The sequence below is a fragment of the Watersipora subatra genome, chromosome 5 (assembly GCF_963576615.1).
Source record: "Watersipora subatra chromosome 5, tzWatSuba1.1, whole genome shotgun sequence".
NCBI lineage: Eukaryota > Metazoa > Bryozoa > Gymnolaemata > Cheilostomatida > Watersiporidae > Watersipora > Watersipora subatra.
Window position 1 is genome coordinate 36,184,946 of NC_088712.1, and position 56,589 is coordinate 36,241,534.

The 56,589-nt window shown below is 34.7% G+C and overlaps 1 protein-coding gene and 4 non-coding genes across 5 annotated transcripts; 1 reads left to right on the forward strand and 4 right to left on the reverse strand.

Moving 5' to 3' along the window:
• Window positions 1-1,501: 1,501 nt before the first annotated feature.
• Window positions 1,502-30,666, forward strand: LOC137396573 (DBH-like monooxygenase protein 1). Its single transcript, XM_068082886.1, has 14 exons — window positions 1,502-1,589; window positions 5,068-5,233; window positions 10,747-10,860; window positions 11,243-11,392; window positions 12,138-12,326; window positions 13,691-13,774; window positions 14,813-15,001; window positions 15,721-15,829; window positions 16,596-16,756; window positions 17,364-17,546; window positions 20,241-20,300; window positions 25,607-25,752; window positions 28,316-28,445; window positions 30,196-30,666. Exons 2-14 carry the CDS (start codon window positions 5,081-5,083, stop codon window positions 30,352-30,354), a joined length of 1,827 nt encoding a protein of 608 aa, XP_067938987.1. The 5' UTR covers window positions 1,502-1,589; window positions 5,068-5,080; the 3' UTR covers window positions 30,355-30,666.
• A 3,796-nt stretch (window positions 30,667-34,462) lies between these two features.
• LOC137397846 (U6 spliceosomal RNA) lies at window positions 34,463-34,569 on the reverse strand. Its single transcript, XR_010978892.1, has one exon. It is a non-coding gene; the product is annotated as a U6 spliceosomal RNA (small nuclear RNA).
• A 2,856-nt stretch (window positions 34,570-37,425) lies between these two features.
• Window positions 37,426-37,532, reverse strand: LOC137397840 (U6 spliceosomal RNA). Its single transcript, XR_010978886.1, has one exon. It is a non-coding gene; the product is annotated as a U6 spliceosomal RNA (small nuclear RNA).
• Window positions 37,533-40,382: 2,850 nt separating this feature from the next.
• On the reverse strand, window positions 40,383-40,489 carry LOC137397841 (U6 spliceosomal RNA). Its single transcript, XR_010978887.1, has one exon. It is a non-coding gene; the product is annotated as a U6 spliceosomal RNA (small nuclear RNA).
• Window positions 40,490-43,340: 2,851 nt separating this feature from the next.
• Window positions 43,341-43,447, reverse strand: LOC137397837 (U6 spliceosomal RNA). The gene has a single exon (XR_010978884.1). It is a non-coding gene; the product is annotated as a U6 spliceosomal RNA (small nuclear RNA).
• Between the last annotated feature and the right edge of the window lie 13,142 nt (window positions 43,448-56,589).

Sequence of the window (56,589 nt, forward strand, 5' to 3'; positions counted from 1 at the left end):
CACCGATGATAACAATGTTCTCACTATCAAGAACCCATCAGCGTTTGCATCAGCAAATACTCCGTGACGTATTGTTCTCATTGTTATTTAAAAAAACCTTTTTGTTTTCGCGTGCTGGAAACAAATACTAGTCCTACGAAAATAAATAAATCTTGCTATCCGCGACCGCGGATCACCTTCTCCGTAAGGGTTCACATTTGAAAGGCGGTCGTCGATGCTCGGCAAAATATCGGGAAAGTTTGACAGATGCAAACTTTCCCGATGTGTCCGCGTTGCTCCGTCGTTGCTATCGGTTTACGGTTCACATAACTGATGACGAACACCGAAAGGAAGAAACATAATGAATGCGGTACACCGAGTCAGATAGAGTGCATATATTTGTTATCAATAGAAAAACTAATAGATTTAGTGTAGGGCTTATAGCTTTTGATGCTGAGGAGAAAAAGCTTTCTAGCTTTGTCTATTTTAGTCCTTCCTTACTAAGAATTCCAGTCAGCGTGCCATTAGAAATGAACGTTCTGTAAGCAGATATGGTGCATTTCTCAGTTTGACAGAAGTACTTTTGATATTTCAGTAATATGTCAAGAAATAATGTTCTAATAGGTTTAAAATATCGGAATTACACCGATGACATATTACAGACAAAACAACCAAAGTTCCATGATATTACGAGAACTGAAAGCGTAGGAAAATAAAGCGATACTACTTAGACAAATTTACTCTGCGTAGGGTCTAATGGAAAAGCAACTAGTGGAGTCAACTTCTGTTCGTTGTTAGCTTTATGGACGCCAACATATAGAACAACAACGCTAATAAGTCCATGCACTTACTGACCAGTACAAAGGGGTAAGGAATAAATTCCCGTTCATGTAGGTGCTGAATAAAGCTCACGCATGGTTGCAGAAGCATGACACAAAACTGGCAAACCTTAACCAGTTAACCTTCTGATATTCTTAAGCCTGGTTCCCATTTATGCCGCTAGCACCGGCGACGGTACCGCAAGCTATCAGCGGGGAAATGTGAACCCATGCGCCGGGTACTGCCGAGTACTGCTGAGTACAGCTGGTAGTTGCTGGCGGTCAACCCAAGAGTTTAGTGCTGTTCAAATTTCGCGAAGAGTCCACGCCAAAACCTTCCCAAAATGCAATGGACAGGTGAAGGTCAGCATTATTGAAATGGCATGGCAAACGAACATTTTTTATGCCATTACTAGCGATGCAGCTTTATGTGAATAGAAACCGCCAGAGCCTACCGTCGCAAGGGTTTGCTGCGTAACATTACGCAAGATTTGTGCAAGGTCTCGCAACCGTTATGGAACTCGGGCTTTAGCTTTTGGCATTTGAAATGCTCTATTACTGCCGCAGCGGAGGCCAACACAATGACACATGAGTACAAAGGTCGACGAGCTGAGGCCTATTTCTGCGTAAATAACATTACAGAAGCGTGATGCAAGACTGGCAAACTTTTGATTGGCTGCTTAGTCCTTTTATGTTAAGTTATGCTACGCTTCTCGGTATTTGATATTTGATGTAACCTATTGCTGCAAGGTGTGGATTGTCCAGCGCAATAGCATTTGCAAATATAGTGAGGTAGGTGCTTTTACCATACTAAATGTATGGAGTAACTTTTAAACCTTGCTTGTATTTAGTGCACCTGATATTTAGCTACATAAGGCATTAATAGCAGTAGTGTAGTTTGTAACACGCTGGACGTCTGATTGGGAGGCTAGTGGTTCACACCTTCCAGCAGGAAAAAAGCTGTGCGCCTAACACTGCATTCAACTTAAAGGTTAACTTGCAACAAGGGCTCTTCAGTAAAACCCAAAGTGTTTGTCATAAACTAGTGCTATGAGAAGTTTTATATTGAGCCTTTTATTGGCCTTCAATTCACGTGAGAACATCACGTGTCAAAACAATAACCAAATCGTTTGACTACGTCAGAGAAATAAATTTTTTCCAATTCACGGCGGTTTTGTGATGACAACGATTAACTGTTCGTTTTTGAGTTTTTAAGAGCTTGTAATCCCATTTCCACATATTTGGCACCTACAACACAACACAGCAGAGTAAGACATGGTGAAACTTTTGATACCAAATAACTGTAATGTGAATTTTGTTGCAAGTTATCCTTTAAGTTTAAGACGCGGCGCTTCTCTGCCTGGAAGAATTATTAAACGTTCATTATTTCTGACTTAAATTTTTCATTAGAGACGCCCTTGATCAATGCTCGGACTACTTATAGTGTATGAAATCTTGTAAGCTCTGGCAGATCATTTCAAAAATGAGAAACAATTGAATCACTGCCAATTATGACACAAGCATCAGGCACAAGACTAGCTTTGATAGCTAGAAACTTGCAATCCTCTATAATAGCAACCTTTTCAATGCCAAAAAATAGTAGCGAATGCCGTTTTACAACTATTTCTACCGTAAAAGTGAAAGCAACATGATTTAAATGTTATAAGGAGTGAAGCAATGTATATTTCACCTACTCAGGTAATACGGACAACGAGATGACATTCCAACATTCCAGTTTTTCACCAAGATCATTAATAGCACTGATCAACGATTCGCTTCATTATTGATTTCTGATGCAGCCTAGGATAACTCTGACCAGAGTTAGTGTTAAAAAATGTACCACTTCGCTCATCCAATAGATGTGCATTGTTCTTGATAATCTCATCATTCAGGTCTACTGGGTAAGCTAAGCCGATAGCATTCATAGAAATAATTAGAAATAAACAGCCAGATAATAGTAATGTAATATTAACTAGCTCCAAGGTAGTGTGATTGGTGACAGCCACAAGAACCCAATCATATTAGTAACTATTATCACCCTACACAGTAAGTTGTCGACATACGACCGCGTTTGGTTTCGACTGGTCATAAGACGAGTTGGACATGAGTCGATTCGGTATATTCTGTCGATTCTGATCCAACTTAAATGAATTTAGCTTACTAAACAGATACTTGAAGGAAGTTTTAGTATGTATTTTAGTAGACTTCAAACTGTTAACTAAGATTTTATCATCTATCTGTCTGCGAATTCGCTTTTACCTTAATGGATAATGCTGAACTCGCCATGGCGAGCAACCTGTATCTCTTAATAACGTATATAATCAGTGCACAAATCGCCAAATTTTAATTTCAAGAGAAGTTATTGTTATTGTGTGGCAAAAAAATTTCTCCTTAAAGAAAAAATAGCAAAAAGCTTGACAAGATTAACGGAGAACATCTTTTGCTACGCCTCGCACTGAGCTGTGTGACCTTCCCATGAATGTGGTCGTAAAGCCGGGTAGACTTGCGTCGCATAGGTCGTAAGTCAATGGCCTATGCGACATATCAGTACAGTAGGTCGTAAGTCGACGACCTACTGTACTGATATAGTTTTCTTATGTTGTATATAGTTTTCTTATGTTATATATAGCTTTCTTATGTTATATATAGCTTTCTTATGTTATATATAGCTTTCTTATGTTTTCCTCAATATTAGTTTTTTATTCTATGATTTTCAATGATAGGGTTAGTATTTAGTTGGTCCATTTTCACATAAGTAATGTTTGAATCTGTTATTCACGGGCACAGTTTTACTTTTGTTTAAAATCTCCTAAGAAACAAAAAATACTCCATGCAGCCAGTAACTCCTCCTTAGTATAGTACTAGTGAGAGTATTAGTAAAGGTAGTGATATAATATATAGCGTGTTAGCAAGGTGTAGTCACTTTATGCTGCACATTTGGAGCTCTAAAACATCAAAGATATAAAATGTACCGAGTAAGACAACTCTTAATATACGATGTTTCAAACACACCAACACCATCTGAGACAATATGTTGCATGGTTGTAAGCTGGTATGTACATATGAGGGAGCAATCGCAAACTGATAGTTTGTAAGGGATGATAACTACAAATAACAAGCATGTTGCATAATATAATTACTAACTGCTAATACAGAAGGATAGACAGCCTGTAGACATTAACTAGATCGTCTACAAAGCTGGGCAGTACTAACTTGTATTTTATAAACATTCGGTAAAGCGTTACATACATAATACAAAGAATACTAAGTAATATAAAAACATAAATAGGTTAGACTTACAGCTCTGAATTTACTCTATTTACAAATTTACAGATGAACGTTAATCTGTAACACATCTTCACACTAAATACTCTGCATGTTATTAGAGGTGACGTTCAATTAAAGGGTGAGGCTGTATTTTTTACCCTTCTCTTATAGTGGCGTTCTACTAGAGGTGGCGTTCAAATAAAGGTGGAGTTTAAACTGAGATTTCATGGTATTTTGTTATGCTATGGTTTATTAGGTTGGCGAATTACTTCATTTACTGGTAGCACTACTGAGCTATGTATACGGTGGGGTTAATGTGTTGATGCTGTCAACAGCTGTCTGATAGCAGCTTTGATTACTAGTGGCCAGTTACTTTTAGCTACTTGTGGTAGATATTCAAGTTAAATGCAGCTTATTTGTTCATTAGAGTATTTCACTCCTTTTTTAATTTTTTGAGAACGAAAAGGTAAAAGAGCAGCCTGCCCGCCCTAACGTTGATCTTATGATCATGGAACCAAATCATACCTCAGAGCTTAGTAAAACAGCCATGATAGATGAAAGTTTTTAAAGAGATGCAATTACTATGTTAACATGATATGACAGTAGTGAGTTGCTTATATGAATTAACACTCTGGGGCTCTTCTGTTTCAAGTAGAAGATTAAATGTTCTCCTTTTACATGATCGACCCATCGGAATGCTTCATCTCTAGCGTCTAGCTGTCTTTCAAGAATGGCTATTTATGTTTTAGCTAGCTATTAGTATCTATTTAGACATAAAAATCTTCCTGGCATTCTTTGCTTTCGAGTTGCTTGAACGTAATTTTCCTTTAATTGAAAAAAAATTAGTGTTTGTCTCCCCTGATCTACTACTAACCAGCAAATCGGTCTTCCAATCAAAAGAGTTCATACTCCTAGAACCTATTTGCGCCAGCAGAAGAAGGGACCGCTGTGTGGAGCAGTATCCATGTATGTTATGTAACAATGAATGTTATTATATTTGCAGAATCGGAAAAAGAATGAGGCTCCAGGCAGCGCTACTGTTAGCATGCTGTGGATTAGTTTTTGGGAAGCCATCATCACCTAGTGGCTTTTCTAATTGGCTGACTCTTGATCCGTATGATAAGTTCAATGTCAGCTGGACTGCTGAGGAGGATAAAATCACTTTCGAGGTAAGAAGCTCCACAAGTTTTGCTGTGAACTCCATATGTACAGTAAAATAATGCTGGATAAACAAATCGTACATAATTTCTATGAACATACGATAGGATCCGCCACTTTTCTTCGTTTATCGCTTGGTCGACCGAGCCGGCTCGTCGGTGATCAACCCTTCTTCAATATTAGGAAGGCTTGGCCCGGTGACTACAGTGGCCGTGGGTTCAGTCTCTCCGGCTCTGGTCACAGAGCTTTGTCGTAACACATGTCACATTTGCTATAGTATTTAGGAATGTATTAAATAATAATTTTGTATTATAGTATTAAGTATTAACTTTATTTTATTGCATAAAATATTAACTTTGTACTATATTATTGAATATTAGCTGAGAGACTCATCATAGTGTCAACCCTTCGAACAGTGACAGCAGGTTTTCCGGCATTGTGTAGGGTTTGTCAGAAACCCTAACGGCCGGAATTCCCGCATTCACATGGCTCTGTTTACGAAAGCTGTTTCTAAGTAACAGCTTAAACCAATCAAATTAATTCTTGCACAAGATGTTAGACCAGAAATTTTACTTCCATTTGTAACAGTTTTCAAATATGTTTATCTACTTCCTTCGTTATAATAACAAGTTTTACTAGAGCTATGTCGCGAAAATTTTGATACGACTCGTTCGTTGGTAGGTCATGCATGATTGCGATGCAAATGAAGAATTTTATGACACGAACTATAATTTTCCAGTATATTCAGTTTCATAAAATCATGATGAACATGTGCTCAGTGGATATGATGCCACTATAAATGTTTTTACGAGTCTTTGAAATCGTACAAACTTTTATAGTTTTAGCCTGCATAATAGTGAAGTACTGTTTTTTTCTGTTTGATGACATTTTCTGTGGGTTGCCTGACTTTTTAACTAGTGTTTCACCAAATATCATTGTATTATGAGCACATTTAAATATATTTAATAAAAGTGTAAAAGTTTCTAATCCTTGGATAAACTGCCCAGGGTTACTGACACGCATTGCCAGGGCTTCAAAGAGTTAAAGAACTCTAATATTATCAGATGTGATGGTTTGGGTCAAAATATCTGTACACAGTTCCAATTTTTATCCTTAAATTGACGTTTCAAAATAATTGCGCATGCCAAATATATCAAATGTCAATTACATGATGAATGTGAAAACTATTAATTTACTCTATAGAAATGATGAAGAAGAATAAAAGCATGTAAAGCTATCAACTAATACACATATTTTAGTGACCATCTGAACAGAAGTTGAATAGACACTTTTCTTATATATATATCGGTGTGCAAGCGATGATTGCTAAATGCATTAGCTTTGAACAGGAGGCCAGCCATTCATGCCCTCTAAACAACCAAACAAGTTATTTACTCAGCTTAACGTTTCAACTGCTCACCTAAAATTTCCTTTATTGAGGTCATATTGTGTGCTGCTGATGGCACAATAGCCTTCTAGATGAACATTTTGGGAACAGTCTTTTTACTGATATGCATGATGTGTCATCAAATCAAAGTATGTCAATGAATTCCTATGTTTGATATGATACAAACTCGACATCATCACAATAATAACAATACAATAATAGTAGCAACAACAGTAATAATAATAACAATAATAATATTAATAATAATAATAGTAATAATAATAACATTAATAATATTGTTAATAATAACAATAATGATAACAATAATAATAATAAGAGTATTAATGATAATAATATTAATAACATTAATGATAACAACAATAATGATACGCTGCTGTATGTCATCATCTCCTTTATTTATTAACCTTTAATTACCGAGATATTGCTGGCATTGTATACAATTACTGACATAGGCCTACTTGTTACTGATTCCTAATTCGAGAAAAAATTATAACTGTAGCGAAGTAAAACATCGCTCTACTGTCCACCCAAGGTTGTTTTAGGATCTTTAACTCTCCATAGAGTTATATTAACACCGAATTGAAAGAAAAGAGGAGAAACATTGACAATTAGAAACAACAAAGACAGCAAATGCATCGGTCAGTTGTATAGGATGATACTGGTCATGTACGGGGACCTGAATTACTTCTTTCAACAAATCATAATTACCACCAGTCATGCTTTTATTTATAAAGATGAATGAATATGCAGTATGAACAAATACAGTGAAACTCGGATAACTCGCCCTCGGGTAACTCGAAAACACGGTTAACTCAACGTATTTGTTTGGTCCGTTCCCACGCAATGATAAATGGCTTTAGATAACTCGACCGAAACTCTGTTAACTCGAACAGTTTTTTGCCAAACGGCTACCGAGACGGTTGTTACTATCGCTTTAGAATAACACTTTATTCCAAGCCATAGAGATAAACATCGACTTTTAGTAGTTCTTAGGCCTCGTTATTACCAACATCGGCAAAAATTTTCATTAACGACTTTTCTAAAGGTTTGCAAAAATAAAATTTTACCAAACATCCGCTTAGCGACGGCAAGAAAAGTGAGGTAAAATCCAGATAAATTTAAAGTAAAATCGGCAGAATTGATAACGAGTTTTTAATAGTAAAGCAGTTTTGTAATAACTGACTTACTGCAAAGTTGATCTTGGTTAAAACGCTTGGTAGAAAAATACGTATGTATTTTTTCTGAGCGTTTTAACCGCGATCAAGTTTTGCAACCTTTAATCTGAGAACGTCCGGGCAGTCACATCACCTAAAACAACAAACAAATCTCAAGTGATAGAAAAAGATCTATACTTTCTGATAAAAAATATTTAAAACTTCACACGAGAGACCCTTTATCTTGCAACAAGCAATCTATGCTTTTAATTTATATATAGTTTGTATATGTACATATACCTACTGATAAATACGTGCACTTATGAGTGTCCTGATAACTTGAACGCTCTAATAACTCGAACACTTTTGTTCGGTCCCTTGAAGTTTGAGTTATTCGAGTTTCACTGTATTTAGTTGCTACAGAAGTAAAATCCATTAAAACTAAAAAAAATAGCCCAGTGTTACCAGATAGTACCACACAGTTGATTACACTCATTGCAGACAAACAGAACTGGTTCCACCAGATACCATATTGTCACATGGTGCCGTGAGATCGCTGCTGTATATGGTTGAAAACTGGCACAAGCGAAAAAGTGAACTTTCCCTAACTTGATAATAATTTACCACTTAACTATTCCGAAATACGCATTTCCAATCTAGCTGGACCAGATCTTTGATGTGCTCTTGACGTATAACTATTGACAAATGAAGAATTGAATTTTAATTCTTCTGATAATCCCTCAGCTATCCTATTCTGTCTGTAATCACGCTCTACTTGTCTCTCCTGTTCATCCAATCTCCTGACTGAGTGCCAAAACTACAAGACATAGTTCATATCATAGCCTACGAGCCACCATTATATTAGACTAAGAACCAGCATTATAGACAAGTTAGTCTATAAGCAAAATGTTGGTCAAACACCCTACCCACAATTGCAACTGCAACCCAACATTTTTAGAATTTTTAGAGCCCTGAATGGTTATTAAAAGTGTTTAACACGAAGACTTCTGTTAAATCTGGTCTAGTTTCCATAACTTTTCTTTATTCTCTAAGTTTCCATGCAGTGAGAGAGTGTAACGACACACCCCCATGTGGGCACTCTATATGGTGCTGCAATTTCATCATGGAAGCAGTAGCATAGCTCTCATTCTGTCACGATTCAGTGCCTCTGTTTGGAAGTGAAACACCCATGTGATGTGCTCCAGAAACGGCCTTCACTATTAATGGCATAGCACTTGTGCATGCGCATAGGTCTTGCTTGAAGATACGACCTTGACATTAGGCGTCGCACAATCATCGCTCTAATATAGCACCCTATAGAAACAGGATCTGCTTGTCAGCCGAGTGTATCCCTTCAGCACTGGCCCACCCGGGTGTCACTGCACTATCTCTCTATGGAAGCTTAGTAACTGACACAAAAACTCATTTAAACTTCATTTAAATTCACTAGCTATTTGCTATTTGCTATTTGCTATTAGCTATGAAGATGCAGGTCAAGAACTATTCACTGCATTCTATGCAATCATGATTATAGATTAGAGGTATTTCATTTCCTCACACAGACTTTCATTATATCAGCATCGCTAGTCTATAAAATAGAGACAGGTACAGTTTTTATGAGTGAGTACACAGCGACAGGGAGAACAAAAATAGCAAACACACCTGACTTGTTATATGATAGTGTTGATGGTTAGTAAAATGATATACATGTATTTATGGCTAGATGTCTGTCATCGCTGCCTATTGATAACCTTTGAACTTTACCACTTCATAACATAGTTTATACAGTTAGCTCTATTTGTTCACTTTTCAAATATGATAAGTGTTGGTTCATATTTGTAACTGTTGTGAAGATCTCCTTTTGCAAAATTTTAATTCATAACTCAAGTTTTTAACATTGACATTCATTATAAAAATAGTTTTTCTTTCTTTCAGCAGACAAGCTGCCTTTTTTCTTATTATCTATCATCTTCTCTGGAAAAATAGCTATTAGTAGTTATCTCCTATGGTTTTATTGGTTATAATATATCGCTGGCTAGCTCTTTGTGGTTATCTCCACATGCTATACCCTCTACAAACACATCTATCTAGCTCTTAGTGGTTATATCTAATGACAAATTAGTTGTGAATGTATATCTACATCATATGCATAAGTAGTTATTTTTCATGATCTGATAGTGCTAAATGTATACATATTTATTTGGAGTTATCTCTATGGTTACATTAGTTGCTAGTTTATACTCCACTAATTATGATTGGCTATAATCTCTCATGAGATAGCAATTGTTAATGCATGTCTCTTTAGCTACCATAGTATACTGTTCATGACAATATACATGTACATAGTGTATATAGCTCTATAACTATCAGTAGTTGTCTCCCATGACACAGGAGCTCTACATGTAAATCTCCTGAATTGTTATCTCCCATGGCATACACAATAAAAATATATATTGAGCAACTTCAGCTAAATTTTTATGTTTTCTGAAAACAAGTTAGTACTGTCCATCTTTGGTTGCGAGCTATTTAATATTTCTGGTTATTTAACCTGCTGTATTAGCTACTAATAGTTATCTTTCCCAACACTTTTGTGATTTGTAGTTATCATTCCTTACAATCTATTAATTATTGATTAAACTCTGGCTTATATGTTGTTAGTGTATCTGTTTTTAATCACTAGTGAAACATTAAACATTCAGGGTTGTCTTACATGGTATGTTGAACCTTCCTGGATATGCTCCTTAATATTTAACATAAATTATCATATTCCATATATTTGTCGATAGTGACTATTAATTTTTTTATAAACTCATTATGATGGTTCTCACCTCTGATACAGTTTATTCTCGAGTATGAAACCGTACAGTTATAATGACTATAATAAGAATCATGTGATTGAAATTGAAAATAAAAAAATAAAACCACTCGAAGTGAATTAAGCACGAGACTTACATAACTGTAGGTGACATGTAAGACTACTGGCTGGGTTGGACTTGGATTTTCTCCTTCTGGCAGCATGGCAGATGCTGATATCATTGTGGCATGGGCGGCAGATGATGGTACTTCGCACTTGTTGGTGAGTTTCAGGAATCACACATAAATACCTGTTATGCTGACAGACACTTTGTTAACTCTCATACTAACAGACACCGTTAACACTCATGCTAACAGACACATTGGTAGCTGTCATACTAATATACCCTTTGTTAACTGTTATACTACAACCACTTTGTTAACTGTTATACTGCATTTAGCATATTTTAAGTAAGAATGGGTTTCTTTGAGACACGTGCCACTAAACGAGATATAACATATAACATAAACTTATAAAAATGCATGATACAATATCAGCTTACCTGTTATTACTTGTAGGGTATGCGTGATACTATGACAGAGCACCTGCTGTCACCTGTACAATATGCATGATACTGTGACAGAGCACCTTTTGTTCCTTGTAGGATATGTTTGCTACTACTAACAGCCTCCCAACAAAAGACGCCTCACAAGATGTTAAACTGCTATCCGCTGTGGAAGCAAATGGAGTCACAACAGTTCAATTCGAAAGAAAACTTGACACTTGTGATGAGAATGGTGACAACATAATCGCTGTAAGTATTAAACTTCAAGGTTTGAAAGTTTTTAGCTATTTTCAAAAATAGCCCATGATTTAGTTATCAAGTTTTTTAATAGGCAGCATTTTAAGGATCAATAGGATCAATTTTTGTTAATTTCAATTTTGAAACATCTTGGCAGTCAGATCGCCCCAACCATTAAAAACAATGGCAACTGATACAGAAAAGTTGATACTTTTGGATAAATTTACCAAAGTTTTATGGAAGTTCATCTTCAAACAATTCACAATCCAGGCAGAAAAAGATTTCATTTAAAGATACATTGTATTCTATTTTATAGGCTAAATCAAAAACAGAAATATTGGAAGAGTTAAAAGGCTCTTAGTGCAAGGTTAAATAAACATGAAGCCGACAGAGAAATCATTTTGATTGCAAGAAATCAAATTTTTTCTAATGACTATGGCGGCATATTGATACACCTATTAGACATCGAAAAAGTGGTCCTGTAATTTAAATTTAGACGTCCCTGGCAGAAAAATTGAACTTTTCTTTGTTCAATATATTAATACAACATTAATTAGAAAACTATAATACAAAGTTAATATTCAATAATATAATGTAAACTGAATATTCAATACTATAATACAATACTATAATACAATGCTATGATGCAATACTATAATACAAAGTTAATATTCAATATGAAATAGTTTTTTAATTGTGGTTAAACAAATATCTTACTATATTGTTTTGAGCAATCAAGTTTCTCGCTTGTTTTAAGTCATCAACCACCCGACTGATCTACGCCTACCAAACTTCTGATCCAGCAAACAACGAGTTTACTGGTGCCGACTACCACGGATCAACAAACAGAGGATCAAAGAACATCTACCTACTTGACTCTAAGACCGGTGTTACACCAGTGTCTCTACCAGATGATGTTCAGACATTTGATTTTAAAATCAACAATGTAAGTTTTGTACATGTTTGATTTGTAGCAACTGAGAAGAACTTCAAACTTCTAAAAGATGGCAACTAGGTTTAATTTCTAACATTCCTTTTATTTTATAGAGCAGACAATCCTTTTTTTATGATGAAATCAATAAGTTCATGGGCGAAACCACAATTTTGCTCGTCGCAAAGAGCAGATTGGTCACATGCATACTTCCTCTAGTTACAAGATTTTAGTACATGTACTTGCAAATTTTCTGAAATATTTTTTGACATTGTATATGAACAAAATATGTGCATTTAAAATAATAGTGATAATAATATTAGTGATAATAATAATAATCTGGTGATAGCGCAAACTCCCAGAAAAGCTCTTTAGCAGTATTCGATTATTTGACAACCCTTTGGTTCTTAGATGAGTCTTGGGTTCACAATGAAACCAGTCGCATAACTGTAAAGACTATATAAATAGTATTAATAACGATATTAAAACAATAATACCAATGAATCAGCAAGAAGTCTGAAAAAAGTGGTGAACTTCTCTGGTCAGTTGTTATAGCTCACAGTCCTAGTACCTTGAAAGTTTCGCTAATAACAAACTTTGTATTATTATTGTTACTAGGACTACTAGTAACGATAATAATAGACTATTTGTTATTAAAAATTAGGTAGTAAATCAGCTTAGTAATCGTATTGTTTATAACTGAAACTTATGTACTACAAAAAATCTTTTAAAGTTTTTCCACAATATTTTTAACACCATTTTTGATTTTTAAGATTGTTTATTACACCAATACTAATCATAATCTATACACAAGAAGTTTCAATTTTTGTCTGTTTGTCTGTCTGTTCACGGTCCAGTTGTAGCAATAAAGTGTTAGGAATGAAAATCTTCTTTGCACAGGATACTTTATACTCACAAACTCCAGTTCTACAAATAGGTATTTATCCATTACACTACTCTGTCCAACTGGCTATACTATGGAATAAATTACACACACATTTATTACACTTGCCAATTTTTTATGACTTTATGATTAACACTTTAGCTAACATTATGCGTAAAACCCTACCGTTAGAGAAATGTATGCCCATATGTTAAACAAAAGCTTAAACTCAGGACTCGCAATCAGTACAGAGCTGTAGCAGACTTTGTAGCCGGTACAGTATGAATTACACAGAAATAAACACAGTACACAAAAATAAACTAACACCTTTATTTAAAAGTTAAAATGGTAAGTGTTATATATATTGATTAAAAGTTAAATTTTTTCCGCAAAAGTTATTTTTTATTATCTTTGCAGCGCTGGGCCTTTATCTAGTCAGGTAATATAGGGCTTGTTTTTTAATATTAGATACATCTCTGATTGACTTCTCTTGTAGTACAATGTTCCTGAAGAGGCTACCACTTACTACTGTGCTTTCATTGCTCCTCCTGAGCTGGAAGCAGTGCATCATATGATCTCAGTAAGCAAAATTATATGATTATATATTACACATATAAGCAATAATTCAATATAATAATATATATTATGTATGTTATTATTTAATTATATACTGCGAAGGTGTAAAACTTGATTTATAACAAGATTTCAAATGAAGTAACTGTAATAGGTGGAATTGTAAAATTATGTCATAAAATATGTTAGCGCAGATAAATTAATTACTGAATTTTTATGAAACTTATGACACATGCTTACTGAGCCCAATTCATAGAATTCACATAAATTTAACTTATTCATCTCAATGGATTGAGTGTACAGGTAGTCTTTGTTTAACCACAGTAATTCGTTCCAAAAAACCTGTCAGTGAAAAGATTTGTCATTTAATAGGTTAGGCCATTTCATCATCATTCAACAAGATGTATGGTGGTGTGTCGCCGGGGGTGTAGTACATCCCCAGTAGTACCACAATCATACATACGGTAGTACACTGCCATATTGTATGGTTATAGTACTACCATACCCATGTGCTAGATATGGTACATATCTAGGTCAAGGTTACGTGCCGGTTACATACCGGTTATGTACCGGTCAAGGTACATATGGTGTTTGTTACCATTCACTATTTCTCCTTTTTATATCTATTTGTTCACCTTTGAAAAATGGTACTTTTTCTTTTTTTGACATTTTGAGGAGATATGAGAGAAAGCATATGACTAAGACGGGAATATACTGAGCGAGAGATGGGTAAAGGGTGACTGTTAAAGGCCTTAGCCTTAGCCAACTTCTCATACATATGTGATGACATGCAGTTACGCACACGACGGTGCTACCTTTCCACAATTGCAATTACAAAGGATTAACTATTATTATTATGTTAATCATTAATTATTAATCAATTAGAAAATAAATGTTGGATCAGTTTTAAAGTTTGTAGTTGCTTTGAGTTGTCAATAATCAAGTGCCTCGTTGAACTAAGACTACCTGTATATATGGCACCATTGAACTTAGGCTAATCATAGACAAAATCCAAAACTTAGATTGAACTCATGTTAATTAATAGATTGAGCCACTGATAAGTGCAGGAAATGAGGGAGTGGTTCATCACATCTTGCTGTTTGCCTGCTATGGAGTCAGCGATGAACTAATTCGAAACAACTCTAAAACTGAAGGAGTCTGTGGTACAGCGGAGATGCCAGAGTTCTCTGACAACTGTTCGACTACTATACACGGATGGGCAGTTGGTGGTGGGGTATGTGTGTCCCTCTACCTTATCCCAATGTCTATTTAAAATATAGTAGCATATATTAATATTTGTCAGTTACAGCCACTTTGCTTTATATCCAAGAGTTATCTTTTCATTTTTAATAAACTAAAAGAAAACAACTCCAAATTGCTGCTAATAATTGTGAAAAGCATAAATTTGAATTTCAAAGTATTAGCGCTTAATAACAACATAATTACAATGAAACCACTTTTTAAACAAACATTCTAATTGTTTGCATGCCTTACATTAGCTAAAAAGATATTTTGGATATTGACATAGACAGTTGCAACTAACTTACAACAGTAGTTGTTAGCTTTCTGTCTACTGCATAAACCTGAATTTAATAAAATCTTGACTATAAATTTTTAAAAATTTAAAGCACTTTTTTAAAATGTCATTAAAACCAAAACGAAAAGAGCAACATGTAACAATCTTCAAGTTATTGCAGCATCCGATCCACTAATATTAAGGACTTCAGTTTTAAATGAATGGTTGTATTATATTGATAAATTACATATTGATATATGAATGATTACATCGTATGCTTAGTGAAAACAGATGAACAAACAGAAAAAATAACAATATGACAATGGTGATTATTTGAATAGTTTTTTCCTGCACATAAATATAAGAATGTTAATATATTTTTTAAAAAATTTTGGCTTTTGCTCATGACCAACAGTGTATCTGTTTTACTTTTTTAGACATTTTATTTCCCTGAGAAGGCTGGATATCCATTAGGAGGACCTGATGGATCAGCACCAAATTACTTCCAGATACAAATGCACTATGACAACCCTGAAGGGCTAAATAGTGAGTTGACTTTCATATTTCATAAACAGAAATACATCCCTGGCGTCTTACTTTCAATTTATACATTGTCATCTGACTAATGGTATGGATGTATATTTCTCATTTCACCATATTGACAGCTGTAAAGGATACTCCTCTTACAGAAGTCTATATTAAGACTGGCGTACCACCGATTATGTATTCAAGCTCACCACACTTCCAGCCAATCACAACACACAGCTTACCACACTTCCAACCAATCACAACACACAGCTTACCACACTTCCAACCAATCACACCACAAAATCTTTAAACATATTACTTTATCCCTAACTTACTGGTTTCTGCATTTGTGTTGCAGGTTTCAAAATTCCGCATAAACTATACCAAGAATATTTATATTTATCCTTCCACACATACATATGTCAAACATAGTTTTCTATTCTGTGACACCAACATACTACATCCACCATTGTATATTTCAGTTTATGAACTTTCTGTTACTACAACCTTCAATTTATTATCTCAACCCTTTTTTAGTGAACTTTGTTCAACTCAGTCAATAATCCCTTATTGATTATTGGTTATTATCTCTTCATTAATTTTTCATGTAACGAAATACATCATTTTGTTGATGATTACCAAGGCTAATAAAAATTATGCATACTTATATACATACTTATTATGTATTATTATTATGCATACTTCTGATTACATGAAAAATTGTTCTATTTATTGATTCGAAAGCAGTTGGTAACATAAAACGTTGTTGTTCCATCTTTTTTAGCATTTGTGGACTCATCTGGTCTGCGCGTGACCTACACTCCTACTGTAAGAGAACATGAAGCAGCAGTGTTTCCTGTAGGACTGGTAGAAGGGATTGCTGTGCCACCAGCAGCTGAGAAATTTAAGATTGTATCCTATTGTGATGGCAGTTGCACTAATCAGGTCATTATGCCATTTACGTTGTTGCATCAGCAAATTTATATTCGCTGATGAATGTTTGTAAAATTGTTATATTCTATTTGCCATTGACTACTAGCCATAGCCAACAGCTACTTGCCATTTGCTACTTGTTATTTGTTACTTGCCACTCACTATTTGTCACTCACCTTGTGATACTTGCCATTTGCCACTTGCCTTTTGCAACTTATTTGCTATTTGCCATATGCTACTCCTCATATGCTATTTGACATGTGTTACTATCTGTATGCAACTTGCCATTTGCTACTTATCATTTGTTACTAACCATTTGTTACTAAACATTTGCTACTTGCTATCTAAAAGTGACACTTTAGTAGCTCCTGCCTGACACTTGCACGTCAGGTTGATACTTTCTAGTTTGTCCTAGTTGGAGTCATTATTTTTCAACACTAAAATTGTCTTTTAGTAGTTGCTCTACCGTTATGGTGTCTCTTTGACAGCTGCTATTTGCCATTTATCAGTTGTTGTTTTCTACAAATACTGTCCATTTACAGCAACAGTTCACAATTTCAGCTCGTGTATCGTAATTGTCAGTTTTAGTAAACAAACAAATACACGGTATCTATTGCAGTTTTTGCCAGAAGAAGGTATTGAGATCTATGGTTACCTGCTTCACACGCATCTCTTAGGGACAGCCATACACGTCGAATGGTTCAGAGATGGAAAGAATGTGGGCTACCTTGCTTTTGACAATTCCTACGACTTCAACTTCCAGGAAACTAGACACATGGAGACAAACAAAAAGATGCTGCCGGTTGGTTTATATCTGTTATTATTTTTATTTCAACTTTTTCAAAGAAGAAAAGTGTTTAGCAATGTGTTGTTGCTCGGCAACCAAAAAACAAACAAAACTAGCTTGCGCTTGTCCATACAAACTACCTTCACCGGCACTCAAAGATGTAGTCTGGTAAAGATATCTGTATATAATATCAACCTAATGAATACCTAAGCGAGAAACTGACAGTTGCTGACAGAGATAAGTAAACTATCTAATTCTCTACTAGTTTATATAATGCATGTACACGTATATAGATATTTGAAAGAAATTAATTTTAATGTGGAGTAATGTGTAAAATTTGGTATACTTGATATATTGAATACAATGTTCAAATACATAGATATTTTTTTCATCAAATTATGTTTATGAAAAAACTTTTAATATAGTTTTCCATAAAAGTGTAAAAAGTTATAACCTTTTATAGTTTTATTGGCAGCCTATAGCCAATTTTATAGAAAACTTCTTTTACATATGATAGCGCAGTAAATATTAGTAAAGTGGTATTGCCATATGGTGTCATATGTTATACGGTGTCATATGTCATATGGTGTCATATGGTGTCATATGGTGTCATATGTCATATGGTGTCATATGTCATATGGTGTCATATGTCATATGGTGTCATATGGTGTCATATGTCATATGGTGTACTATGGTGTCATATGTCATATGGTGTCATATGTCATATGGTGTCATATGTCATATGGTGTCATATGGTGTCATATGTCATATGGTGTCATATGTCATATGGTGTCATATGTCATATGGTGTCATATGTCATATGGTGTCATATGTCATATGGTGTCATAAATGCAAAAACTAAAATTTATACGAAAAACCTTGAAACTATCTCTTTTGAAAAAAGATTGAAAGAATCAGCAATACAATTGTTGAGGGCATCTTTTGGCGCGTACAAAATAAAATTATCATAATGTGGATTTCTGGTAATTGAGAATTGAAACACGTCAGTGATATAGGGAGGTGCTCAACTATTCCTTAGTTCAATCCAACAATGTTTGTAAACATACAGAAACTAGTATTGGCTTTTATTAGTTAATAGCTTGAATTAGTTTGCCTTATGTATGATTTAATAACAGGAAATATTACCATAATCCTAATAATATTACTGTAATCCTTCTGATTGGGCAGCTTTATGCAGTCTTGGTTGCAGCCTTTTCTTGTTTTGGTTAGAGACATACCTAGTTGCGGAGAGCAATTTTAAGGTTGATGTCATTTTAGTAACTACCAGTAAGTGGCCTTATAGGAAATTGAACCCTGACCTTTGGTTTGTAAGTCAGCGTTTTAGACCACTAGGCCACAGCTGCTCTCTGGAACCATAGAGCAGCCGTGCTTTATATATTCATGCTTTAGTATTCACGCTTTAGTGACGACACTGCCAGTGTTTGTCACTAAAGCAAGAATATTAATTTTCAAGTTCCCTAGGAACAGGATGGTTGATGTCAGCGATACAAACAGAATCCTTTGCAAGAATAGCCTGAGGCTACTTTTCAAATTATGAATCAAATTTGACCTTTACTTCAACTTTATCCACAGAGAATCGCTAATAAGTGCTACCCGTCATATTGTTATCTTGATCCTGATTGGCTCCTGAATGGCTCCTGAATACTTGGCATTGATTCTGCTTTTTTGATTCTTGGCCATTTGCGCTTCTTCCTTGAGTTCTTGTAAATTTTAGTTCTGTATATGCGATGTACTATGCAAGTAAGCCGCATGTACAAGAGACTGTACAACTACTTATATGAATAGTAATTGACATTTAGAATATAGAAAATATTTGAAGTTTTTTAAAGCATTAAAATTGTGGCTGAGGCTAGAATAAATCTAGCTGCTGTTTCGCAAAAATTCCTACTTGAGGGTGGATCTGGAATGAGACCACCCTCTCTCCGCGAAGTAGGGGAGATTACTGCATATCTTATCAAGGCAGCTTGGGAACGACTAAATGCAACGAAATGTTTACTAGGTTACTTTACACACAAACCTTTGAGGTAACATTCCTAGAAATGTAAGAGACATTACGGTGGGAATATAAGTAAAAGTTAAAAATCAGCCTAATTATTTCACATAATTTATCATTTTATTGATTTGAACAATTTTTTGGGTGCAAAATCCAATCTGAGAGCATTTCTCTGATAATAAGAAACTTTCTGGCTGTTGTACATTCCTTATGGGACACTTGTGCATTTACTGTTATAAATAAAGTAATAAAAATAATCGAAAAATAATATTCAACCCAAATCAACTTGTTAGTATGGCTAAATGTAAAAAGTAGAAAACAACCCCAAATTTAGTATTTTGACAAGCAAATCAGATTGCATTATAATAAGGCAATAAGCCAACAACTCCAAAATCCTGTGTCTTGCTTACATAACTACATGTATTTTGAGTTAGGGTGTATGTATACTGACATTAATGGAACAAATAGGCAGCTCCAACAAGTGGGATTGTCTCAACATTTATGTGAAAATGATGAATGAAAAAAAACTCCAATTAATCTAGATTAGGTAGCGTAACCAATGGTAGCGTAACCAATGGTAGCGTAACCAATGGTAGCGTAACCAATGGTAGCGTAACCAATGCTAATTCAGTCCGATTGCTGAGTCCACTTCAGTTTCTCATCTTAGTTCATCAAACATTGGTTAATCCTTTTAGGGAGATTCGCTGAAGATCACGTGTACTTACAACGATGGAGCCAGAGACTTTGTTACCTACGTAAGTTTATATGCATTACTGCAACTCTGCTGTTTACACGCTGCTAACATTGCTAATTCTGTTAAGTTTTTCTCTCTTGAGTAAACTCGGCTAAGTAGCTTCATTTTTTTCGTTGCATTTTTCGATGATTACAAAATTTTAGTCACTTTGTTCATGAGAGGTTCTTAGTTCAGTTCTGTAGCTTCGAGTTGATAGGACTATTACTTCTTGGAATATCGCTGAAAAACCGGGCACTTCTTATTGAACAAGAAAGGAAAATTGGTTACTGACAGGACACTAGTGTCTAATGACACACTGATTAAAGTTCTTGGTAATGAAGGCTCAGAAATAAACAAAACAACAAGCAACAAGAGTTTTACACTAAAACTAGTTGTTTTCAATTCATAACAAATATACACACTCTATCAGACTCGGTGTACCGCAATCATTGTACATAACAAATACACACACTCTATTAGACTCTGTGTACCGCAATCATTGTACATAACAAATACACACACTCTATCAGACTCTGTGTACCGCAATCATTGTACATAACAAATACACACACTCTATTAGACTCTGTGTACCGCAATCATTGTACATAACAAATACACACACTCTATTAGACTCTGTGTACCGCAATCATTGTACATAACAAATACACACACTCTAATAGACTCTGTGTACCGCAATCATTGTACATAACAAATACACACACTCTATCAGACTCTGTGTACCGCAATCATTGTACATAACAAATACACACACTCTATTAGACTCTGTGTACCGCAATCACTGTACATAACAAATACACACACTCTATTAGACTCGGTGTACCGCAATCATTGTACATAACAAATACACACACTCTATCAGACTCGGTGTACCGCAATCATTGTACATAACAAATACACACACACTATCAGACTCGGTGTACTGCAATCATTGTACATAACAAATATACACACTCTATCAGACTCAGTGTACCGCAATCACTGTACATAACAAATACACACACTCTATTAGACTCGGTGTACCGCAATCATTGTACATAACAAATACACACACTCTATCAGACTCTGTGTACCGCAATCATTGTACATAACAAATACACACACTCTATTAGACTCTGTGTACCGCAATCATTGTACATAACAAATACACACACTCTATCAGACTCTGTGTACCGCAATCATTGTACATAACAAATACACACACTCTATCAGACTCGGTGTACTGCAATCATTGTACATAACAAATATACACACTCTATCAGACTCAGTGTACTGCAATCATTGTACATAACAAATATACACACTCTATCAGACTCATTGTACATAACAAATATACACACTATCAGACTCAGTGTACATAACAAATATACACACTCCATCAGACTCGGTGTACATAACAAATATACACACACTATCAGACTCGGTGTACTGCAATCATTGTACATAACAAATATACACACACTATCAGACTAAGTGCACTTCAATCATTGTACATAACAAATATACAGACTCTATCAGACTCTGTGTACATTACAAATATACACACACTATCAGACTCAGTGTACTGCAATCATTGTACATAACAAATATACAGACTCTATCAGACTCTGTGTACATAACAAATATACACACACTATCAGACTCAGTGTACTGCAATCATTGTACATAACAAATATACACACTCTATCAGACTCAGTGTACATAACAAATATACACACTCTATCAGACTCAGTGTACATAACAAATATACAGACTCCATCAGACTCGGTGTACATAACAAATATACACACACTATCAGACTCGGTGTACTGCAATCATTGTACATAACAAATATACACACTCTATCAGACTCAGTGTACATAACAAATATACACACTCTATCAGACTCAGTGTACATAACAAATATACACACTCTATCAGACTCGGTGTACATAACAAATATACACACTCTATCAGACTCGGTGTACTGCAATCATTGTACATAACAAATATACACACTCTATCAGGCTCAGTGTACATAACAAATATACAGACTCTATCTGACTCGGTTTACTGCAATCATTGTACATAACAAATATACACACTATCAGACTCAGTGTACTGCAATCATTGTACATAACAAATATACAGACTCTATCAGACTCTGTGTACATAACAAATATACACACACTATCAGACTCAGTGTACTGCAATCATTGTACATAACAAATATACACACTCTATCAGACTCAGTGTACATAACAAATATACACACTCTATCAGACTCAGTGTACATAACAAATATACAGACTACATCAGACTCGGTGTACATAACAAATATACACACACTATCAGACTCGGTGTACTGCAATCATTGTACATAACAAATATACACACTCTATCAGACTCAGTGTACATAACAAATATATACACTCTATCAGACTCAGTGTACATAACAAATATACACACTCTATCAGACTCGGTGTACATAACAAATATACACACTCTATCAGACTCGGTCTACTGCAATCATTGTACATAACAAATATACACACTCTATCAGGCTCAGTGTACATAACAAATATACAGACTCTATCTGACTCGGTTTACTGCAATCATTGTACATAACAAATATACACACTATCAGACTCAGTGTACTGCAATCATTGTACATAACAAATATACACACTCTATCAGACTCATTGTACATAACAAATATACACACTCTATCAGACTCAGTGTACATAACAAATATACAGACTCTATCAGACTCTGTGCACATAACAAATATACAGACTCTATCTGACTCGGTTTACTGCAATCATTGTACATAACAAATATACACACTCTATCAGACTCAGGGTACATAACAGACTTTATCAGACTCTGAGTACATAACAAATATACAGACTCTATAAGACCCGGTGTACATAACAAATATACACACTCTATCAGACTCGGTGTACTGCAATCATTGTACATAACAAATATACACACTCTATCAGACTCATTGTACATAACAAATATACACACTCTATCAGACTCAGTGTACATAACAAATATACAGACTCTATCAGACTCGGTGTACATAACAAATATACACACACTATCAGACTCAGTGCACATAACAAATATACAGACTCTATCAGACTCGGTTTACTGCAATCATTGTACATAACAAATATACACACTCCATCAGACTCGGTGTACATAACAAATATACAGACTCTATCAGACTCAGTGTACTGCAATCATTGTACATAACAAATATACACACTCTATCAGACTCATTGTACATAACAAATAAACACACTCTATCAGACTCAGTGTACATAACAAATATACAGACTCTATCAGACTCGGTGTACATAACAAATATACACACTCTATCAGACTCGGTGTACTGCAATCATTGTACATAATAAATATACACACTCTATCAGACTCAGTGTACATAACAAATATACACACTCTATCAGACTCAGTGTACATAACAAATATATAGACTCTATCAGACTCGGTGTACATAACAAATATACACACTCTATCAGACTCGGTGTACTGCAATCATTGTACATAACAAATATACACACTCTACCAGACTCAGTGTACATAACAAATATACACACTCTATCAGACTCAGTGAACATAACAAATATACACACTCTATCAGACTCTGTTTACATAACAAATATACAGACTCTATCAGACTCGGTGTACATAACAAATATACACACTCTATCAGACTCAGTGTACATAACAAATATACAGACTCTATCAGACTCAGTGTACATAACAAATATACAGACTCTATCAGACTCAGTGTACATAACAGATATACACACTTTATTAGACTCAGTGTACATAACAAATATACACTCTCTATCAGACTCAGTGTACATAACAAATATACACTATCAGACTCAGTGTACATAACAAATATACAGACTCTATCAGACTCAGTGCACATAACAAATATACAGACTCTATCTGACTCGGTTTACTGCAATCATTGTACATAACAAATATACACACTCTATCAGACTCAGTGTACATAACAAATACACACACTATCAGACTCAGTGCACATAACAAATATACAGACTCTATCAGACTCAGTGTACTGCAATCATTGTACATAACAAATATACACACTCTATCAGACTCATTGTACATAACAAATATACACACTCTATCAGAGTCAGTGTACATAACAAATATACAGACTCTATCAGACTCTGTGCAATTTTGTGTTTTTTGAGTTATCTCCAAAACATCCCTTTTTTGAAGAGTATAAAAGTTGCTACAAAAAATTGCTTATTGGATTTCTGTTATTTTTATTGAGTTTTAAAAGTTTGTAACTTCAATATGATATTCAGTTCAAAAAGAATTGTGTTATTCTAAGTACTATCATAATCGATGGTAAATTAATACGGCCTGGAATCAAGGGACTCGCTTGTATATACAAAACTAAGCATCAATGTGTTAATTAATATGATAACTTTGACAATATATACTAACGGTACATCGATATTTCAAAAATCCGTTTGAAATAGTTTGGTCAGACTAGCGAATTTACAGCGGCAGTGAAAAAGCTGAAAAAACCCACATTAGCACATTCTTTTTTATAGTTTAGATTGGTGATATACTCTCTTAAATGGTGTCTAATGTGACTAAAATGATACAATTAAACTCATTAGATTATTAACACTATAAGGATTCAGAATATACATAGTTTTAGGATCTATTTATAAAAACTTGAAAATTATTCATGTTCAAAGCTGAAAAACTTTACATCGCTAATTATGTGTCTCAACTTTTTGCTCCGGCACTACATTTCTCTATCAACTTTATGACTTTTACAGTATATTACACAAACTACAATAGCCTTTAACCTTCTCTAACCTCCCAGCAAAAGGCACTGTAATATTTTAACCAGTGGTGTTGAAATAAATGACAACAAAGTTCAAAGACAATAAAGTAAAGTAAATGTGTGTATTTGTCTCAGTTAGAGAAATAAAAATGTTTGTATATATGCTCATAAGCAAACTGATGCTGACTGAAAAATACATAAACAAAATAAAAAGTAAAAAAAATAAAAAAAATATTACTTGGTAAAAATGTGATTAAGATACGATATAGACTTAGATCTAAAACAGTGTTTGCGTAGGTTCACTCTAAATTCTATCACAGACAGACATTCTGAGGATAGTTTTGTCAAAACAAAGATTGGTATGGCTTCTGATATTGTTTACCATATTATAATAATATTACACATACATATGTTTGTTAGAAAAAGAGCTGAGCTATTTATTACAGTCTCTGTTCTAGGGAGGAGAAGGCACAACAGAAGAGATGTGTTTGGCCTACCTTTTCTACTACCCGAGAGCCAATGTGGCGATGTGCTCGTCTTTCCCTACTTTATATAGTAATCGATATGATCCTGTCTATGCCGAGCTGTCTGTCAATGCATCTGAGTAAGTTGTTACGAGCAAAATAAAGAACTTCTACCTATTTTCTGTGTTTTTAAACATAGCAGTACCTAAGCAGTCCAGTGCATCGTGAGAGATCATCATGTGTTATAGCTATGGACATAAGTATTCTTTGATGTAAAAAAATGACTGAGTGGCTCAGATGATAGCATGCTTGGCTGGGTATTAAATACATGTATTCGGGTTTGACTCCGTGCGAGGCAATATTTTTTCTTAGCGCTCTTAGCAAGGCTTCAGGCAAACAGACAGAAGAACAGACACAGCTGTTATTATCATAAAGACTAGCTGAATGCCCAGCTTTGCACGAGTATTATATAAGGCTTTTGCATAAACAATTTATTTCTAATTAACATTAAATGAGCCTATTTGTTTATTTTCGTCTGGCAAATGCACAATTCAAATATTCAAAAGCTCGAAGCATAGCTAAAAAAATTGTTAAAAAACATTTCTTATTTCTTTTGCTACACATTCTTTTGCTAAAGATTCAAAACAACTTATAAACTGTGGTGGGTAGTGTAGTTGCCATTGACTAAGTTTTTTTACCCAATGATTTTGGGTAACTTAAGCTAGTAACTTGAACTAATATTTTAATCTTTACTGTAATAAGAGCTGTGTCTGTCCGTCTGTCCGACACCAGCTAAAAGCGTTAGGAAAAGACACTGCACTCACAGGAAGTGAACCCATGCATTCGAATACGTAGATTTGATACCAAGTGCACTATCACTAAACCATGCAGCCACCTCGCCTCACTTCGGAATAGTTGCGCATATAATAACTAAACAACATGATCTCTCACGGTGCAATGAACTGCAAGCTTGCTCCTTTTAACTAATCAATATTAACTAAACATCTGACAAACACTTCAATCTATATATATATTTCTCAAAGTTTGTGTGTATATCTGTGTGTATGTGTCTGTCCAGCTTTAGCTATTAAAATCTTGGAATTAAAATTTCGCATTCTGATGAATTTGAAGTCACGATGATTGCAACCTCAAGTTGTTTAAATATACGCGCTCTACCACTGAGCTATATAAGCTATCATATACTGTACAGCGTATGTACACGCTACTTGACGTATTTTCTGAAACTCTATCTATACTATTTACTCTATGAAACATGATGCTTTTTCGTGTTTGCTTAAACTTCTATTTTCGGTTTTTCGTAAGGTTCAATAGCCATATTTCAAAGGCCAATTCTTTTCACGAGGACAATTGCATTATCTCCGTAGGAAGAGCCTCGACATCTCAGTACACCGAGTACAATATCTCATTTTTAAATTTGTAACAGTATCAAGAGGTATACTGTTATATTTTTTATACACACCACACCCACCCACCAACATTGTAGTCGTAGTAAAACAGACTTAATTTAGCTATTTACTTGCTAACTATTTCACTGTTACATTTAAACCGTTTTATAGTTGCTTTATTTTTTAAAATTTATTTGAAGTGCCCAAAACATTTTCCTCATAGTATGAAGTTTGAAAGTTACAATTGTTTGACAAAGTTTGAAAACTTTTACTGTCTTGTTTTTAGTTTATCTCTTTTTTTCAACTACATAAAACACTTCTCTCATGTAGTTTGAAAGATAGAATGGCAAATGTTGTTATATGTTAAATACAAATCAATTTTTTGTCCAAATACTTTTTTATCATCAGGCAACGCCGGGTAGTACAGGCTGAATTACTAGGTGAATGCCCTGCATTGCGCAGGTAATAAAAACAGCTTATAAACATTACATTTCCTTACCTACTGCATTACCTTTACAGTACATTACCTGCAACGGTTCATTAGCTGTTCTTGTTACTCGTGCAACACCGGGAATTTGCCAAGTCAGGTCATGAGCTTAGCTGGTAATCAATTTCCAAACGCAACGTCGTTTAATATATTTTAGCCGATTTAATTAATATCTTCACTATTATTGATCAGTTTGCTCAGTTGAAGGCGTAGTTTAATTGGAAAGTTTGATGCCTTCAAAAATAGAGATTTTGAGATTGAATCCCATGCTAAATGGGTTTTTGTTAAGAAAAAATTTGTTGCTTTAAGTGCCCAGACGAACTAACACTCACAATTGTATATGTAGATTATTGATATTACTATTATATATACAATATACTCTGTACCATCATATACTATTTGTAGAAGCAATTAAAAAAGCTAAAAGAAGGAGAAAAAGATGGTGATGATTAACATAAAACCTCTCGTAAAAGTTACAATCAAAAGAAAACATTTTCAACTTTAATAAATAACTTTTATACAAACTCTTTCATTATTCTTTCTTGTCAAGGGTAAATTATTAAAAACACAGTCTTTTAACGTTTTAATCTTTTTGACATATGAAACTTTTTCTTTGAAACTGTTTACATGATTTTGGTTTAAAATAAAACCTGATAGTAAATATTCTTGAGTGTATTAATATAAAAATAACTAATCAATTCAAATTATTGTTAAAATTTATGGTAATAAAACATTACAACCAACAGGAAAATTCTTCTGTTGTCAATTTGTGTTTAGCAATGTAATTTAATTATCTTGTGTATTTTATAGACGTGGTACCATACGCTCTCTCGATGACGTCTCTGTTTGGACAGAAGACACTGTAACTGTTCTTCAAAAGGGCTATGATGAGACGCCACATGTTGGTGTGTGCTACCAAGAAAACTTCGTAGCATATGAGGTAAGGTTGTGATTTTTAGCAAAGAGAGCTTCCTTTTGAAAGAATTAAATTCTTTGCTTACCTCTTTAGCAGACTTCATACAAACCATTTCTGATTAGTGAGTAGTTAAGTAAAGTAATTAGCCTACCATATCTGTACTTATACAAAAAGAGACAATTATCTGCATGCCTTGAGCTAATAGAAAATATGTTTACAGTCTATCATGAGCATAGTTTAGTTTTCCAATATATATTATATATATATTGATAGCAATAGCAATCGCAATATATCTTAATAGCAATCAAGATATAATAGTTTTGAAAATTTTAAAGCATTCAAGTTATATATATATACAGTCAAACATGGATAACTCGTCCACGGATAGCTCAAACACATGGTTAATTCGAACGGTTTCTTTGGTCCGTTCCCACGTAATGATAAATTGCTATAGATAACTCGATCTCAACACTGTTAATTCGAACTGTTTTTTTGCCCAACGGCTACCGAAACGGTTGTTATCGCTTTAGAAAATCACTTTATTCAAAGCCATAGAGGTAAACCTCATCTTTTCGTAATTCATAAGCGTTGTTATTACCACCATCGGCAAAATAATTTTGTCAACGACTTTTCTAAAGGTTTGGTCAAATTTGATTTATACTGCTATACGATGAATAGCACGGGCTAGCCGGGTCACGCGCGCAAGGATTTTCGCCACGCACATACAAAACAAAAACAGCATGTTGTTTTGTATGTGCGTGGCAAAAATCCTTGAGTGCGTGACTCGGCTAGCCCGTGACGAATAGTTTTCCGACGTTGACTCCGTGTTGAATCAACGTCGGAATGTTGAATGTTTAAAACGTCTTAAAAATGTTTTTATTAAACGTATACGTTGTCTTAGCTAAAAAATCTATTCATCGTTTGACCTAAACATAGAATACGTGTGTACATTCAATAAGTATCCATTCAACAAGCGTGAGTGACATACAATGTACCGTTAAACCTCATAAAACTTTTAATTGAACTGCCTCGGAGTGTTGCTCTTAACGAATCCCAGGTAAAGTAAGGGATTTTTCTTTAGTAACTTTTTCTTGAAGTTGCATAAACTTCAAGAAAAATCGGCAAAATTGATCGTATGTAAAACGCTCAAAAGAAAAAGATGTCTTTTCTTTTGAGCATTTCAACAACGATCAAGTTTTGCCAATGTCAATCTAAAAAAAAGTCCTGGCAATAACATCACCTCAAACAACAAACCAATCTCAAGTGATAGAAAAATCTCTATACTTTTTGATAAAAACGTTTTAAACTTTACATTAGAAGCATTTAATTTGAAACAAGCCATTTGTGCTTTTGATTTATATTATAGTTTGCATATGTACATGTATCTACTAATAAATAAGTAAATACATGGACTTGTGACAGTGCTCTGATAACTTGAACGCTCTGATAATTCAAACACTTTTGCTCGGTCCCGTGAAGTTCGAGTTATCCATGTTTGACTGTACATGTATATATCTTGAATGCTTTAAAATTTACGGATTATAAAATTAAAATTTATATTTATATATATATATATATATTTTACAATGCAATGTAATGTAATAGCATTTATATACTATAGTATGTTGTGGTATAAAATATTATAATATTATACATCATTGTGCGATGCATTACGATTCATAGCAATAGGTTATACTACCATAAGACTAAGACAAGATGTAAGACTACCATAAGATGTAACATAACATATGTAATAAAAGGGTATCTATTACAGGAGATGTACACGCCAATAAACAAAGATGGCTACCCTGAAATGGAAGAAAGTAAACCTAGCAAATGCAGCAGTGGTGAAGGAGAACCTCCAAGTTCTGCTGGTTCTATCCGGGCCAATCTCGTATCGTTCCTCTTTCTCTTTGTTGTTGTGTTTTACTAAAGACATGTTTATCTTTATTATATAACTCTTAAAACAATATTTGTTTTCTCTCCTGTGATAATCTGTAGCCTCACCTGATTGCTAAGAGCCAGAAAGAAAAATGCCAATTATGTTCAAGGTGATTTCTCCCAGCTCAAATTTATCATTTTAGCTTTGTACACATAACAAACTTATTTTCGTGTTTCATTGGTTGTGATATTTCTCATGGCAGCAATGCCACTGAGCTAGTGTTTTGCTATATATACTTGTATGTTTTTTTAGAAGATAGTTTCTATTTTTCTTCACTTAATTCAATAAATTTGCACTATATTATCTCTCGTAACTAAAATGTGTGCCATTATAAAGAATATCAACTGCGAAGTATTTGGTGTAAGATGAAGCTAATTGAAGAACCTAAGCTAAATTTTACAGAGTCAATTTAAAGCTCTGTTCACACTGTAATTAATGGCAACAGAACCTACATCAGATGTAGAGATGTATAAGATGTATTATACACACTGATGTATCAAAATCATTTTGCAATTCAAAAATCTACCTTTACTCATTGACAAAAATAACAAGTAATTAGGCCTACTGTGCAATTGGCCATAGTAAAAACATGTTTCATATTGTATCTGAATGGTTGCCCACAGTATATATGTGTTATTTACAGATTTGTTAACCGGAGTCAAAATACTTTCTGTTTCCTACTCAGTCATCCTGTCAAGTGTTTATACTAACTTTATTTTAGTAAGACCTCTAGTAGATTCCTATCATCTTGTATAAGCTGTGAGACTGTAAAGTGGAAAATTATTATAAGGTGAAAATAATCTAGCATATACAGGAAGCATAGTGTACTTACGTAGTGTACTTACATAATGTACTTACATGTTGGCTGCCATATTTGTTTTCAGGACCGTCATAATTTTCAAAGATATGTGATTTCAATTATCAATTCATAATCTTGATGAAATTAATAATTTAATATAAAAAGTACTATTTCTTATAATCTATGCTGACATTAGTTGGGGAGTTATCTACACAATGCACACTGTTATGTAGTAAAACATCAAACTATCTTTATGGATTAGGATAACGATATATTTTAGGTTTAGCTGAATATACTTTGTTATATTGCTCAGGAGGAGCAACTAACTCACAATTAGCAATTGTGAGTTAATTGCAATTAGCAGTAGGGGAGCAATAGGTGAGCAATTAGCAGTTCACTCACCGTAGACTCAAGATTACAAGAGGCCGTCAGCTTTGTCTCCAGTCACTATATATCGATGGGGGGTCATGTGTCTCCTAGAACGACTAAGCCGTAGCCGTTATTTTCAGTAGCTATAACTTCTAGTAGTCTATTGAGCCTGTGGTTCTTTATTCCTGAACATGTTACAGTATGAATATATAACATGCTCTTTTTTTCAAGACTACATCGCTTAATCTAAATACAAACTTTACATGTAATTCCAATACACTCAAACTTCACCCAAGTGCAACTACTATTAGCAGAACATATAATCTCTCATCAAGTGAAGTATTAAATACAATGAAGCAGGGTTATCAAGCCAAGCAGGTTAGATAATCACAAAAGCTTTAAATCATTGTTACCGTTTCGAAGATGAGATAAATATCTCTCTACTCTCCCAATATTCTGTTTACTTACTCGTATTTCCTTCAGTCATCAGTTATCGCAAATTTAACAGTTTTAATCACAACCCAATCCATCTCAATCTACCTCGTTTTCATTTAGCAAATCACCGTCCTCCATACTGACGATATCCCCATACCAATCAGCCTTCTCAGGTTTTTCCTCCGTTGCCACCGGATCATCTGAAACTTTTGGCTCAGAACCAGCAAACTGGTCATCATTGCCACACTGAACTTTTGGCTCAGAAACAGCAAACTGGTCGTCGTTGCCACTCTAAAATTTTGGCTCAAAACCAGCAAGCTGGTTGTCATTGCCACTCCTTTCGGAGCTTTCAGGTTGGACCTCCTTTTTGGGTTCCTCGACCTTACTCTCTTCACAACTAGCATCTCTACTAGAGACTACTCTCACAACGGAGATTTCAGGTTGAATCTCCTCTTTGGATTCCTCGACCTTACTCTCTTCACAACTAGCATCTCTACAAGAGACTACTCTCACAACGGAGATTTCAGGTTGAATCTCCTCTTTGGATTCCTCAACCTTACTCTCCTTTCTAATAGTTGTTACAGAACTCGCATTCCTTGCACCTCTCCCCTGAGCCCTCTTTTGCTTTACAGCAGCCAAGTGCAACAGAGCCTCTCTATACTTCTTCTCACTCTCAATCTCCTCCTCCAACTCTCTCTCGTCCTTCTCTATAGCAGACAATGCGCGCTTGTACTGCTCCCCTACTTGCCTCCTCCTATGCAAGAGCATAGCTTTCCTTTGCTCGATGGCAGCCTCGGTCAAAACAGACTCTGACTCCATCTCTTCTACAAAACTATCCATCTTAGCAACAAAGGGTAAACTCGAACAAGGATTCTTCAACTTAGAATCCGATCCCCTATTGTTACTCTCCTCTACCCTACGCTTAATACCGGCTGCAATATCTCTATAGGAAGACCCACCAAGAGTCCAACCTTCAAGTCCATGGTCTAACTTCCCACAAAATCTACACAATGTCTTCTTGCAATCTACCGCAAAATGTCTTTGACCTTTACAATTATAACAAATAAATCCAAGACACTGACCAGCCTAATGGTCTTTAATGCTTTTGCAGACAACACACTTAATGTTACCTGGCTTACCGTACACTTCTTTCTTACCTTCGCTCTCGTTCTTACCCAACTCGCTCTTCTTCTGCTTACTAAACACTGTGTTACCTTCTGAATCCCTCATCACCTTCACACCTCCACCCCTGCCTTTACTTGCATCGCCGTTCTTGGCACCACCACCTCCCGGCGAATCATCAGCACAATTCATAAGTGATAGTCCAGTGAGAAATAAGATTGGTCTGATATCAATCTGAAACTATAAACAAAGTCATTTATAATATTCCATATCATATTTCTTAGGTGATTTACTAACTCGACCTGAGCTAGTGACGACAGGTTCTCTACTAAGAGGCACAATTCCACTTCTAGAACATCTTCTAGGCAAATCATTTCCTGGAACAAGTTTAATCTCAACAACAGAAGTCTCCCCCTCGTGTTCACTGATGCCAGGGGATTCCTCCACATGCTCAGCTACACCAGGTGTTTCCTCCCCTTGTTCAAAGATCTCTAAATCAGGGATCATGTTCTCCTGACGTTCAGATAACCGTTAGCATTTTCTATTATTGCAGAGTTGCTCTCTTTTGAGGATTAGCTACCCAAGGAAAGACAATTATTATCAGAAGAGTCAGCCGATGTATTCTTGTCATCAGAGCTCAACAAATACAAGTGTTTTCTATTTCTGCATATTTCACTCATTCCTACATTGACCCAGTAACTTTCAGGAGATTCCTTTCTCAAAACTATACCTCTTGAACCTACATCAGTAGGAGCTCTTACATAAACCATTTGACCAAGTTTTAACTCGTTTAAATTTGAAACTTTATACTTTTTATCTCAACGTTTCTTAATTTTCTTTTTACGTCTAACTTCATTTTCTTTAAACAGTTCATAGTTTACATCACTTTCATTTGGGAAGCCCAAGTTTGATCTAATAGCTGAACCAAAAATCAGATCACTTGGCGTATATCCCGAAGCCAAAGGTGTAGTCCTATACGCAGACAAAGCCACATCTTTATTTTGACCTTTCTCAAAAAAAACCTTTCCTTTAAAATGAAACCCATTTTCTCTTCAAAGTTTGTAAATTCTTGACTAGCAAAACAAGTTCTATTATCAGACCTGATAACGTTAGGTATGCCAGAAAGATGTTGAAACGTTACTAAACACACTGACATTATGAAGCTTAGTAGAGATGGTGTTTAAATAAATGTAAATTGCTTTCGAGACCACCTCAAGACAATTTAACTATTATATTCCAGCCGCTTCATCGAGTTTAAAGTTAATTAAATTTTAATTTTCAAGTTACACGCTGAAAATATTAAAATAGGCATACTGTTAATACTGTGTATGAAACGTGTAAATTAAAATACTAATTGTCATTAGAAAACATTTTAAAAATATGGAACACTACACGAATTTGTGTGTCATCCTTGCGCAGGGGCCATGCTTATCTTCTCCATATCGTTCTAATTTTAGTATATGTACCTCCTAAGAGAGTACACTGAATGTGAGTATAGCGATGTATATATAGCGTAAAGCTAAAACATAAAGCGTTGAGTGTCAATTATAAATAACTTATTATTTACTCGGCTCTTTTTTGGCACTATATTCAAAAGAAATAATAATTTTAAACATAGTTTTTATAATACCACATTTCTGAATGTTATACATTTAGTTATATTTAAAACTGCTACAAACATTTGACATTTTATCTATTTTTGTAATAGTACGCTGAATATTAAAGATTGGTGATTGGCTTTATTGTTTGCTCAATAGACCTATTAACTACGTGTATATTAGACTGGGCAATCTAATGCATCGCAGCTGAGCATTGTGTCCCAATTAAATAGTCACATTCTTTGGGACACAACGTCATTGCTTTGTATTTTATTAACTTATTTCAATAAATTGCACTATATTTTCTGTCAAAACTAAGATGGGTGCCATTGGGAAAGATATCACATGGGACTTGCATGGTGTGCGATGTAGCTAATTAAAGAACCTAAGCTAACTTTTACAAAGTCAATTTAAAGCTCTGTTTGCGCTGTAACTAACGGCAACAAAACTCAATATGACTCATGAGATGTATTAAACGCAGTAACTCATTTATGTAGGATGGTAATTATTTCAGAGTGTTTACTTTGTTAGTTAAAAGCATTGTATTATTCTTATGAGACTACATTTCGAAACTTAACTCGTTCTGCATTTTAAAAATCTATTCTACTTCATTAATAAAATAGCAAACAATTACTGTACTACTGGCCATAGTAAAACATATTTCATATTGTATCTGAATGGTTGCCAACAGTATATATGTGTTACTTACAGATTTGTTAACCGGAGTCAAAATACTTTCTGTTTCCTACTCAGTCACCCTGTCAAGTATTGTTACTAACTTTATTTTAGTAAGACCTCTAGTAGATTCCTATCATCTTTTATAAGCTGTGAAACTGTGAAATGGAAAATTATTATAAGGTGAAAATATTCTAGCATATACAGAAAGCATAATGTACTTACATAACGTACTTAGATAATCTGCATACATAATGTACTTATACATAATGTAATTACATGTACTTACATACTGGCTGTCATATTTATTTTTAAGGTTCTCATAATTTACAAAGATATGTGATGCCAATGATCCATTCATAATCTTGTTGAAAACTAATAATTTATCATAAAAGCTACTATCATAATCTGTAGCATTGGCTTAGACCTGTGCTGACACTAGTTGGGGAGTTATCTACACGATGAACATTGTTATATAGTAAAACATCAAACTACCTTAATGGATTAAGACGAAGGTATACTTCAGGTATAATTTAATATACTTATTGTTATTTGTTGAATGTTTTTGGAAGTTATACAATTCTATTCGTAAAAGACCTTAATGTACAAAATGAGGCTCTTATTGATCAGCTGAAACATTTTTCTCAAAAAATCATAAAAAATACAGTAGAATATTATTTGCCGTTTCTGATGTGACTTCAGTGATCTATGAAAAACTGGCAGCTGTTGTTGTTATGTGGAACCTAGCAACCTAGAACAGGGGCCGGCAACCTTTTCTATTCAAAGAGCCAGATGAACCGGTTTTTCGCAGGAAAAAGCGCAGTGGGCGCCACCAACATCTTTGATATTTTATATTAAAAAATAAACAAATACTACATGTAACATTTTTGTTTAGCTTTTAATGCTTTTATATCATGTTTAAACTATAAAACGAAAAGGTGTGTCATGTATAGTGATTTACCTGCTGAGAAAACCAAATTACACTTTTTGCAAAGAGCAATAAATTAATTTTGGCGGTTTTAATGGCGCATCAATTGTTAAAAGGTGTACTCGCTGTATTAGTGTTGTTGTTGTCAGTAGTGTTGTTAGCGATATTGCGGACCTAGGTGACTGGCCAGACATACTAGGTTTTTAATTGTTTAACCTAGTTCGTTGACATAATATCGGAAGGTATCTCGTAGCGATCTGGTCTACCACCCAAATCCGGTAGTACATTTTTCTGTACTTTTATGTTAAAGTTAAAGCCACGTGCCGATCATGCAATGAGGTACTAATAACAATATAATATAACTAATGATGCATAGCAGACAATAATGTTTGATTTATCACCAAGATTACAATCTTTTTCAATTATATTACAAAATTTAGTGATAAAACTTCTATATTTTTATGAATTACTTGACATATGTTAAAAGAAATGAAATCTAAGCTCAGAGGGAGCCGCAGCGAGAGAATGAAAGAGCGACGGGTTGCCGACTCCTTACCTAGAGTACAGGAAAGGTAATTGTTGACACGAATATGTCTTATTATAGGGAGTTCTGCTGCAATTGTTGAGAACAAAGTTACTTAGAATTGTTCATTGCTACGTAAGTTGTACTTTTTTATCCAAAGAGTTAAGAGCATCTATTCGACTTTAGATATTTGTATTGGTTATTCTAATTTTGACATTCACTTATTTAGTGAAGTCACTACACCTCTTACAGCTGCATCGTTTTTTGTAAGGAAGTCATAAGGACTCATGAGAAACCAGGCTACTATTAAAATAATTGTCTCATATCATATTGGTCAAGCGGAAAGATGTTGAAACATTACTAAACACATTGTCATTATGAAGTCTAGTAGAGATGGTGTTTAAATAAATGTAAACTGCTTTCGAAACCCCGTCAAGGCAATTTAACTATTACATGGTATACCATATTCCAGCCGCTTCATTCAGTTTAAAGTTAATTAAATTTTAATTTTCAAGTTACACGCTAAAAGTATTAAAACAGACATATTGTTAATATAATTGTGTAAATTACTTTACACTTGTAAATTAAATGACTGTCATAATTAAAACGTTTTAAAAATATGGAACGCTTCACGAATTTGCGTGTCATCCTTGCGCAGGGGCCATGCTAATCTTCTCTGTATCGTTCCAATTTTAGTATATGTACCTCCTAAGAGAGTACACTGAATGTGAGTATAGCGATGTATCTATAGTCTAGAGCTAAAACATAAAGCGTTGAGTGTCAATTATAAATAACTTATTATTTACTCGGTTCTTTTTTGGCACTATATTCAAAAGAAATAATAATTTTAAACATAGTTTTTATTATACCACAGTTCTGAATGTTATACTTTTAGTTATATTTTAAATTGTTACAAACATTTGACATTTTATCTATTCATCTAATAGTACGCTTAATATTAAAGATTTGTGATTGGCTTTATTGTTTGCTTAATAGACCTATTAACTATATTAGACTCGGCAATTTAATGCATCGCAGCTGAGCATTGTGTCCCAATTAAATAGTCACATTCTTTGGGACACACCGTCATTGCTTTGTATTTTATTAACTTATTTCAATAAATTGCACTATATTTTCTGTCAAAACTAAAATGTGTGCCACTGGAAAAGATATCAGATGGGACTTACATGGTGTGCGATGTAGCTAATTAAAGAACCTAAGCTAACTTTTACAAAGTCAATTTAAAGCTCTGTTTGCGCTGTAACTAACGGCAACAAAACTCAATATTCATGACTCATGAGATGTATTAAACGCAGTAACTCATTTATATAGGATGGTAATTATTTCAGAGTGTTTACTTTGTTAGTTAAAAGCATTGTATTATTCTTATGAGACTACATTTCGAAACTTAACTCGTTCTGCATTTTAAAAATCTATTCTACTTCATTAATAAAATAGCAAACAATTACTGTACTACTGGCCATAGTAAAACAGGTTTCATATTGTATCTGAATGGTTGCCCACAGTATATATGTGTTATTTACAGATTTGTTAACCGGAGTCAAAATACTTTCTGTTTCCTACTCAGTCACCCTGTCAAGTGTTTTTACTAACTTTATTTTAGTGAGACCTCTAGTAGATTCCTATCATCTTATATAAGCTGTAAAACTGTAAAGTGGAACATTATTACAAAGTGAAAATAATCTAGCATATACAGGAAGCATAATGTACTTACATAACGTATTTAGATAATCTACATACATAATGTACTTACATAATGTAATTACATGTACTTACATACTGGCTGTCATATTTATTTTTAAGGTTCTCATAATTTACAAAGATATGCGATGCCAATGATCCATTCATAATCTTGTTGAAAACTAATAATTTATCATAAAAGCTACTATCATAATCTGTAGCATTGGGCTAGACTTGTGCTGACACTAGTTGGGGAGTTATCTACACGATGTACATTGTTGTATAGTAAAACATCAAACTACCTTAATGGATTAAGATGAACGTATACTTCAGGTATAATTTAATATACTTATTGTTATTTGTTGAATGTTTTTGGAAGTTATACAATTCTATTTGTAAAAGACCATAATGTACAAAATAAGGCCCTAATTGATCAGCTGAAACATTTTTCTCAAAAAATCATAAAAAATACAGTAGAATATTATTTGCCGTTTCTGATGTAACTTCAGTGATCCATGAAAAACTGGCAGCTTTTGTTGTTATGTAGAACCTAGCAACCTAGAACAGGGGTCGGCAACCTTTTCTATTCAAAGAGCCAGATGAACCGGTTTTTCGCAGGAAAAAGCGCAGTGGACGCCACAAACATCTTTGATATTTTATATTAAAAAATAAATAAATACTACATGTAATATTTTTGTTTAGCTTTTAATGCTTTTATATCATGTTTAAACCATAAAACGAAAAGGTGTGACACGTATAGTGATTTACCTGCTGAGAAAACCAAATTACACTTTTTGCAAAGAGCAATAAATTAAATTCGGCGGTTTTAATGGCGCATCAGTTGTTGAAAGTTGTACTTGCTGTATTAGTGTTGTTGTTGTCAGTAGTGTTGTTAGCGATATCGCGGACCTAGGTGACTGGCCAGACATACTAGGTGTTTAATTGTTTAACCCAGTTCGTTGACATAATATCGGAAGGTATTTCGTAGCGATCTGGTCTACCACCTGAATCCGGTAGTACGTTTTTCTGTACTTTTATGTTAAAGTTAAAGCCACGTGCCGATCATGCAATAAGGTTCTAATAACAATATAATATAAATAATGATGCATAGCAGACAATAATGTTTGATTTATCACCAAGATTACAATCTTTTTCAATTATATTACAAAATTTAGTGATAAAACTTCTTTATTTTATGAATTACTTGACATATGTTAAAAGAAATGAAATCTAAGCTCAGAGGGAGCCGCAGCGAGAGAATGAAAGAGCCACGGGTTGCCGACTCCTTACCTAGAGTACAAGAAAGGTAATTGTTGACACGAATATGTCTTATTTTAGGGAGTTCCGCAGCAATTGTTGAGAACAAAGTTACTTAGAATTGTTCATTGCTACGTAAGTTGTACTTTTTTATCCAAAGAGTTAAGAGCATCTATTCGACTTTAGATATTTGTATTGGTTATTCTAATTTTGACATTCACTTATTTAGTGAAGCCACTACACCTCTTACAGCTGCATCGTTTTTGTAAGGAAGTCATAAGGACTCATGAGAAACCAGGCTACTATTAAAATAATTGTCTCATATCATATTGGTCAAGCGGAAAGATGTTGAAACATTACTAAACGCATTGTCATTATGAAGCTTCTTAGAAATGGGGTTTAAATAAATGTAAATTGCTTTGGAAACTACCTCAAAGCACTTTAACTATTATATGGTATACCATATTCCAGCCGCTTCATTCAGTTTAAAGTTAATTAAATTTTAATTTTCAAGTTACACGCTAAAAGTATTAAAACAGACATATTGTTAATATAATTGTGTAAATATCTTTACACTTGTAAATTAAATGACTGTCATAATTTAAACGTTTTAAAAATATGGAACGCTTCACGAATTTGCGTGTCATCCTTGCGCAGGGGCCATGCTAATCTTCTCTGTATCGTTCCAATTTTAGTATATGTACCTCCTAAGAGAGTACACTGAATGTGAGTATAGCGATGTATCTATAGTCTAGAGCTAAAACATAAAGCGTTGAGTGTCAATTATAAATAACTTATTATTTACTCGGTTCTTTTTTGGCACTATATTCAAAAGAAATAATAATTTTAAACATAGTTTTTATTATACCACAGTTCTGAATGTTATACTTTTAGTTATATTTTAAATTGTTACAAACATTTGACATTTTATCTATTCATCTAATAGTACGCTTAATATTAAAGATTTGTGATTGGCTTTATTGTTTGCTTAATAGACCTATTAACTATATTAGACTGGGCAATTTAATGCATCGCAGCTGAGCATTGTGTCCCAATTAAATAGTCACATTCTTTGGGACACAACATCATTGCTTTGTATTTTATTAACTTATTTCAATAAATTGCACTATATTTTCTGTCAAAACTAAAATGTGTGCCACTGGAAAAGATATCAGATGGGACTTACATGGTGTGCGATGTAGCTAATTAAAGAACCTAAGCTAACTTTTACAAAGTCAATTTAAAGCTCTGTTTGCGCTGTAACTAACGGCAACAAAACTCAATATTCATGACTCATGAGATGTATTAAACGCAGTAACTCATTTATATAGGATGGTAATTATTTCAGAGTGTTTACTTTGTTAGTTAAAAGCATTGTATTATTCTTATGAGACTACATTTCAAAACTTAACTCGTTCTGCATTTTAAAAATCTATCCTATTTCATTAGTAAAATAGCAAGCAATTACTGTACTATTGGTCATAGTAAGAACATGTTTCATATTGTATCTGAATGGTTTCCCACAGTATATATGTGTTACTTACAGATTCGTTAACCGGAGTCAAAATACTTTCTATCTCCCACTCAGTCACTCTGTCAAGTATTGTTATACTAACTTTATTTTAGTAAGACCTCTAGTAGATTCCTATCATCTTTTATAAGCTGTGAAACTGTGAAATGGAAAATTATTATAAGGTGAAAATATTCTAGCATATACAGAAAGCATAATGTACTTACATAATGTACTTAGACAATCTACATATACATAATGTACTTACATAATGTAATTACATGTACTTACATACTGGCTGTCATATTTATTTTTAAGGTTCTCATAGTTTACGAAGATATGCGATGCCAATGATCCATTCATAATCTTGTTGAAAACTAATAATTTATCATAAAAGCTATTACCATAATCTGTAGCATTGGGTTAGACATGTGCTGACACTAGTTGGGGAGTTATCTACACAGTGTTCATTGTTGTATAGTAAAACATCAAACTACTTTAATGGATTAAGATGAAGGTATATACTTCAGGTATAATTTAATATACTTATTGTTGTTTGTTGAATGTTTTTGGAAGTTATACAATTCTATTCGTAAAAGACCTTAATGTACAAAATAAGGCCCTAATTGATCGGCTGAAACACTTTTCTCAAACAATCCTAAAAAAATACAGTAGAATGTTATTTGTCGTTTCTGATGCGACTTCAGTGATCTATGAAAAACTGGCAGCTGTTGTTGTTATGTAGAACCTAGCAACCTAGAGCAAGGGTCGGCAACCTTTTCTATTCAAAGAGCCAGATGGACCCGTTTTTCGCAGGAAAAAGCGCCACAAACCTGTTTGATATTTTAAATTAAAAAATAGATAAATACTACATGTAACATTTTTTGTTTAGCTTTTAATGCTTTTATATCATGTTTAAACCATAAAACGAAAAGGTGTGACATGTATAGTGATTTACCTGCTGAGAAAACCAAATTACACTTTTTACAAAGAGCAATAAATTAATTTTGGCGGTTTTAATGGCGCATCAATTGTTAAAAGGTGTACTCGCTGTATTAGTGTTGTTGTTGTCAGTAGTGTTGTTAGCGATATTGCGGACCTAGGTGACTGGCCAGACATACTAGGTTTTTAATTGTTTAACCTAGTTCGTTGACATAATATCGGAAGGTATCTCGTAGCGATCTGGTCTACCACCCAAATCCGGTAGTACGTTTTTTCTGTACTTTTATGTTAAAGTTAAAGCCACGTGCCGATCATGCAATAAGGTACTAATAATAATATAATATAACTAATGATGCATAGCAGACAATAATGTTTGATTTATCACCAAGATTACAATCTTTACCAATTATATTACAAAATTTAGTGATAAAACTTCTATATTTTTATGAACTACTTGGCATATGTTAAAAGAAATGAAATCTAAGCTCAGAGGGAGCCACAGCAAGAGGATGAAAGAGCCACGGGTTGCCGACCCCTTACCTAGAGTACAGGAAAGGTAATCGTTGACACGGGTATGTCTTATTATAGGGAGTTCTGCTGCGATTGTTGAGAACAAAGTTACCTAGAATTATTCATTGCTACGTAAGTTGTACTTTCTTATCCAAAGAGTTAAGAGCATCTATTCAACTTTAGATATTAAAATTTTGTGTTGGTTATTCCAATTTTGACAATCACTTATTTAGTGAATTCACTACACCTCTTACGGTTGCGTCGCTTTTGTAAGGAAGTCATAAGGACTCATGAGAAACCAGGCTATTATTACAATAGTTGCATCATGTCATATTGGTCAAGCGGAAAGATGTTGAAACATTACTAAACACGTTGTCATTATGAAGTCTAGTAGAGATGGTGTTTAAATAAATGTAAACTGCTTCCGAAACCACGTCAAGGCAATTTAACTATTATATTCCAGATGCTTCATTCAGTTTAAAGTTAATTAAATTTTAATTTTCAAGTTACACGCTAAAAGTATTAAAACAGACATAATTATCATTAATATAATTGTGTAAATTACTTTACACTTGTAAATTAATTGACTGTCATAATTAAAACGTTTTAAAAATATGGAACGCTTCACGAATTTGCGTGTCATCCTTGCGCAGGGGCCATGCTAATCTTCTCTGTATCGTTCCAATTTTAGTATATGTACCTCCTAAGAGAGTACACTAAATGCGAGTATAGCGATGTATCTATAGCCTAAAGCTAAAACATAAAGCGTTGAGTGTCAATTATGAATTTTGAAAGACTGATAGATTTTCCTTCAGCATGTTAACGTTTTCATAATAAATCTTAGTTTCAAACTCATTTATTCGTTCATCTTTTAATCATATTTCAAAGGCTTCTTAGTTATCTTCAAAATTGCTGCAAACATTGGTCATTTTATTCAATGACGTCACAGCGAGCTTCTTTTTAAAGGCTTCTAGTTTGCGTTATCACTTGCGCAAAGACGTTTAGTTAGGGCGCTTGAAACAAGCACGCGCTATACATAACTCAAGGTCACGGTTCCATTGAAAGCCAGCTGGCTGCTATTACTACTGGGTATTTTCCATTCTAGCAACATGAGTTACAGTTTAGCTTTGATGTTAAAATACTTTGTAATTGTTGCTGTGCTGAGTGTGTAAGCTGATGGAAAACCTTCATGTCTCATATCACTCCTGCATCTTATCATCATGCCTTTCATCAGACGTTAACCAACTAGTGTATGATCAGCAGGGTAGCCAATTGGAGCCGTCATAACATAAATCAAGACCATACTGCAAGGTGATAAATACGGCCAAGTTGGTAAGATCCATTACACAAATGAGTCATTTACTTTTTTGAAAAAATTGTTTTCTATAACACAAGGGTGTGCACACTGATAACTAAATTAAAAAAAAACTTTATCATAGCACAATTACTAAACAATGCTTTTAATAACTTTGCAAATACTTTGCAAATAGTTTGATGTTACAGGAGTTGTCTCACCTTTAGTTGATATTTCCACCAATTTTCTGCAGTTTTGAAATAATTGCATAACTTTTGTTTATGCTAAATGTTATAATATGTTCATCACGGTTAACTCACAGGACATATGAATGATTGATACAGAGCAGGTATGAAACTTGTTCTGCATAAATACAGTATTTCTTTGTCGGCGCATAGTTTTTCTTATAAATAGTCAAAGGAAATTGTCAGCTCTCTTTCATCAAAATTGGCAGGCTTTGAAGTCTATTCGCTAGACACTAGCCAGGTCAATAACTGTGTCATTAGTAACGTTTGGTGATGTAGCACACAGCGGTTATCTGCAAAATTTTAAAATTTAGACATTGTTTCAGTGATCTTCTGCAGCAGTAGCTGTCATGTATGCATGTCTATGGATACCACTTATTATATCACTTTCCTTGTGTATTGAATAATGTCTTACCACAACTTATCTAATGGCCATCGTGAGTCTGACCATCCTATGTTATGTAATACTTGTTGAACCGACTTTGCGTGTTGAATATTAACTGATGGCACTTTAAAATTACATGTGTTTATAACAGTGTAATCATGATATTTCGTATTTCAGCAATAATTTGATGTTATAAGAACAAAAACCATTTTCGGAGTGATAAACAATCGCGATGCAAGCTCTTAGCTCTGCCATAGACATATGAAAACATAGACTTATGAAATTCAATCGATTGTAATACAATCATACCTTGACATCCAAGCCTACAGCGTTTCAACACTGAGCTAGTATGTCAGTGTTTCTGTATCTCGAAGCAAAAGTTGCTATATAAAACAACTAAATGCAAGTTAATGTGTAATGATTCTCTGAAACACCAGAGAAAAACAGAATATTATGATGAAAAACACGCGTTGCAGTTGCACAAACTTCACCTACACTTGCAAAGTAACAATACCTATCTAGTGGTTATAATTTCTGATAAATTGTGACATTATTATGTAAAATACTGCACAGAAATCTTTTTAATATTATATTGTTGAATGGACTTGTGACTACATGTGACTACATGTATATATATTTCTTTTTCTTACTTCATCACACTTGTTATTGATCAAGTCACTTGTAAGACAAAATATTTTGTGGTAGACATCCCTTATTTTGTTCAACTTTGACAATTTTTAATTTTAAAACCTAGGCTACTGATTGATTAAGGCCAAATAAGATTTAGCGGATGTTAACAGGTGGCCTGGTTAACGTGTTAACAGGTGGCCTGATTAACATGTTAGCAGGTGGCCTGGTTAACGTGTTAACAGGTGGCCTGATTAACGTGTTAACAGGTGGGCTGGTTAACGTGCTAACAGGTGGCCTGATTAACATGTTAGCAGGTGGCCTGGTTAACGTGTTAACAGGTGGCCTGATTAACGTGTTAACAGGTGGGCTGGTTAACGTGCTAACAGGTGGCCTGATTAACGTGTTAGCAGGTGGCCTGGTTAACGTGCTAACAGGTGGCCTGGTTAACGTGCTAACATGTGGCCTTGTTAATGTGTTTACAGGTGGCCTGATTAACATGTTAACAGGTGGGCTGGTTAACGTGCTAACAGGTGGGCTGGTTAACGTGCTAACAGGTGGGCTGATTAACATACTAACAGGTGGCCTGATTAACATGTTAACAGGTGGGCTGGTTAACGTGCTAACAGGTGGGCTGATTAACGTGTTAACAGGTGGGCTGATTAACGTGTCATACTGATGGTGCACACCTTGAAAATGTCATACAGATGCAGCGTATACCTACATAGATGGGCAGTGAACCAGTATTCCCTCTGTTTTTTGTCTTCCAACATAATATTCCTTGTGAACAGAGTTTACTGTATTTTACTCCAACTGCGAGTTGAGTTTTTGATTTCTAAAGGAACAAAAAGACAACATAAAGATTATTTGCATATAGCACGTAAAAACAAGGTGACTAAATTTGGTCTATTATTATTTATTTACCTATTCATTTGAGGTAGAGTTTTATAAGTAACAAAGATAACACAGGGTGAAAAAATTAATTTATTTCTTTATTTTCAAGTTTGTCCACACAGTCCCATGGAACAACTAAGCAATACTAATGACCACCATCTGGATGCAGTTCTGTTCGAGAAATGATGAGACGTTCAAACTAAAAACAAGAACAAAATTCAATCATAATTGTTGACTAACCTATCAAGAAAACCTTTTATCAAACATCTTATGTGGTCTCATATGGTGGTCTCTCTTCTGGTGGTCTCATATACTGCTGCAGAGTTAACTGGTATGGACATTTGAAGGTATAGACATCTGCAGTTTTTCTTACTATCGTAAAGGGCAGCGCTTTAAAGCTCTACTCTAAGTAAACCAGTCTCTTTGAGTTGTTATGAGTAAATATATTTAAACGTTTTATCAAAATATAATGAGAAGTATAATACAAAATAAGCAACTGTCTTGCTTGGTGGTATGTTGCTGCGTTGAACAGACGATATGCTGGACTCTCTGTAGTCTTAGGCCCACTGCTCTTGCTCAAACGAGGATGGCTGTTCGTCTTTCTCCGGGCTTGCTTATAGCTAATTGGTTTTTCTCTTAGATTAAAGTTAATTAAAGTTGAAGGTCCATTATAATATGCTGATTGAAGGATCACAACGATGACAGATAAAATATTAGATATCTGTAAGAAAAGCAAAGTCATCATTGATCCGTTGGGTCCCGTCTAGTTTAGGGACCGATGTCCACCTTCAAATGGAGGTTTAACACTTTCACTCTTTGTCACAGTTTTGGCACGGCCTGTAAACTTCGAGGTCGCAGTTGTGAATGGTTTTAAAATTATCCGGTATATTTTATTACATCAACCAAATCATGAAATTACAATAAACATGAACTTAGCCAACTATTGAATATGATACGATAGGAATTATTAGTACAATAATAATGAAGCTGATGATAATAAAATAGTAAATATAATGAATAAAAGTGTGATAAATGTTACCTCTATGGTCTATAGAGGTACCTCTATGGTTTATAGAGGTAATATGGTCCAGTAGTTGCTTCTTCAGTGGTGTATACAAATTTGAATCAATTGTGAATTAACATGTCATACAGATATGTGTATATAACATGTGGTAGTACTGCTGCATAGCAGCGATTAGCTAGTTAAAAATTGTATCAAAAGATCCTTCATTCTATAGTATGGTTGGTTAAAACTAAATATCGCAGGGAAAAACAAGCAAATTACAACATGTATTAAAAGAGAAAGGATGATTGAGCTTTTGGTAACTGAAAAAGGGAAGATGATTCTTATATGGATAATGCCAGCCAGCATGAGCAATTTCACCATAACCAGAAGCAGCACAGTCAGACAAGGTATGTAGCTAGAGGGGCGCCAACTGGAACCCAGTCAGTCACAAAGGCTATTGCTGACAGTAGGAAGACAGTATGGTCAGATTACATCAAACATAGCTAAGTATTGATTCATCAATAAAGATATAGATTGGGACATACTTAACCACAAGCATGCTGTCTTACGCAACCAATTCTTTACAAGTAACATTTGCTTAAAGCGGCTGGACTACTAATTATGAAGGTGTTGCAAGGTGTCAGCCACTTAAAGGGTCACACATGTCAAGTTTTAAAAATTTATCAGAGAGAATAACAATTCTTTTATCATTTTGAACTGTTTTTGATTCTTGAGGTGATCTTTGCCAGGATTTTTCAAGGTTAAATTGACAAAACCTGATCGCGGTTAAAACACTCAAAATAAAAGTACATGCAAAACGATGTCACTAGCTGCTATTGTTGTTATAGTTGGTAGTTGTTATAGTTGCCTTCACATCGTAGCCTTACACGTCTCTATTTACTGTTTTATTTTGTTTTTGCTCATGACTGTTTGAATAAAACTTCAAATATAGTCTCAAATTCATTGCTATAGACATTTCGTATGATTTAAAGATAAGTTGGTTAAAATTTGTTCCATAATTTTCCTCTAAATACTGTTTAACACTTTCGAAGCCGGGGCCCAAGATAACTTGGAAATATGCTTTCCCACCTGATCCTCTGTCCGAGTAAACTCAGATTTGTAGTTTCGCTTTGTTTTACATACTTTCGGTTTACGGACAATTGCAATATTTTAGTGGTTTTGTATGGTATAAGTTTCATTTCAAAGCCATCGTAAAGTTTCAAATCAATTAAATTATTAGTTTTTCGGATATAGCAAAAATACCGATGACACTTCTATCTAAACGAGAAAGGAAAAGTTGCTGCCGACAGAACACTAGTTCTTCTTCCGTACTTTAGGTTTACATGGAATTAGAAAACTTTGATCGGTTTGTGTGGTACGTTGTTTGAATATTTCAAGAGTTTTAAGCTGATTGGATAATTATTTTTTGAGATATCGCCAAAATAAAGAGGAAACTTCTAACAGGCTGAGAATTGACAAATAGCTGCCGATAGAATGTCAGTTCTTTTTGTACTTCTGGGTCACGTAGGATTAGCAAACTTTGACTTACCAAACTGAGGTAAATATTTCCAGCAGAAATCAAAAGTTTCCAACTGATTGGAAAATTGATTCCGGAGATATTGTCAGAATACGGAAGGCAGTTCTAACCAACCGAGGAATGATAAATGGCTGGCCTCAGAACAATAGTTTCTAATGACATACTGATTAAAATTCTTAGTAATAAATATAAAAACTAGGCGAGCTGACTAAAAAATCAAACTAAAAAATCAAACTATAAAGCTATTTTCGTCAGCAACAAAAGCTTTACATTAAACTATTTGTTTTTCTATTCTTAAATATATACACATTTTATCAGGCTTGATTTACACCAATCATTATGTTTCTTCAGTTACCTCTAAAACATCACATTTTTGAAAGGGTGTACAAAAAACTATTTGTTATATTTAATTTTTGTCTTTTTTACTGAGTTCTACAAGTTTAGAGTTTTAACATGATATTCAATTCAAAAGGAATTACCGTAAGTCCTCATGCTCAAGCCGAGCGGCTTGTGCTCAAAACCAGATGACTCACAGAAGAAAAAATAATCCTCCATCAAGCCGCGTATGCCTACAGACCGCGGCTAATGACTGAGGTTTCGTCGTCCTTGACCCCTTCAGGAGCAAGAGTGTTGAGAAGGGTTTCGCTATACCCCCATCCTCTTGAATAAGAAAAGAGGTTACATCAGTACATGTGAAAAGAATTTTCTTTTACCTCCAAGTTCGAATTAAAATTCCTAAACCCTTGCATCAAAAACTTACTTGCCATGTCTCAGCTAGATTTTTATTGCACTGTTAGAGGGCTTCACGTTTATAGAAAGATGCCGGTCAAGAATGAAACGGTTTTAATAACCTATGACTGTGGTGAGTTAAACATGAGCGATAAATTCTTCTTTAGTCTAAAGTATTCCATAAACACGAATAAATAGACGAGTAGGTCCCCAAAATCCCGTACATAAAAGTGTATCATGACTGCGATTCTATGGTTATAGCGCGAAACTGAGCAGAGACCGCATTTATCGATAAGCCGCCCTAAGCCTCACGTAAGTTTTAAAAACTTGGCTTTAGCCGCGGCCTATGATTTAGAACCAGAAGCCGCGCCCAACGACAAGCCGCACGGCTTGAGCGTAAGGACTTACGGTATGCTTTTCTATGTACTGTCACAGTTGATGGTAAGTTGTTAATATGGTCTAGGGTCAGAAGACTTGCTTTTGTACACCGGGTTAAGTTTCAAATTGCTAAGCAAATGAGGACTCAATGCTGATGAAACTCCATATTTATCGCTTTAATAATATGCGTGATTATTGGTGTCATTTTTGAGGAAGTCTCGGCATATATTTCTCATCTGTGTGTTTTAACTGCGATCAAATTTTATGAAATTTAATCTTGAAACATCCTGGAAGTCAGATAACGCAAAACAACAAATAAAATCTCAACAGATAGAAAAGCATTTATACGTTCTGATAAAGTATTGTATAACTCGATATGAGTGATCTTTTAACAACTTGCTCAGCCCATTCTTAAACGATGCATTGCTGACTTTACACATCCCTGTATGGCCTATTAATGTTTGCAGGCGACTGTCTGGCTCAATACACTACATATAGTTTAGGGATGATACTGACAGTAGAACTGCTAATAAGTGGAGTATACTGGTATACTTTATGTTTTTAGAGTTTAAGTCTCTTGATTCAAGTTGTAGATCAACTTACACAAGATTTTAGTAGATTTTATCAGAAATTGTTGGTATTTTTCCATCATTTGTGATTGTTGTTGAGGTTTGAGGGGATCTGACTGCCAAAATGTTTCTAGATTGAAATTGAAAAAAATTTGATCACAGAAATGCTCAATTGAAACATACACATCACTAGTTGCTATCGGTATTATAGTCGATATCAGCTATTGTGTTCAAGTTGCAGTGTTACGTGTCTCTACTCAGTCAGTCTCTTTGCAACTGCAGATGTCATAATCACACTTTCGCTTGATCTGAGCATTTTAATCACAATCAAGTTTGATCAATTTCAATCTAGGAACATCCTGGCAGTCAGATCACCTCAAACATCATAAACAATTGCTAATGATAGAAAAATACAGACACTTTCTAATAAAATCTACTACAACTTTGTGTAAGTTCATCTTTTATAGACAACTTACTTACATGTAGATCCTTGAACAATTAGATGAAATGAAAATTTACTCATAACTATTTTAGGGATAAGTTGTACTTCTTGCCAAGTTTTGGACTATTTTAAACAGGGCTATTCAAACGTTTTAGTCTGGTGAGGAGAGTGCGATAGCAATTCATTTCTGACAGCATTAAAATCTTTAGGGAGTTTTTAGTACTTTATCTACAATAGTTTGCTTACTAGCAGCCAGCAGTTTCCTTGCTGGTCAAGTTGTTGATCACTGCTAATTAGTCACAATTAAGTTCTAAATAAGTCAAATTCAAATGAGTTCATAGAGTAAGCACATTGACTTGAAAGAAGACGTCTCTAGAGAGAAGCTTCACACGTTCACACTAGTGCAGGAAGATCTCACGCCATATTGCATCCTGATTTCAATGCATCAATATCTACATTGAGGATAACTTCATAATCAAATACAAATTTAGCTGTGTGCTATCTAATAATGGTCTAAAAATCATGCAAAAAACTTTTAAAATTTTGTTCTAAATACATTTCAGGGTGCTACTGCCATTTCTATAAGTCTACCTAAAAAGGTAGTTAACTAAGGGTGAGACAGTTTTGGTTCCTAGAGAAAGCATTACACACACCAACTTAATATAAAACAATACTTCCCAGACAGTTAACACCTAAAAGTTGGTTTTCTAGTCTTTCCTTTGCACTTTTATCTCTTCATATAAATCAAAGAATCAATTGGTAGGAGTCATGTTGGCCTCTAATCTCTCTCGAATCGTACTACAGGAGAGCTTTAAGGCAGGGAAGTTGGCTAAATAAACTTTGCCTAAAGAAACAATTAATTATTGAAATTATTATAAATGCATAGTTTGGTTTTTATGCACATATAAATTACTTGTAAAAGTAACTTTAAAGGTTTTTTGGCTCAAAGTAATGTATATTTAATAGATCACTTATTCAGTAAGAGTTGATTTCCTAAAATGAATATAGACAACATTTCTATAGTAGTAGAGACCAACCCTCTACATAGGGGGGATTAGCAGGGCCCAACCCTCTACATAGGGGGGATTAGCAGGGCCCAACCCTCTACATAGGGGTGATTAGCAGGGCCCAACCCTCTACATAGGGGGGATTAGCAGGGCCCAACCCTATACATAGGGGGGATTAGCAGGGCCCAACCCTCTACATAGGGGGGATTAGCAGGGCCCAACCCTATACATAGGGGGGATTAGCAGGGCCCAACCCTCTACATAGGGGGGATTAGCAGGGCCCAACCCTCTACATAGGGGGGATTAGCAGGGCCCAACCCTCTACATAGGGGGGATTAGCAGGGCCCAACCCTCTACATAGGGGGGATTAGCAGGGCCCAACCCTCTACATAGGGGGGATTAGCAGGGCCCAACCCTCTACATAGGGGGGATTAGCAGGGCCCAACCCTCTACATAGGGGGGATTAGCAGGGCCCAACCCTCTACATAGGGGGGATTAGCAGGGCCCAACCCTATACGCTTAATCTAATCTAATCTCTTAGATTAAATCTAATAATTTTAATTATTAGTAAATTCTAATAATCTTAAATAATCTAATATTTTATTATTTTCTCTTATCTAATCGATTAGGGAAAATATTAAAATTTAGTTGGCAATGGCAGCCATCAAAACTTTGTTCATGTGTTAGCCTAAATTATAACGCTGTATTTACTGGGCTGAAAAATGGCCGAACAGGAGCTGATATGAAGTGGCAGTGTGGTTCTGGCACTCCTGTCCGAGCTATTATCGTGTTGAGAAAAATTGTCCATACAATTAATTTTTTCTTTGGTTTAACACTATGAAGCCAGACCTTGTACACATGAACAAGTTCTCTGATCCTAGACCGTATCAATACCTTTTCATCAGCTGTGCAAACACTTGGAATTTCTTTTGGATTAAATATCGTTTTGAAGCTCTAGGCTTGTAGAACACAATAATAACAGAAATCAAATAGAGTAAATAGTTTTTTTAATCCACTCTTTAAATGAAGTGATTGAAAAAACATAGTGATTGCACTACACTGAGTATGATAGAGTTTATTTATTTATTTTATTTGTTATGAATAACAAACTAATAGTTTTAGAGTAAAGTTCTTGTCGCTGAGGAGAAGCTTACTAGCTTCGTCTATTTTTCATCTTTTGTTATCAAAAATCTTTACTAAGAATTTTACTAAGTTTTGCCTTCATTACTAAGAACTTTAATCCGTGTGTCATTAGAATTAAATGTTTTGTTGGTAGCCATTTTTCATTTTTTCGTTGGCTATAAGCGCTTTTGATATTTGGGCAATCTTTTCAGAAATAATGGTTCAATCGACTTTAAACTTTCAAATTATATTGAAAAAATAGTATAATATATTAGAAAATATAAAATATGGCAACCAAAGCTGCTAAATTGTTACTCCTAACATAAAAAAGTATGAAAAACCAAAGCAAAACAAAAAGCGGTGTTTACTCGAGCGAATGATCAGGCAAGAAAACAATTCTCTGAATTATCTTAGGTTGAGGCTTCAACATGTTAAAAAACAGTTTTGAGGGTCGTTTGAAAGTCGAGGGTGTTCAAGAAACATGGATACGAGTGTCAACAGTGCATTGCACTTTTACACTTCCTGGAACGTAACAGAAAAGCAGGAAAACGACGCTCGCAAAAGAATTTCACTGAACCGGTGTATTAGAGAGATTTATTTATTTTCTGTATATTATTATTTTTATTTTGGACTCTTATTAGTTTCCAATAATCTTTCCTAAATATTTTTTACCTTGTGAAGCGGCGACAGGTAAACTGCTAAGTGGCGAGGAATTACTGCACTTATTATTTCAACTAACTTATAATCTATTAGAGTTAGGAGCTGCCTCCGTTTATAGACACTTGATGCTTTTGATCAAATATGCATGGTTTAACCAACCAGGAGATGTTGGTTAAGCACATGTTAGTTGCATTGTCATTATTCAGTGTTATTATTTCTTTACCTATTTTAATTTATTTCCAGCCAAGTCTGCTGATTAGTAAAACCGTGCGTACCTATTTAAAAATAATCCTGAGTATTTAAATATATTTAGCCCGTGACAGCTCAAAGAATTTGATTGGACCTGTCCTAGTATTGACAGCTTTCATTAGAATAGTGAAACAGTAACAACACCCACCGTATGTGGTAAATAACAACAACTCATTGATGGAGCTACAAATATTGTTGTATGTATTTTAGTAGTAACTTAGGGTGTGTACCTGCAATTTGGTTGAGTTTTTTGTGTCCTTCCCAAACTTTTCATAAAGTCCTATGACAAATAACAACATCCCATTGGTGGAGCTACAAATCAAATAACATCTCATTGGTGGGGCAACGAATATTGTTGTATGTATTTTAGTTGTAACATAAGAAAATAAATATTTAGTGCTGGTGATTAAAATCTGGACTCCATAATGCCTAAATATATTATTTAATTTCCATCAATACTATTTACATTTATAGCCCCATTCAGTCAGTTATAACCTAAAATATGTTTCAGCTAATTAAGTTGCTCTGGGTTGCGCTTCCCTGAATATTCATTTATTATTATATTATTAAAAAAAATTATTATTTACAAATGATAAAAGCTGATTTTTATAATGCTTTCTTAAATTACCACAAATTGCACTACTTTGATAGCAGGACTTACAGAAATGGTAAGTTTCTGTAAGTCGTGAACATTATTTAGAACATTAAGAGCCTTATTAAAAACAGAATTGCAGACATTTCCTGCATAGAATGTTTATCTTTAAAGGGCAAGCATCTAATTCTGTACATATTTGATTAAGAGCTGATTCACAAGGAAAGTATTGCAATAGCGAAATCAGTATGCAATATAGTGTGAGTCCTTTTTGCCCCAGTGCGCACATGCGAAGCATGTAGGCCAGCCCTCCTTCTTGGCAATGTCAGACTGAATATAAAGACTAGACTATTTATGGCTTTCCCACATGTGGAAGCAGAGAGGCTGACCTCAGCCGACCTTAAACTGTCATTGAGGTAGCCGTGTCAGCATACCATGAACATGGACACTAACTTGGAACAGCTGTTACAGTTAAGGTGATACTTGGGATGTATAAAATTACAAGCGTGTAAGCTTGTAATCCAACACTTACTGCATGCAACAGTTCAAAGGTTAATTTCACGTACTTACTTCATTGCTGGCAGATACTCACCGTTAGAGAGAACAGAACCTTTGAACGATCCTTAAAAATACAAATGGTAAGTTTCAACAGGGTTCAGCGATAAACTCTCAATGCAAATGAGTTACATTTCTAAGGTTCATCGGTACTGTTTTAGCCAGATATTCACAATTTGTAAACTATCTGTATCAATTGTGATCTGTCAGCCTATTCTACAACAAAAAATAATGAGTTCACATATTTCTACTTCTCAAATAGACTTTGTTAAAATAAATTTTGCTGCCAATAAACAAGTGATTATACGGACAATTTAAGTTGTTGAGCACAATGTCTACAGAAATTAACTTCTCTCTCAGCTTATGCACTGCTCATTTTTGTTTATCCTGTAAGGTACAGACAACTCTTACACAAGCTAAAAAACAATAGGATTAAAAAATAATAATCTTGCAGTATAATTTTATTAAAGAAAATCTGAAACACTCTTAATTACAAATACTACTAATATTAGTGGCATCACATGTCATAAAAGGTGATAGGCCAGCCTATCCCTTGGCCACAAGGTTGGCTAACCTGCCATATTTTATAACAATTTGGATGTATAGCCGAAGATTTTTGAGGATATAATGAATATATGTATCTCAATGGGTGTTTTTTCTTTTTCTTTTGTTAGTCTTTTGTTCTCTGTCGCCACTGTGTCCAGCGGCGACAGTTAAATTCTAGCGATGAAAAGTCCCCACCGTGCTGGAATTGAATTCATGACGATAGCAAGTATACAGACACCCGCACTTAACCACACAGCTGAGCCGTCCTGATTTTATTTAGCACCTAACCACACAGCTGTAACGGCGCACCTAACCACACAGCTGTAACGGCGCACCTAACCACACAGCTGTAACGGCGCACCTAACCACACAGCTGTAACGGCGCACCTAACCACACAGCTGTAACGGCGCACCTAACCACACAGCTGTAACGGCGCACCTAACCACACAGCTGTAACGGCGCACCTAACCACACAGCTGTAACGGCGCACCCAACCACACAGCTGTAACGGCGCACCTAACCGCACAGCTGTAACGACGCACCTAACCACACAGCTGTAACGGCGCACCTAACCGCACAGCTGTAATGGCGCACCTAACCACACAGCTGTAACGGCGCACCTAACCACACAGCTGTAACGGCGCACCTAACCACACAGCTGTAACGCGTACCTAACCACACGGCTGTAACGCACACCTAACCAGACAGCTGAACTGTCCTGATCCTGTTTAGCTCATCTACGGTATCGTTATTGTGATTGGAAATAAATATGCAGGTTTTATTATAGTTCAATATTACCTTTTGCATTTGTTCTTATGTTTAAATTTTTTTCAAAAGCCATTTGAAAATCCATTATTCATTTTCAGTATTGGTAATTTTCAATTGTGCCATTTCAATTTCAAATGAGCCATTACAGTGCAACTGTAACGGCCAGATTTGAGTTTTTAATTCCCGGTTACTGCAATTGGTAATCGACAAAAATTGTAAAACTAAAAATGTTCACATAGGAATTCTCAAGT

Excerpts from the sequence above, each read along its gene's own strand:
- LOC137396573 (XM_068082886.1), top strand. The coding sequence starts at position 5,081 with ATGAGGCTCCAGGCAGCGCTACTGTTAGCATGCTGTGGATTAGTTTTT. Across the intron at positions 13,775-14,812 it reads CAGTGCATCATATGATCTCA|ATTGAGCCACTGATAAGTGC; the intron begins GTAAGCAAAATT and ends GTTAATTAATAG. Across the intron at positions 20,301-25,606 it reads CCAGAGACTTTGTTACCTAC|GGAGGAGAAGGCACAACAGA; the intron begins GTAAGTTTATAT and ends TCTCTGTTCTAG.